The following is a 72,089-nucleotide window of genomic DNA, read 5'->3' on the forward strand; positions in this document are numbered from 1 at the left end:
AAGGCCTGGCCCCTAAGAAGAAGACGCAGAAAAAGAAAGAAAAAAAAGGTACGGACCCCAGAAGAAGAAAGGGAAGAAAAATGTGCAGGCCCCAGAAGAAAACAAAAAAGAAAAAGAAGAAGGTGGACACGGCCCATGAGAAAAAAGAGAAGAAAAGAAAGAAAAAAAAAAAAAGGTGGACGCGGACCCAAAAGAGAAGAAAAGAAAAAAAAGATAGAAGAAGATGGACACGGCCCACAAGAAAAGAAGTAGAAAAGAAAGAAAAAAAGGAAAAGGAAAGGCAGCCCACAACCAAACAATTTAGGCCAACCACCGCCAAGCTCCGGCGACTTTTTCCGAAGATAATTTCTAGCCACCTCCGGCAACTTTTTCCGACAATTTTCTACACTTTTCAAGGTATGTTTTAAATGTTCTATTAGTTCTCATTTTTAAAGTTTTTTTATATTATTTTTCTCTTCTTTTTCTTGGGGACTTGCAACCTCCCTTTTTCTACCCCCTTTTATTCTTCATAGGGGAGACCAAGAGCCGAACTGTGGGGGTTCATGCTCAATCTAAGTTTGGAGCTTGTTGAGATCTCCAAACTTAGAGTTTGTAGAGAATTTATGATCGACCACTTACATCATTGTTTCGATCTAATCCAATACCTCTTGGAATCGGATTTCTTGGAAGCAACTATACTCGGATATCCCAAATTTCTGGGAAGCGATAATGCTTGGAAGCTCATAATTTCTTGGGAGCGACTACACTCAGAAATTTTATATGTTTTCGTGGTAACTTTTTCCACTCCAAAACTAACCTATTTTTCTTGTTCTCTTTCAGGATGAGTAACTTGAATAAATTGGACTTCGCTCCATTAGGAACAACTGGCTCTGGATATCACAAGTGGGTTCGTGATGTCCGCCAACATCTCAAGACCGATGGAATCCTGGATATGATTCTCTAGCCTAACCAGGACGTGCTAACTGTTGAGCAAGCTCAAGCTAAAAAGCAAATAGAGCAGCCTTAGAGGCAAATAAGGTTGAAGCCTTCATCCTAATGACTCATCATATGGATGATTCACTCCAGTACAAGTATATGAAAAAAGAAGACCCCAGAAGGCTATGGGTCTCAGTTAAAGAAAGATTTGGCAATGTCCCTGACTCCCTGCTTCCTGAACTAGAAGTGAGATGGTATAGCCTATGCTTCTGTGATTTCAAGTCAGTTATTGACTACAACTCGGAAGCCCTTTGCATTAAATCCTTAATGGAATTCTGTAGAAAAAATATCACAGATACGATGTTAATTATGAGGACTCTCTACCTTCTCTATCTTTGCATTGATTCTTGCTAAAAAATCTATCGAATAAATGTTACTACAAGACGGATCATAAGGTTTCATGAGCTCATTGGAGCTATGAATGTAGATAAAAAGCACAATAACATCCTTATCAAGAACTATAATTCGAGACCCATGGGAACAAAGCACATTCCGGAGTCCAATTATAGTCGTGCCTCTAAAGGAGGATGCCAAGAGCAAAACCCAAAATCTAAGGACAATTCTGGACGTTTTGGTCCATATTCTCACTCTAATGAGGAAGGTAACCGCTAAAATATGCAGACACAGAACCGAATAGGTCAACATGGAAAGAGAGAGGGAGGCGTTTATGAGCTTACTTTCATTTATCTTGTAAGAACAAACCTATGTAATAAAGTGTTTCACAACCAAGTCACTTCTTATTCTTATTTTTCTATATAGTTTTTGTTTGCCAAAGTGTTTCTTATCTTTGACAACTAAGAGATATTCCCATCCTTATTCAGAAAAAAAAATTCAGATTTTCGGGTTGGGGTGTGACATTTATAAGCTTGCTTTCGTTTGTTTTGTAAGAACGGACCTATGTAATAAAGTGTTTCACAACCAAGTCACCTCTGATTCTTATTTTTCTATATAGTTTTTATTTGCCAAAATGTTTCTTATCTTTGACAACAAAGAGCTATTCACATCCTTACTCGGAAAAAAAAAATTCAGATTTTTGGGTTAGGGTGTGACACAACGCCCCTGGACATGTTGGTGGCGCCACCAACACTAAGTGCCATCCAAATGAAGCTTTCAAAGTGCCTCGATCAGTGGAATCTGAGCACAGAGATGAATGTTCCTGATGTGGAGTATCCGGTCATTGGGCACACATTTGTAGAGCTCATGAAGAAATTGTCACTGCCTACAAAGCATATTGTGAAGTAAGAGAAGCTTACTATGTGGAAGAAGAAGCTCTAGAGTGAAGGGTTGAAGACTTCAAATCTAGCTGGGATCAATAGATCGCCAATTCTATTTAAGTCTTTATTTTTTCAAGAGATGCAATATCCAATTGTCATATACTGTGTAGTAAATGCCATTAGTTTAGTTTTTCTTCACATAGGCTCATCCAAAAAGAGTATGACGTCTAGGAAAGTTTTGAGATAAGTGGTACTTAAGCGAGTTTTGCTCCACAGACATCTGTCTACTCACCTGGTCATATTTACTTTGGAGTTACCGAAAGAAGTTGAACGACTACCATTGTTTTGCATTAACTAGTACTTGGATTAGATTCTCTTAATAGTTAAGAGACAATGATGTACACCGTTGGCCTAAGAATAAAATTTTGAGTTCTTTTCATTATAACTCCATTTTGATTCTGAGCATATTATTTTGTGACTACAATGGCTGGGCCATCTGTATTAGTTCAAGGACATGGAATAGCTTAAATTCATTTTCCAAATGACACCTTGATTATTGTCACAGAAACTTTTAAAACGCTCCTAGGGCGAATCAAATCCTATTAAGCCATTCGAGTCAACGGATTCCATGCGGGAATGAATATAGAGAACGGAAATGAGTTCCTTTGCAATACCTCTAATGATTGCGAACAAATGCGCATCTTAGAGAAGTTTTTGTGTCTCTCCAATTGACTCTATGTCACTATTCGAGCTATTAAATCCAATAAAGTTATGAGAGAAAATCTCTTGGATTTAGACACATATTGGCTTTGTCACAACAGGATAGGTCATCCTAGTCATGATATGATGATCCGTCTACTAAAGACTTCACACGGACATCTATTCTTTCAAGAAAAATGAAGCATGAAATAAGAATTGATTCCTGGACTAAGTGTGACCGCCGATGCTGCCTCTGGCGCCACGGTTGTCCACCACCAGCCTAGGGCTGGCACAGTCCATATCCATGATGCCATCATGGTGATGGCGCCCTGGGTGATACTGCAATCTCCAACTATGCTTCAAATAGCGTTTCAGACGCTCAGTCCCAACCAAAATCCTCATTGGTTGCTTTAAGATCCCTCGCTCGTTCTACAAAGCCTGTTCCTTATAGAAATTAAGACCGAGACCGTCCTATACAAAGGATACGAAAATACTCATTCTGTTCTTACATAGAGTCCGTGGGGATTCTGTGGACTAGTTCAACCAACTTGCAGACCTTTATATATCTCATGATGTTGGTTGAGACGCAAACACGCTGGTCACGTGTTGTACCATTGTCCACTTGTAATGCTACTTATGCTACACTTCTAGCACATATCATATGACAACTGGCTCAATCCCTGGATCATCCTATTCAGTCAATTGGATTTGACAATGGTAGAGAGTTTACATCAAAAACTTTTTATGGTTATTGCATTGGGACTGATGTTGGATATCATATTCCCTTGCACACACCCAAACGGTCTCCTGAAAACGACTACGATGGTAGCCCGGATATTGGTGCACCAATCTCCTTATATCCGCTTGGGGTGATGCAATATCGGATGCACCTATTCTAATTCGTCTACGACCCACTGCCACTCAATCTATTTCTGCATTACAGCTGGCGATTCGCTACAAGTATTTCGTACTTACGCACATTTGAGTGAGCCATTTATGTGCCCATTGCACCACCACAGCGTACTACGATAGGTCCTTACAGACGAATGGGCAACTAAGTTGGATTTGAGACTCCAACAATCTTCTGCCACTTAATGCCCTTGCTAGGCGATCTCTTTACCACATGTCTTGCGGATTGTTAGTTTGATGAGATAGTCTTCCCGTCGTTAGGGAGAGATAAGAACATGGATGTTTAGCAGAAACGACAGAAATTATAGTGGCATGTCCTCACTATGTCTCATCTCGATCCCCACTAAAGTGCCGAGATCACAGATATTTGCTACAATATACATGTAAGGATGGATGTCCCTACGAGAGAACGTAACGCCACCCCACATGGAGGTAGGCATGGCACAACGTCATAGAGAGTAGCACTCTAGCGTTATAGAATCTTTCAGATGTGTGGGAGGACCGTAGGTTTGAAGGATACTTTGGCACAAACTAATCCTTGGATCATCGACACTCAAAATCCGTCTCATAAGAATCTTCCGGATTAAGGTTATCATTGAGGGATGCCTCAACGATAGAACATATTCCTAAGAATATAGAGAGATCTATGAAAATTACACTAGTGTACATGAGACGTGGGATAGAAACTCCATCATGATTGATGATGTATTCATGAATTTCATAACACATGAGTTTATTGAGTAAGATGATATCAAACCACACTCAGTTGATGAATGAATGCCAACGTAGAGAGATTTGACCCAAATGGAAAGATACGATCCAGGTTAAGTTGGATTCTCTAATGAAGAGGAAGGTTTTCGAGCTAATGATGTCAACACCTCCTAACATAAAATCTATTGACTAATGGGTCTTCGTCAGAAAGCGTGATGAGAAAAGGAGATAGTAATCTGGCCTTATGGGCCAAAGCTTCTCACAAAAGGATGTGGAATCGACTACGATGAGACATATTCTCTCATAATGGATGTCATTTCACTCCACTACACTGTCACTTTGGTAGGTTCCGAATAACTGAACATGCACTTATGAATGTGGTCACTACGTATCTCTATGGGGATCTAGATATGGAATATTTATGAAGGTTCCTGGTGAACTTCATTTACCAAAGTCAAGTAGGTCTAGACCACGGAGCGTGTTTGCAATAAGGTTGAAACTCTCACTAAAGTGACTACTTGATTGGGAAGAGATATGTAAATGTCCGCGCGTTTTTATAACAAGTTCTGGATTATATAGCGGTTTCATGGTGGGCATGATCTTCATTGGAAGCCCTTAAAGAATTAAGGGAAACCGATGAACACTTAAAATCCGAGTTTGAGATGAAGGATCTTGGGAGAACACGATTACTTTTCAGTTTAGAACTTGAGCATCGTGTTGATAGATGGTTAGGCATTCTGACAAGATCAAGCCTTACAGCATCCCCATGATCCTCCGTAGTCTTGATATACCCTAAAAAGGATCCTCTTCATCCAAAGGATGATGACGAAGATGTACTAAAGGAAAAAGTAGTGAACTTACCTTAATGCACAAGACATGACGTCTCATTTGCAGTGAACTTGTTGGCTAGGTATACCTCTACACCAACGCATGCCATTGGACTGGTGTAAAAGATATCTTTCGATACTTGAGATGTACGAATGATATGGGTTTGTCTTATCCCTACAGAGAAATGATGGATTTGGACCCATCACACACCAGGAACGCTGCCAACACTTGTCTGCGTTCTTCATCCCCATCCCAAAACAACATTAATGTTTTGGAAGGTTTTGCTGATATTGGGTATATCTCTGACCCACACAAAAGTCATTCCCAAAAATTTTTAAGTGTTCACCATGGGTAAAGACCGTGATATCTTGGAGGTCTACAGGACAGACCCTAGTCGCTACTTCTTCGAACCATGCAAAGATTATTGCTCTTCACGAAGCAATTTTGAATGTATATGGATTTGATCTATAATTACGCATGTTCGAAGAAATTGTAGTTTGAAGTCTACCATAGATGAGCCTACGAGCATTTATGAGGATAATGTTGCTTGTTTTAAACAAATGAAGCAAGGCTACATCAAAAGCGACAACACCAAGCATAATCAGTAACAACAAACTCTCCTTAAGATCAAAGTGAACTAGGTTCGATCTAAGGACAGCGTGACAGACTTTGTCACTAAGTCATTACTTAAATTCCACTTTCGAGAAGTAGCATCGTTTGAGGAAGTTATCCGAACTCCCATAACCGTAGTCATCAGGGGAAGATGCAGACATCAGGAGAAGAGGTATGCATGTATGGTCTCGAAACGTGAAGGGTGTGTTGTGCTCTTTTTCCCCTTCGAGCGAGGTTATTTTTGTCCCATTGAGTTTTGTTACTCAACAAAGTTTTTAATGAGGCAACGAGAGGAGCACCACGTTTGGGCGACACAAGGGGGAGTGTTCAAGTAAATTCAGAATATGTTTCTGGCCCAAACTCTAGGTTACTTGGTCTAGCTGTAATAGGGTTTATATTAGAGATTTTTTTAGAGAATCTTAGGAGATATCCAATCAATGTACAATTATGTTTCCATGTACAACTCTATCTCTATGCTTGTAATCCTCTATATAAAGAGGCTCCGACTATCAATGAAAGAACAACTCAATTATTTCCCAATTCAGTTTTCCTAAAACAAAAACAAATTTATTGTACCAATGAAAAAATTTAAATAAAAGATTTCACCTGGCAGAAAATAAAATAGGGCTGGGGCTAGGCGAGATAATATGCTTCAAATAGATCAAGAAATTAATAATTTTGTTTTGGAAACCAGTCGAACAACGATCTAGTAGTAATTGGTATTTGAGGTTAGGGCTTGCTCACCAATATCAATCCAAATATTTTTAAGGGATTCACATCTACTGCTTGCTTATTGTTCAAAAATTTGTTTTTTTTTTTAAATTACTACTTCCTCGATTAATACTCGTACCAAAATTCTTACCTCAGTCACTTTGTGATGATCAGCAACAACTTTGTTCTAAATTATTTTGGGGCAGCACTATGGAAAAAGAAAGATACATTAGAGATTATGGGAGCGAATCTGTCTCCTAAAAGAGGCTGGAGGCATGGGTTTTAAGCATTTGCATTCACATAATCTTTCTAGTTGACAAAACAGGGATGAAGGTTCCTTACTGACCCTTATTCACTAGTTGCACGAGTTCTTAATTAGGCTGTCTATTTTCCTCAAGGTTCTTTTCTCACTGTTGATGGGGGAGAGACCTTCCTACGCTTGGAGAAGTTTTGTACAAGCGAGACCAGTGTTACAAGCCAGTTTATTTTGGAGAATTGGGAATGGTAATTCTGTGAAGATTTGGGAGGATGAATGGATCCCTAACGTCTCTCCTCTTTTATTACATAGATCTTCTGATACTACTTTTGCGTTGGTTTCAGATTTGATCAGTAATCAAGGCCTTCCTTGGGATACTGTTGCGGTCAACGCATGTTTCCAACCTGAGGTGGCAGCTCAAAAATTATCTATTCTATTCAACAGGATCGAGATTAGGAGAAGACCGGATTCCTTGGAATACTTAAAAAATGGGTTTCTATTGGTAATGTTTTTGCTTCAACTTCAAGTGGTTACCCTTATGCTCCGATTTGGAAAGGACTACGGAGAGCAAAAGTTCCCAAGAAAGTAGCTATATTTGGGTGGAGGGTAGTCTACAATCTCATCCCCACGAGAGCTGCTTTGACCTCAAAAGAGTATACAGGTGAGATGCATTGTGTTGTTTGTTCTTCAGCCGTAGAAACAGTGGAACATCTTTTCGGCGAGTGTAGTATTGCCAAGGAGATCTTGGGTGCTTCTCCCTTCACTATACCTTTTTGTAGCTCTTTTATCCTTCCTTGAAAGGAGTGGCTTTTGGAGAGAATTATTTCATTGCCTCAAAATTTATTTGACTAGTTACTGATTTTGCTTTGGAGTACTAGGAGAAATCGTAACCATAAGTTATGCAAGGATCAATCTCAAACTGGTCAAGGTTTAGTTGCTTCTTCTATGGCATGGTATGAGGAGTATTTGCAGGCAAACAAGAGTCTCACTGGTCATTCTCTTGCTGGACAGAAAAGGAGCAAACTTTGGACTGCTCCAGAAAGTGACTTGCTGAAACTGAACGTACGTTGATGGCTTCTTTCTGCCAAATGTTCAATATAGTGGCACTGGTGGTGTGATTAGGAACTGTTATGGTTATTTTATTGCGGCTTTCTCTCACATAATGGATTTTGTAAGCTCTTCTCTTCGTATTGAATTGTTGGCATTAAAGCATGGTATTGAGTTGCTGCTAGACCTGAATGATACACAGACTATAGTAGAAAGTGATTGCTTGCTTGCAGTCCAAGTTGTTTGTACCAGGGACAACGATCTTTCTCCCTTGAGTGCCTTGATTGCTAAAATTGATGGTTCACTTAATGCAAGCCCTGACTTTAGTGTTCAATTTGCTCCTAGAGAGGCTAACAGAATTGCTCATCGACTTCATAGTTTTGAGTCTAATGTTAATCTTGATTGGTTTGTAATGCTCTGGAATTGATACCGAATGGCCTTTTGTACGACATTAATAGTATAAATTAATAAAATATTCATACCGAAATTCAATACATGTAGTATAAACTTCTACATAATTGTCTAATTTTTTTTTTTTTTGTAATGAAACATTGTTACGAGTTTTATATTTGGTTCTCTCATTATAAATTTCTGCCTCCGTTCCTGACCTAATCAATGCAAAAATAAATATTTCATACAGAAAGGAGTCGGAAACAAATGGTGTAGGAAATTAATAGTATAAATTAATAAAATATTCATACCGAAATTCAATACACGTAGTATAAACTTCTACATAATTGTCTAATTTTTTTTTTTGTAATGAAACATTGTTACGAGTTTTATATTTGGTCCTCTCATTATAAATTTCTGCCTCCGTTCCTGACCTAATCAATGCAAAAATAAATATTTCATACAGAAAGGAGTCGGAAACAAATGGTGTAGAAAATTCCGGTAGGAAGCTTATAACAACCCTTGAGGTGCAAAAGCGCGAGACACCTTGTTTTCTGGTTCTTTCTCGATCTTTCTTTCTCATGATTGCGATGAAATGGATTTTATTGACGAAAAGGGGAACCTTTTCTCATTTTCCCTTAAAAGCAAGACAAAGAGATCCCGAGAACATTGCCCTTCTTCACAAAAGAGGTCCAATCTCTTTCGTAGCTCCAAGACCCAACCCGAGTCAAAATGCATAATCCAACGTATCAAGGGATAAGATACCCTCCACGTGTCCATCCCAGAAGAATCTGGCTCCTCCTAGAACATATATAAAAAGGGCCTCGGCGAATACTTCGGTGGCATACCAAGAAGTTAAAGCCATTACAAAAACAATAACATGACTTCATGTGATCCGGGTGACCGGAGCTCCGATCTCCGGGCACCCCTCATCTCTGCCGCAAAGAAATCCGCAGCAGAGAACGAAAAGGAGAAGCTATGCATCGACGACATGCTCCAAAAGTATTGCGGCGAGTTCGGGCCGTGGCAGGTTTGGCACTTCGTGCTGACCAGCTTGGCTTGGGCTCTGGAGGCGTTTCACACCATGGTTATGATCTTCGCGGACCGTGAACCGAGCTGGAGATGTCTGGATGGGTATTCGGGCTGTGATTCTAACGCGCCGAGCGTCTGTGGGCTCACACCGGGCTCGTGGGAGTGGCTCGGTGGTCCGGTGAGTTCAACGGTGGCGGAATGGGGTCTGGTTTGTGAAGAGAAGTATAAAGTTGGGTTGGCTCAGGCCTTGTTCTTCGGCGGCTGTATGATTGGTCAGTTTTCCTACTCTTTCTCTCGTTTTAGTTAATTGGTAATTATTTGTTATTTCCGAAAATGCATCAACCATTCATATTTGGTCCCGAGAAACCAAACCATTCATATTCATGCAAAGAAAACAAGGATCAGATTTGTTACTAGTTAAAAATGTAATATAAGATTAACATATCTAGACACAACTGTACAAAAGTAGTTGCGTTTTTGGACCACGTTGGTTGATAGCGAGTTTGGCACTGATAAGATGTATTGACATGTGGGAGGATGAAGACAATGAGCAACTATAGAATATCTTTTTTTGCTTAAGTTTAGCCAGAAACCAAGTTGACGGATTGCATCTAGCGATGGACTGATACATTGAGATGTGGGCGAGATGCAGTTTGACCATATCCCTTTTAAAAAGGCCATTTTAACCTTTATATAGTTATGTGCGTTATTTACTATTTCTAATCAAGTAATGGATAACAATTAGTGACCATAGACAATTGCATAATTAACTATCTGATTGTTTTCAACTTTCTACTAATTGTTTTATAGACTAGGAAAATTCGAATTTGACAACCTCATCGTAAAAGAATCTGTAGAATAAGTAGAAACGATCTATCATTTAGGAAATGATTAAAAACGTGATCATTATTTTTCTTCTCGATGGTACAGGTGATACCACATTCATGTTTTTTCCATGTAGTCTGGGGTTTGCACTCGTTTTATGACACTCCCGTAATGAGATCGATGCTAGAATTTCTTGTCAAACTCAGGATCGAGTTTGACAGTAGATTCCACTTTCGAGCTATATCTATCTAGTTTGGAGAATTTTTGAGCTTCAGTAAGTATTTAGTAAATCCATCTCCAAATCATGGGGCAAAAAAGTATATCTCCACAATAATGCTGGTATGGATAAAGTTTGATGAATAGTTAAAGATATTTAGCACCATATTTATGAGTGGCGTTTTAAATTTAATGGTTAATTTGAGTGACGGAGCTATTTAAGAACGAGATGGGTCGCGTACAACCCCCCACCCCCACCGCACAAAGCAACAAAAAAAAACGACTAAACCCATTTCCGCTATTAGAAAATTTTTCCTACGTCTGCTTTCTATGTCTTCAATCTTCATCACTGAACAAATGTTCAATCCTGTATTCATGTTACTTGAAATGAACATCCCGTTGGCGAGTTCTCAAAAGTCAATATCATGCATGTTTATAATAACTGATGTAAAACCAGGTTACCAGGAGTATTTTTCAAAAGGAATATACTTCTACTAGCCAGCAGAGAAATATTATTATTTATTTATTGGTTTTTTTTTTTTTGGGTAGTAATAATAGCTGGAGAAGATGGACTATGAGAAGCAAAAGCTGACTAAAGGTCAATATATGCGGGTGCTTTTGGCAAAAGACGAGCCCTGATCTGTGTCTTTATGTATTTATAAAAGCAGCAAAGCATGCTTTGTTCTTTGCGACTGCAGTGCTTTCTTGACGTGAGAATTTCGGTGTCAGTTTGTTTGTGATCCGATTCCTAGATATATCATTCTAGGCTTATCTGACCAGTTAATAAAGTTGCAGAAGTAACGACGATCTTTCACGTGTTCTTTCTCTCTATTGAACATGAAGTGCATGATCATCATTTAATCTTAGGGACATTCAATCAGTTGCAACGAACAAGCCTCTCAATCAAGTTTGGGTTAAACATGTACAGTGCCATTATTCCCTTTAGTTTAACAAAATGAAAGATGCTGCTGATGCTTCTCTCCTTTTTCAAAACTGACCAAACATGTCCACAACCAGCAGCTAGCTTTTTTACAGATTAGAAAAGGTTATCCGTTCCAGTTTAGCTGTAAAGGGACTACTTGTTCATCTTTCTGTTTTTCCCTTTTGACACTTCTTTAGTATAGTAGCATATGCTTCTCAGATAAGCCTTGATGCGGTTACGACCGCAAGGAAAAGTTGATTTAGTTTCTGCTTTTCGTTTTCGCTTCTAATTTTTGGAGAGTGATAAATTAGTCACTGACACGTGTACGTAGCATTCATCACCGTTCCCCTTATCTTCAGAAAAATGTCCGTCAGTTTGTGTGTGCCCAACTCATTGGCTGAACAGTAGGTGGACATCTCATCTATTAGTTCAACTAGACATGGCATGCTTGGCCATCTTTGAGCTTTGAAACTCTAAGTTCTTCGAGGGAAAGGGAAGATGACACCCGGTTCTCAAGACATGCCACTAGTCCATGTATACTTTGTCATGATGATCGAGTATTCGTGATCATTGTGGAAGAAAGTTCTAGCACACATTTCTTACCAGTATGCAACTACAACATGACTAGTCGCTTTCCTTGCCCATTATATAACTAGTCGCTTTCCTTGCCCATTATATATACTATGAACTAAATTACATGATTGCATCTTACCTTTAATACCAAATACAGACAAGGGCGATCGATTTTGTGAAGGCAATCTATACCACTTATCACTGTTCTGTTCTTTAAATTGCTCATTATTGTAAATAAACATTGTCCAGCAAAAGTGTTGGATAAAATATCTAATAGAATATGTGTAAGATGAGAATAAACGATTTCGAAAAGTTATTCCACTCCCGACCATGAAAATAATAAACAAGAATTCTTATATCCGCAACATCTATATATTGAAATTAAATTTATTTGCTGTAGATGTTCACCGATGCTTATTGTACATTACTTTTTAAATTTCAGGTGCGGGAGTTTTTGGGCATTTTTCAGACTCATTCCTTGGAAGAAAAGGCTCCTTAACGGCAGTATGCGTATTAAACACCATCTTTGGTTGCTTAACGGCATTCTCCCCAAACTACTGGGGCTACGTAGTCCTCCGTTTCCTCACCGGCTTCAGCACCGGTGGCGTAGGGCTCTGCGCCTTTGTCCTCGCAACTGAACCTGTAGGCCCTACAAAGCGCGGGGCCGCAGGAATGTCCACATTCTACTTCTTCTCAACCGGCATCGCACTACTTGCAGGCATAGCCTACATTTACCCATCATGGCGCGAACTCTACATTGCCTCATCGATCCCCTCCTTCCTCTTCCTCGTCGCAGTCCTTCCCTTCCTCTCGGAGTCCCCGAGGTGGTACCTTGTACGAGGCAAAGTTAACGAGGCCACAAAACTCATGCGTGCCATCGCCAAGTCAAATGGAAACCACCTCCCCAGTGGAGTCATCCTAACCCTAGACGAAGACACAAACGACACTGATCACCACCATGAAACTTGCTTTAGCTCCAATGACAAAGAAGCCATGAGTGGTTCCCTCATTGATGTGATCAAGTCACCAATGACTAGAATCCGGTTGTTTCTAGCGGTTGCCATAAACTTCTTGTGCTCAGTTGTGTACTACGGCCTGAGCTTGAACGTTGTCAACCTAGGCACCAACCTCTATCTCAATGTACTGCTCAATGCGGTTGCAGAAATGCCAGCATTTACAATCACGGCGATATTACTAGATAAGTACGGAAGGAAGCCACTGGCCATCGGGACGCTGTGGTTTAGTGGAATTTTCTGCCTTGTTGGGAGCTTGATGAAGAGCATTGGGATTTGGAAAGTTGTGAGAATGGTGTGTGGGATTTTAGGGATATTTGGAATGGCGGGGACTTACAATTTGTTGTTTATTTACACTATGGAGTTGTTTCCTACCGTCGTTAGGAATGCGGCTCTTGGTTGTGCAACACAGGCGGCGCAAATGGGGGCGATTCTTGCACCATTCGTGGTGGTTTTGGGGGGCGGTTTGCCATTTGCGGTGTTCGCAGCGTGTGGGATTGCAGGGGGAGTGTTTGCATTTTATCTGCCGGAGACGTTGAATAAGCCTTTGTATGATACGATGGCTGGGATGGAGGATGGGGAGAGTACTCCTAGTACTGCTACTGTCTGCACAAGTACTGTATGAAAAACATGTTCAATTAGAAATAGAATATGAAAAACATATTCTTAAGATATAATACACCTATGTAGTTTTCTTTCTTCCTATATGCTTTTCCAGTTGAGTGGTTTTTTTTTTTCTTTTTTCTTTTTTGTACTAGTACTCCTAGCTCATTACGGTGGGCTTATTGGACCAGGGCTTTACATGCCTTGGGCTGCTTGATTGTTGTGGGTTGGGTCAGTTTGGGTCCATTAGGACCCTGAAATTTTAATTTTTCAAGAAGCTGCTATGGGCTTTGCAGCCAAGGTGATGGAGGGTGTAAATCTTTTAACGGTTTTAATTTTGTTTTTGGTCGCATGAACTTGGTGCTCTGTTGATTTTTTTAGTCTGCTTCAGAGTTTTAGGTTTATGTTTGTAAGCTTATCTTCAAGAAGTGGGTGTACTGGGGGTGTGCTGGGTAGCTTGTTCTACTTTAGAATAGGTAATTTGTTATACTCTAAAAACGACTCTTTCCGACGACTCTTAAGGGTTGCCATTTATTGTACTGCTTGTTGAACTTCACTAATGGATGACCTCTTTTTATTCAAAAAAAGTTGAGTGTTGAGTTCTTATTAGCATCAGAGGTGATCTGCTTACGGTTATAAAGAAAAAAGAGGTCTTTTTTTTTTAAGAAGAAATTAAGAAGGAAGAAGAAACTCAAGAAAGTTTCGTAGAGGAAGAACAAGTGTTATTTAGTAAATGAGTAAAGGATAGTTTGGACTTTGTCTGTCCATACATGTCTATCTATGTAAAAATTCAAACAAAGGTCCATATGTGCACATCAAAATCTGGGCATGTCCACACTATCACATGGATCCTACTATAACAATGTATGTGAATAGTTGAGGGATCCAAACTCATTTAGACAAGAATATAGGAACCCCAAATATGTGGGTTAGGGAAAAAGAGAGAGAAAAAAAACACCCTAGCACTGGATAATCTATGAAAAGTTAAGGATCGATGACAACTTTAACCACTATAGAACTGCATCCAGCAGGTTAGCAAAACAGGCTGTCTACTATATACACCTCTTAATGACCTATACTTATAAACCAAATCACCTTTGCCAGCAATCTATACAGGTGAACCGAACGGATGTATGGTGAAATGTCTAAAATTTTCATTCATATCCCCTCAGATTTGGCTCATTGGAACAGACTTCAATATGGTTAGGGATTTGAAAATTAATAAGCATGGCTAGGTTCAACTCTCGCCAATGGCACAAGGAATGCATGGAGGACTTTTATTTTCATCTTCCGGGGTGATGAGCTGCAAGCAATGGTCATGGAAGGTGTGGCCACACGGTAGAACAGCAACAACTGGTGCAATAGGTGGCACAGAAACAGGGCCGTCTGGTGTGAAGGCAAGATCCCTCTTGCATATCAAGCACTTGTGCCCAATTAGTTGAGTTTCATCAGCAGCTGCAAAAGAAAAGACTTTGTATCATCATCACATATGGTTAATCCTTACCTGTACTACTGAGACCATTTCAATCATTGTAAGACATATCAAATTAATAAAACACTAAAACTGGCATAGATTGCAAATGAAGGCATTAAGGATGCTAAGCCTTCGAGTTTAAAAATATATATGGTGCAATAACAGATTCCATTCTGTTAGGATTGCAAATGAAACTCTGAGCATAAACAACTCCGTTAAACATGAGCCTAATCAAATTCTTGAAGGTTTATACTCATCTGAGCACAAAAATTTTGGCAAGACTGTACATGCAAGATCCTTGTCGACCATGGGGTGGTCCAACACTCCTACAAACTCAAACTTACAGGTAGAAGAATCATCTGTTTACTCATATCAGGTGATTGAATAGAGAACATTATTTGGGAAAAAAAAAAACTGAAACAATGGAATCGTATGAACTGCCGATGCGTAGATTCAGAAAGGACCTAACATGTCTCTTTAAATCCTGTAAACATGGATAGAGTGCTTAACTATGCCTAGAAATGGCATTAGAAACGTCAAATTCTTGATATTCACATACAACCGCAATTTTAAATTCCCAAAAAATAGTCATATCAGAACTGTAAGGTAAGTAGAATAGATAAGAAGTAGATATTTGAAACTATAAAGACATTTAAAGATGAAATAGACATACCATTCCATTTTATATGGAGTACTGGATCAGTCTGGTGTTGAGGTGGCAGAGGTGGAGCATTAACTTTTTGTGTGACTGGTAGAGTAGTCTGGGGTGAGAAAGGTGGAGCTATATATTTCCGTGGAACTGGGGAAGCAGTCTGAGATTGGGGTGGGATTGGTGGTGGAGCACTAAATTTTGATGACAGTGATGAAGGAATATGAGACCTGGGTGGCAAAGCAGTCCGAGGTTTTTGGGGAAGAGATGAACCTCTCAAGGATTTTGGTGGCAGTGGTCGGCCAGTTGTCTTTTGTGATGGAAGTGGAGAAGCATTTTGAGGCTGAGGTGGGTAAGAGGGACCATTCTGGGATAAGGTTGGGGGTGATGTAGTACTGGTGATGGGTAAAAGAGATGGAACCGTCAAATATGGAAGCGGGAGTGATGTAGTAGTTTTGGCTTGGGGTAGGAGAGAGTGAGCCGTCTGGGATTGGTGTCGAAGTAATACATTCCTTCTGGTTTTGGTTGGTATAGAAGAGGTTGTGGGTGGTAATGAGGGTATACTCTTGGCTTGGGTTTGGATAGAAGGAGCAGTCTGGGATAGGGATGGAAGTGATGAAATGCCTTTGACTTGAGGTGCGAGAGATGAAGTAGTCTGGAACAGGAATGGGAGTAATGGAGTACTTTTAGCTTGGAGTGGGAGAGAGGGTGAAGTCTGGGATAGCGATGACAGTGATGGAATACTTCTGACTTCGGGTGCGAGAGATGAGGCGGTCTGGGGAAAAGGAGGCAATGATGGAGCACTCTTGGCTTGGAGTTGGAGAGAGGGAGCATTCCGGGTCAGGGATGGGAGACCTTTGACTTCGGGCGGAAGAGCAGACCTGGTCTGGGATTGGGGCTGGTTCAGTGGTGTGCTTTTGGCCTGATGTGGGAGAGATGGAGAAGTATGATCTCGACTTGAGAAAGAAGCATCCTGGGATAAGATTTGGAGTGAAGAAACTTCCAGGAATGGAGCTTCTGCAGTTAGACCGGTGGAATATTGAGTTCTTCTTGCCTTGCTGGGATCAGCATGGGAAGTACCTGTGAATGTTTCTGCTGCACCCCTCTTAACAGATGTTCCAACAAAAGCCCTCGAACACTGAGAAGTCTTACTAACTTTGGTAGCTGGAATTTCTTCACCTGAAAATGTGGGTTGAGCTTGGTAACTACATGCTGAGATTTCAGCTGCACCCCTCTTAACAGATGTTCCAACAAAAGCTCTAGGAGGTTGAATAGCTCTATTAACTTTGGTAGTTGGAAGTTCTTGACCTGAAAATGGGCAATTGCAAGGATAGCATTGAATTTTAGAGGTGTTATCCCAGCACATCTAGACTCAAGAGTTTTATATAGTAATTACCGGTTATCACAGATCCAGGATGGTATGTAGAAGAAAGAACAGCACTAACGACTTCAGGTTGATAAGGATTACCTGCAACCATCATTTCCCACCATTATACAAGATTACTAGCTGCCTGACCGAGTGCGAGCCAGTGTCCTAGACTAGAACAAGTTATGCATCAATATTGGAATCATAAACACAATTTCTATTTGTAATAATATTCTGATTAATATATAAAGTTGAACTCTAGCATAATCATCATTGTTGTTCACATCATCATTTTACTCTGTTGTTATTCCTTTGTAAATCAATTGGCTACAGAGGAAAGTAGGAAACCAACTGATAGTAATATTTTGAAAATGCATTGTGTATAAAATAACTGCTCAGTTGAACACTATGTTTGGCTAAGGTAACTCCCCTGCAACCAATTTAGGATTTTTATTTTTTTACAATAAGAGTACCGAACAAGAATATTATTTTCAAGAGAAAGGAATAAGATATCATCATGAATCAACTCCACAAAAGATATTGTTCTCTCCTCTCCCAAAGAAATTAAGGGAACCAAAAAAAAAAACATCCTAAGGTTCAGAAAAGGACGAAATCTTTCTCTTAAAGTAGGCATGCTAAAGTTTTAAAGGTGGAATGACCATACTAGCTAGCTGGCTGAACCTGAATTCTTCTGGAAAAAGACCTCTTTCAGCAACTTTTGCAGCAATACCCTCATTAGATGTGAAAGGCTTCCCTAAAGAGAGTTGCAGAGTCAGTCAGCAGGGAAGCTACAGAAAATGTAAAGTTTATCAAAATCTGCTATTGGACATAAGCATATGAAAGTTGTTGTAACCAAGATCAGATAAAACGGATTATACACATTCAATTTCTAATAGAAACAACTTCTTAATATCTCAACACAAACATTATAAAAGAAGATAGATAATATTAGGCATGATGACTTGTTACTGTGAAAAAACATGAACTCAAAAAACTTGTGTATTCAATTCGAGGGACAAAAGTTTTTGTTAACTATATATGATTATTCTCTTATTACCACCAAAAGGTTCTGAAATCATATATGACCGATGAAGCTCCTCAAAGGTTAGCCAATATGTAAGAGGACTGCAAAGAATAAAGTGCAAAAACCATAATTTCTATTACAGTCAATCATATCAGTTCATTACAGAAATGGATATATTTAAGGAGCGAAAACTGTATAATAAAAATGAAATGGATATATTACAGAAATGGATATATTTAAAGAGCAATTGATTTCTGATGTGGAAAATGTTTCTCTTTGTTGGGTTATAAATGCGCATTACTACACTTAAGTTCACAGTCATCCAGAAATATAATGAAAGTATTTTAGTTCTAAGTTACGGTGGCCACCATTTGTCCCAAGCATGCTTGTCACATGCTCCAGCTCAGTAAATAGCCTACACAAATTGCCAAACCTGGCTGACTAAGCTCAATGAGTAGTGACCAGAGCAGATGGGAAACACGGTCTCACATTATGATCCATCCCATCAAGAAATAGCTCCAACCAAGAAGATACATTCTCTTCCGAGACATGGTGGTAGGAAACCTAACCAAGGTTCCTACAAGCCAAATCATGATTATGGCTTCATGCTCCACTGAATAAAACCATACTGTATAAATTTGGAGGCAGGAAATTTAAGATATTTTTGACAGAAGCCTTACTGTAGTGGCCAAACGACTTCATGAAAGACACCAAAAAGGATCCCCGCCAAGAAAAACATCAGTATGTAACAAAATCAAACTTTTGAACCCTCTGAAATTTCTAGCATGTCAGCAATACCAATGTAGAAAATACCAGCCTAGAAGAGAAACTAACATATGCAACTTCCATTTTCTAGAATATCTGATAACAAGAGGAGAGCACAGTACTAGTATGCAAACTTACCGGATTGATTGTGCAAGTAAGCATTTCTTGTGCCTGATTCCATATGATGATTTTGTGATTGGTCAGACAGTGGTAGACAAGTACTCGTATTCAGACAAGATGACAACGGCAACTCATTCACCTTGCTCAGTCCAGAATCAGGCAGCCTCTCTAGGCTATTACCAACTGGTAGAATAGGCACAGCTGGGTAGCCCTGAATACCGTTATTAGGATCAAAATATAAAGATCTTTCATCGCAGTTCCCTTCAACTCCAAGATAGACATTCATGTTTCCCGGCACAAGAAATTGTTGCCGCTTCTCAACTTGCCCCATCTGTGCAATAAAAGGTGGTTTCAGTTTTGACCTAGATATACCATCGTATATATTATTTTATTATTATAAAAAGAAATTTGGCTACTCACATTGTTCTGAACGCAAGAAAAACCAGCAGCTACTTCAGGGAAATGATGCAAACTTCTGTTGGCGTTTTGACTGTGAAATATGTTCGACTGAGGAAGGACAGCCCTTTCAGAATCATAACCAACATTTCTTCCTGATAAATCATTTGACTGGCATCCAATTCCAAGGGTTAGGCAACTCCAGTCAAGCCTTTCTGGATGGTCCTCTTGACCTCCACTAATCAAGAGATTGTTATTTATCACAATTTCTACATCATCTAATGTGGACCATGACATAGGGGTGCTACCTCCATCACCAGTGAAGTTATCAATTAGCTGAGGCCTGCTTATATCACTATCTAACTCTCCATCCTGCTGAATACTATTTAAGGCTGCAGCAGAACCTACACCAGATACCAATTCCCTATCAACATAAGGCTTTTGAAACTCGCAGACTTTGGAGGAAGCATTGACCACATTATGAGGAATCATTGAATAACCAAAGTCAGTGTTCCCTTCGCAACAGAGAAAATCTGAATCTGTGATTGGTAGGATTGGCATAAGACCCTTCCCATATACCGAACCATCGTCAGGGACAGGATTCTGAGAGTTACTGAATGGAGTGAGATCATTCATCAAATTAAGATCAGTCAGTGGCATTTGCTTAGCGTAAGGGTTAGACATTCCATCTGTCCCAGGAAAAAGAAATAATGGCACTAGCGGATCTGGCATGGTTATATCATCAGCTCCAACAGAAGTACTACTGTTAACAGGCCCCCCGAACTTAGCAGCTTCATTCTTTTCAATTTCTTCAAACCATTGTAATAGTGAAGGAGATCCAGGCGGGTTGTCTTCATGCTTCGACTTATCATTTGCCATTGTACAGTCAGCACTGAATAGAATTAAGTCAAAAGAAACCACTAAAAGTTTAAAACAAGGCATCTTCTAGTTCAAGATATAGAAACATACTGTGAAGCACATAATATACTTTTTCTTGATAACTATAGACATTGGTAAAGCCATAAAACCATAAAACCCGAATAACAAAAGAGCTCTTTAGAAAAATAAGATCAAAGCATGCCAAGAGAGTCGATCAACAAGGAACCTAGATACCGAATACAACAGTCAATAAATTGAACCATAGAATCAGAAACAGAAGATAGAATGTAGCTCACAAACCGAGGGAAATTCTTGATCCAGAAACCTATATTTGAATAAAATAAAAAATCCAACAAATGCTGAACTCTTATAAGTGTACATTGTACAAGTATGAACTCACTTTGCCCAAATAAGCCCTAAAACCATCAACCGCAACTGGATATCAGTCAGGGATAAAAAAAAAAATAAACACGAAAAGAAATCACAAATCAAATTAAAACCACACTAAATAATTTCAAGATCACTAAAGACCCGGAATATTTCAACCAACCCAAACAGCCAAACCTAACAAATTTCACCGCGATAATCACTAAAATCCTACACGATCGGACCAAATAAATAAATAAAAAACTGGAAAATAGTAAACGAAAACAGTAGATTAAGAGTGTGAGGCTCGTAGACGAAGCGGAGGTGCTAGGTTAAAACCACATTACCTGTAATAACACTCTGTAACTTAGTCGGCGAAGGAAAACAAAATTAAAAATTGCAGAAAGAAAAGGTTCAAGATCAAATTCAGAGATAACAAGAATCTTGATCGAAGAAGAGAGAGTATGGAAGAGGAGGAGGAGAAATTGAAATTGCGAAGGTGAAAATCAGGGTCCGTGTGCTGTGACGAGTGATTGTGATGGATGAGACGACGGAGACTTTGGTCTCCTCTCTTTTTTGCTGAGGAGACGGAGGGGTTTTGGGTTTGGCGCTGTTTGCAGATTTTGAAGGATTCGGTGTGGGGTCCGCCGTGGCTCGCTTTATTGCGCCACGTGGGCGTAGTTGGAGGGAAAAGTTTTGCGTGGGGCAGCCGCACCACGTGGTGGTGCGGCTGTCCAATCAGTGTTCAGTATGGGGGTACTTTGGGTATTACACTTTTAAAAAGCAGAGCTAATTTCCAAATAAAGCAAAAAAATTCTGAAGTGTGATTGGTCAGGCATACCACGTGTCTGGTACACCTGACGTACGCAAGAATTTTTCAATTGGAGGAGCAGATTCTCAGTAGGGCCGGCACTAGGGAGAGTGGGTGACTGGGTGGGGATGCCAAATAAAAAATCCAATATAGGGAAATTTTTTAATGAGAACTACAATCAATTGAAAGGATCAAAATATCGATAGTCTAAAAAGAAAAAATTTCAATGGAAATATCGAGAAAATTTCAAACTCAATAAATTTTTAAAACAATGATAGAAATTAACATGGAAATCATTAATGAATTTTCATGAAATGTTTACATGATCAGTTATCTATAGTATTTAAAAAAAAAATTAATAAACTTAATTGTATAATAGTTGTAGTAATTAGAGTATAAGATACACTGATATGACAAAGATATAAAATTTTACATGAGAAATCTCAAAAATAACTTAATGTAGGAAATTAGAAGAGTGTTGTAGAGAAACTGAATTTGAGAGGAATTTGCTGTGTATTCTCATTGATAATAGGGGCCTCTTTATATAGAGGATTACAATGCATAGAATCTCAATCATACAAGGAAAGTAATTCTACATTGATTAGGATTCTAGATCCTTCTAATTAAATCATATTACCACTAGGTCAAGTAACATAGAGTTTGGGCTAAACACAAATTAGGTTTTCCTTCAACAAAGAGTTAATTATTAATTATAATAATATTTTACAATTAATTAGATATGTTAAAATAAACATTGGTATTCAAACAAACAAAAAAAGAAATAGAAAATGGTCCATAGAAATACATAGAAAATTTATTTTTAAATAGAGCCAAATGTTTACTAGTTAGCAAAGATAATTAAAAGATTTATAAGCATGGAGGGAAAAGATCGAAAGAGCAATTCATGACCTTATAAATATTCAAAGTTTTCCCCTTCACATGTTAGGCCCCATTTGGGATTGTTTCGCTTTTAAAAAAAATCAGCTTCTGTTCAAAATTTTAGATTTTATTGTGTTTGGTAAATAAATAAAAAGTAGCTTTAATTGAAAGTTACAGGTCACTGGCAGCAGATTTTAGAAGCAGCCTACAGGTTGCTTTTAGAAGCAGCCTAGAGGTTGCTTTTAGAAGCTGTTGTGGATCAGAGTGTGTTTTGCAGTTGTTTTATGTACTGACAGCACTTTTAAAAATATTATTTACCAAACACGAAACTGTTTTAATTCATAGCTGATTATTCTCACAACATAGCAGCAGCAGTTTTTTTTTAAAGTCACAGCAATCCCAAACTAGCCCTTAATCAGTTCATTCGGATTGGATAAGGCCTTGGCCTTGTTTACACGACATGCCAGGTTCAATCCCCTCCCCGAATTTATCAAAATTTGGCTTCAATTTTGGTCAAAATACTTTCTGACCAACCCACATATTGCGAGAAGTTGCCATAATCTCGTAATTTTGTGAGAATATCGCGAAAATTTTTAAATCTTTTTGAAAATATTGCGAAATTTTAAAAATTTCTCACGATATTCTATTGGTAAGTGAAAGATATATCGAGACCCTAAAAAAAACGAAAAATTTCTGCGATATTTTTTATTTTTCAATCCTTGACTACTATAGTAGGATTTCATGCAGATTTTTTTAATTAATGGTTTGAGAGACCTACTTTTCGATTATATTACTGAAAATTAACTGTTAGATGTTTATGTATGCATGAGTAAGTCACTTTAAAAAATTTTCTTCCAAATTGTTAAGGTACCGAACTAGATCAAATCAATGGACGAACCAAATCTATCAAACCTGAAATGTTCATGTTCATAAATTATTAATCATGATTATGAATGCCTTAAAGATTTTTAATTTGGTTGAAAATTGCATAAATGATGTACACATTAATATATAAATATGAAACAGTTGATTTGCAGAAATGTGATCGAAAAATGGGTATCACAAAAAACTCCTCATGAAGTCCTTATTTTAGTGATCCTCATTAAGAACTCTCCCTGAAAATATATACCCGTCCTGAGTGGGAGTTGTGAATTTGATTAGGACTATATGGTAGGTCTGGAATTTGATTATCCTCTTATATAATTAAAAGGGTTATTATCACAAATGGTACCTGAACTTATCCTTTATTTTATCGATGGTACCTGAACTTCAATTTTGATCACAACCAGTACCCAAACTTTTCGACTTCATTTTAAATGGTACCTAATGCCACCTTCGGTCACTATTCTGGCCAAAAAGGCCAAATCTAAAAAAAAAAATTCAAATTCAAGGCAAGTCTATTACCAAAAAAATCATCACTATATATGATCGCAACCCTTGAAATCATCAAAAATCATCACTATGATCGCCTCACAAGCCGTTTTTAGTCGGAATATTGACCGGAGGTGGCTCTAGGTAGCATTTAAAATGAAATCGAAAAGTTCGGATACTGGTTGTGATCAAAATTGAAGTTCAGGTATCATTTGTGATAATAACCCTAATTAAAATAAAATTAAGATCGAGAATTGTGAATTGAATTAGGGTAGGTCAGGAATTTGATTCTCCCCTTCTCACGACGAAAAACGTCGAGCTTTGTAAAGTATTGAGAGATATTGGCTACGAACACCAGCATCAACGGCCCCGAGACGGTGTTACTAGCCTCACCCTGAGTTGCAAGCGACGTTATCATAAGCTTCGAACGTCATCGAGCTCTCACATGGTCAAGTCTGGCACAAGTACCACATTGGCCGAGTAGGTGCTCATACTGAAAAGTACTAGTCTGGAACTCAGAAGCCGAAATTCTTAACCCCTGAGATAAGGTCACCGGACTGTGGATAGGCAATTCCACTCAAAAAGTAGCCACTCTATTTCGAGGACCAGACTGGTCCAGCACTAAAACATCCCTAATGGTTTGACCAAACAGTTGGATAGTGGCCAAGTTCAAATACGCCGGTGGAATATCAGTGATTTGAACCCGGAGCCAAACAAAATCAAGCTACACTTCCCTAATTGGAGACAATCCATCATATGCATTCGATAGTACCATCGCCCTCTGGAACTCAATGGCCCCGCCTCGCTTGCGCGCGCAAGGTCACGCTCATTGGTGAAGGTAGATAAAAAGGTCTCTTGCATATCTGAATGGTTCAGTCTCCACATTTAATGAATAGCACCACAAAAGGAATCCTTGTTGAATGACTTGCAGGTATTAAGTCGTCCGACCATGGAATGGTTTAGGGAGAAACAAAGTCCTTGCCTGTCCTCGGAGATTGCCTAGATCCACAATCTCAACAGTCATGCAACGACAGCTTTGCTTATGGATCCACAATCTCAACACTGTCATGCAACGAGAGCTTTGCTGCCATATGCGTTGTCATGGAAGCTATAGATGCCAATCTCAACACCGTCCTGCCACGAGAGCTTTGCTGCCATACGCGCTGTCATGGAAGCAATAGATGCCATGTGACTGAGAAAAAACTCAAAGAAGTCTCTTGTGCTAAGTAAAGGGTTACGTTCTCTTGTGTGGGATTATTTTGCCAATCAAATATCACAAATTCAATTAATAGTCCAGCTAATCTCTAATGTACAGATTGGCATTGGCTCTCAAGTCTCAGTTCCTCAACTCTACATAAGCCATCTTCTATTCATGATCACTCATTTTCCCGTCCTATAGCCATCAATCAAATTCTGTTATGCAAGACCTTTCCTTGAACTTGAAGAAAAGCATCACATTTCTTGCAGAAGCCTAGTTTTTGTTTATTCAAAACATCAGTCAAGTCTTCTGCCAAAAAATGAAACCATTAGCCATCCACAATGCAGAATGAATAGGGAAACAGATTATGAGGGTAAAGGAGCACATGTATGAGTTATAGGTCACGTTTTATCAAAATGTCGACACTTTCATTTCATTTCTTCCAGTAATGTCACTTGTACAAAACTTTGAGTGCAAACAGAATTGCTTCAAACCCCTGGAACTAAACCTAGATGGTGGGGAGAGATTGGAAAAGGTTAGGAATCGGATAGGTCATGGTTTCGATCCCATCCAATGGGCCAAAAGAATAAAACAATCATTCTATCAATATTTTTCTTTAGAAAAAGAAAATGAAATTACTTCCCAAAAGTTCCTGCATAGATTGTAGCAAAAGAATATGAACATCTCACTTCTTAGTCTCCTTTGACATGTTGCCGCACCAGTATAAATCCAAATGATGCCACCAAAGAAACCAAGTACCCAGCAATGGCTCCATAACTTACACAAATAGGCCATTCCTACAAAATAATACAAGTTCTTAAATATTGAGCATGCATGCTAAACTGGTTACAACCTAATTTAGATTCGAACTTTCTTTCAGTAGCAAATTATGTTGTCTTCCATCAAATCCCATCTACCCCAAAAACAACATTTTCAGTCTTAGAAGATTGGTAAGAGTGTTCACATGAATTAAGAAGGAAAAACACAGATAGAATAGGAGGAGGACCAAAGAACTTGGAGACATGGACGCGTAAAAGAAAAGAAGTCAGGAAAAGGCAACCAAATAGAAATGTATAAACATTCGTTAGGCAGACAGTTTTGGCCCTCAAACTTCCCCATATTTGCAGAGGTGGCAGAAAGACGGCAGTTTGCAATAAACAGTGAATGTAGTCACCTAATCAAGGTGAATTTAGAATAACTTTTCTGACATAAGAAGAGTACATATTAGATTTCAGTGGTTCAAATTTATGGTAACTGAAAAAAAAAACTTCACAATTCATTAAAAAAAAAGTTATCACAGATGAAACCACAGAACAAGAAAATTCATTACAGATAATCTTGCACATGAAGCAAACCAGGAAGAATTAGGGAAAAAACAAACGAGGACGGTGATAGTACCTGCCATGGTCTTTCCCAATCAAGTGGTACTGGCCAGGCCCCAAACCAAGCTCCTACAACAACTCCATGTGCAGGTAGACAAATCATAAAATCTACAGGATCAATTGGCCTGCAAGTACATAAATGAGCAAGAAGCGAATAGAAGTTCAGAACAACCGCATCCATTGATGGAATCATTTTATATTGCAAATCAATTCTTCACATCAAACATGGTAAAACATGAGAAAGAAGAGCAACGAATGGTAAGAAACTTGCTTTGTACATGCAAATATACGTTGCCAATCTGTCCATGATGAACCAAAAACAGAAGCTGCAGGCACAATCTGCCAAAACACACAAACTAAGTTAAATAATGCATCAAAGTTTATCATAACCACAAGGGACAGAACAATTCATTAGAAAATTAGTATTATTTAATGGTTCTGTTGCCTGTTGGGAAAAAGAAAACAATAAAATTAAATGATATCTGCCGAACGAGCAAAAGAGCATAAGAAAAAATAAATAAGCTAGTAAGATTCTTTCAGTAAATATGCAGTTCATTAACATATACCAACTATAATACACTACTTGCAATAATAAGTACCCTAAAGTAACAATAATAAATGGCAGTGGGATGATGCTTGAAGAAAGTTGAAAATAATAAGAAGCACTCTGAAAGAAGAAACTAAAAAAAATTTGAATGAAACCCAATCTAAAGGACACTTACTGTGAACAGTGACATCATAAGAGACCAGTTAATGGTCTTTGGCAGATACCTGTTAAGAAAAGAAATGCGACAAAATTATAACTTATTGAATACAACAAATTTATCCAATGACCAATGTATGAAATGAATAGAATGAATATTAAGGACAAATATCAAATGGACAATTTCCAAGGGCAATGTCTGGTCCTTCGTAATTACCAAAGCAGGACTACAGTTGAGGTTGAATATTCATGTTTATCCTCAAGGAGTCACAAATACCAGCTAAATTTACCCAGTGGGAAATTCCAACCTCAACTGCAACATCTGCCGTCAGAGTTATGCTAGTTAATAACATTTCCTATTGAGTTCATAGTACACATACTGGATGCCCACAGGTGCTCCCAACGCAATTGCTCCTAATGCATTTACCACAGCCCCTACAGTGTGTAAGACAATAAACCGTGACCTTGCTTACCAAGTATTACCCAAAAAAAAAATCTTACAAAGAGATATGCCTATTACTTTTGGCAGTATAAGCTCAACAGGAAAGGCCATAACTCACAAGCAGCAAACCAAAAACAACACACAGAACATTATCCACGCATATTTTCCATATTAGCCCACGTCCATTATACATAGACCACGGTAACCACTTTCATATGTAACAATTATAGAATGAAAATGCAGGATTATATATCACTACTCACAGGCCATGATACATTTTCCTTTTATGGCATACCTTGAATTTCTTACATAAATCACATTAAAATTGCAAACCAACATACACAGATGCAAAGAACAGAGCACAAGATGAAGTTGAAATGTGGACTAACCGGCAGGAAGTCCCAGCACGCCACGTCCTACAGCTTTCCAGTACTGTTAAATCCCATTAAAACATTTAAAAGAAAACTCCAATTAATTTACACAAGACTTGTTCCTCTTAAATATGATCAATTTCTCAGCAACCCAAAAAAAAAAAGGAGTAAAGACATAACAACTTACAGAGCATCTTTCCGGGTCCTTCCGGTAGCGGCTGTAAAGAAGGATCACTGTTGGGCATTGAAAGGCCTATGAAAACAGAAAACCCAGAACACAGATTAGACAAGAAATGAAAGCAAGGTTTGAAATTGAAACAGGGAAGTGAGACAAGGAAGGTGAGGTACCCAGATCAAACCGAGGACCTGAGAAGGATGGGAGGTGAGGTTGATGAAATGGACATTGTGGGCAACCGAGAAACAGAGAGCTAATCCTAAGCCAATGGTCAGGTGGACCACCAGTGCCTCTGATGTTGATACTGAGATTGAGGAGGCTCTCACGCCCATCTTGCTCTTCTTCGGCTTCATTCTCCGTATTTCGTTTACGGTGGTTCCGCAAAATGCAGTACTGTTTTATTCTCCTTTTCTTTTCAAACCAAACAAAAAAAAAATTTCGATGCACCCCTTCACTTTTGCTTAATATCTCTCTTCATCCATTTTGTATAGGTTAATTATATAAATGGACCTCTCTTCAAAATGTTTACTTTCGCTTTTGACTAAAAAAATATAAAATAATTAAATAAACACTTTTCATTTTTTAACAAAGTTTTTTTTTATTCAATCCTATTTTATCCGAGAGATTTTCTATTAGGATTGGGTCTATCACTCGATCGGTTCGAATTGGTTATACGTCTTACCAACTTAATAATCAAAGCTTTTGGTTTCAAAATAGAGCTACCTATTACCCACCAAAATGTTCGGTATTTAATCATAACTACTAAATTCGATATTTATTTTCGTTATACCAATTTACAAAAAGTATTTCTCTATAATATAAATTACATTCAAGTATTTCGGTCTCATGTACATATGACATCAAGTTTTAGTCATTTTCAATAAAACTAATTATTTACGATTTTTTACCAAGTTACTTAAAGTACATGTACAATTAATGTAGCATCAGTAACATAATGGGACTGATGCGAGTGGGAAACATGGTTTTGGGTTGTACCTAAAAGTTGAAGAGTGTACCCCGACTTAACAGAATAAACTCCAGAATTAGTGGGAGTCCAAATAAGATTATCATGGTCATCTAGGGAGCCAAAAGTGGTTGCTTGGATTGCATTGATGGCCCCCATAGGGAGGAGAGCAGAGATAGAATCCAAGTTTCAAGAGTTGGTTGTTCTATCAATGACATGAGAAACATTCATTATAGAAGAATCTTGGGGCCTGTATTGAAGGAGATTACCAATGAGCCATTTAGGGATCCAAGTGTCCTTCCAGAAGTCAAATTGAGTTCCCGAGCCAACTTGTCATAAACTGTCGACTGATAGGAGTTGCTGGCCTTCAAGAAGGCTAGTCCAAGCCCAAGAAGGAGAAGAACCACAGGTGGCCTCAAGAAAAGTAGATCGAGGGAAATATCTGCTTTCGAGTACTCTTACCCACAAAGCATTTGGATTTGAAAGGATGCGCCAACCTTGCTTTGCTAGAAGAGCAATATTGAAATCTGCTAAACTTCGAAACCCCAAGCCACCAGATGACTTTGAAATATCGAGAGAGGGCTAATTTTTCCAATGCATATCAGGGGACGAGGAGTTTCCCCACCAAAAATAAGCCAAAGCCGAGTTAATTTGATTTGAAAGCTTTGCTGGAAACTTGAAAACTGTCATTGGATGCGCCGGAACTACCATTGCAATAGATTTCATCAATATCTCCTTACCCACTTGGGAAAGAGATGACTTAGTCCAACCTGTTATCTTCTGGAGGATATGTTCTTTGACATAAGCCAAAACAGAGAGTTTTGATGTACCTAAAACAATAGGAGGACCTAGATAACGACCTGGATTGGGGACTGATTTTATGTCCATAACAAAACTTATCAGATGCACTATCTCTTGTTGGGTTTTGGGGCTGAAAAACAATTGTTGTTGATGGATTGACCCGAGGCACAACAATAGTGATGGATTATGTCACACAAAACCTCACAATTGTAGAAGGTAGCCCTAAGGGAAAAAATAGAATCATCAGCAAAAAAGAGATGGCTAAATAAAGGGCCCTCGGGGTTAAGCTTGGTAGCATCTAATAGGTTTGCACTACATATCTTTCTTATCATTGTAGAAAGCACATCATTGATGAACAGAAAGAGAAAGGGAGAGAGTGGGTCACCTTGTCATAGATCCCTTGTAGGCTTAAATTTCCTACCTGGAGAGTCATTGACCAGAAAGGTCATTGATACCGATGTTACACAAGACATAACAAATCGAACCCAGGTTTGATGGAACCCAAGTTTAAGCAAAACCATCTCCAAAAACTTCCAATCAACTCGGTCGTACGCCTTATTCATGTCAAATTTACTTGCGAATTCCCCTTTCGTACCGAATTTCAAGAGCTTGAGATGATGGGAAAGCTCGTGTGCCACCAGGATATTGTTCTGAATTTAGCAATCTGAGATAGAGGCCGACTAATTTTCTAAAATAAGCACAGGCATAAATTGGCTTAACCTGTTAGAGACGATTTTGGTTAAAATCTTGTAACTAAATTGCACAGAACAATAGGCTGGAAATGTGTTGCTAACTGGGGAGCTTCCACTTTAGGTATCAAAGCAATGAAAGTGTTGTTGAATTGCTCAAGTATGGTGGTTGAGTCATGGGATTGGGATGTCGCAACGAAAACAACCTCCTTGACAATGCCCCAATAGGTCTGGTAGAAAGAACCTGAGAAGCCATCAAGACCGGGGGCTTTTGAGGGCTCCTAATTCAAAAAATGCTGCTTGAACCTCCTCTAAGGAAATGTCAGCCAAAAGAGTAGCATTCATCTCATGGGTAACCAAGGGTCAACAAAGTCCAGAATTGTTTGGACACGATCAATCATAACGGCTGTGTACATATCCCTAAAATAATTGTTGAGATGCTGGACAATAGAAGCCTCAGTTGTTAGCCATTGGCCTAGACCATTATTTAACCGAAAGATTTTGTTCTGGCTTTTGAGCAATAAGGTGCTTTGATGGAAAAAAATGAGTATTGAGATCCCCATGAGCTAGCAAACAGATTCGGGACCTTTGCTTCCTATATACTTCTTCAAATGACCAAAGTGAAGCAATCTGATTAGAGGAGCAGTGATTTCCTCCTGAATTTCTTCCTGATTGGATTCCAAAAGAGATTGGATTCGATTGAGGCTTGAATTGACCTGTTTTCCAAAGTTTGGGAAGGTGCTTTTGGCCTAGGTATCAAGGGAGGAATTGCAACGCTGTAAGTTTTTTGCCCAAATAGTGCATGTCGAAGGAGGATGAATAGGCTTCTAATTTGCTTGCACAATCTGAGAGCTTGCAGGGTGATAGGTCCATAGATGTTCAAAGCGAAAAAGGAGTAGTCTTGATCTGAACTGGAGCCATATCGACTAAAATTGCCCGATGATCAAATCCCAACAAAGGAAGATGGAAGACTTGAGACCATGGTTTATTTGCAATCCAGGAATTGTTGGCCAAAGCAAGGTCCAACCTTTTCTTAATCATCACCTTCTCTTATTGAATACAGAACCAAGTAAATTCAGATCCCTGAAAATGAAGGTCCATCAATTGTGAATGATTTGAGACCGTGGTTTATTTGCAATCCAGGAATTGTTAGCCAAAGCACGGTCCAACCTTTTCTTAATCATCACCTTCCCTTGTTGAATACAGAACCAAGTAAATTCAGGTCCCTAAAAATGAAGGTCCATCAATTGTGAATGATTTAAAAAATCTTGAAAGAGTTTAATTCTCCACTGAGGTTGAGGGAGGCCACCCCATTTTTCATGGAGCCAAAGAATCTCATTAAAGTCGCCCAAGCACAACCAAGGAGCAATATGTGGAGGGAAAGTAGTGTACAAAAAACGCCAGATGACATTCTTCTGATTTAGATAGGGTTCCCCATACATCCAAGAGAGATTACAAGAGAACGACTCCTAAACAAAAGATATAGTGGTATTAATGAAATTAACTGAACTAGAAATGCTAGTGACATGGGCAGAGTTGTCCCAAAAGAAAGCCAGGTCACTGTCGCTGTTAGCTGTCGGATTAACCATAAAGACATGGTCAAAATGCATCTGTTTCTTCCAAAAATTTAGAACAACCTCTTGTTACCGAGTTTCCAAGGAAAAAGCATCGAGGGGTTATGGCGTTATTTCAAACGCCTTAGGTTTTTTCCAGTTAAGGCTGCCCCCAAGGCCTTGAAAATTTCAGGATAATAGTATCATGATGGCCCCGTGGCTACATCTGGCCAGCCACCGGTGCCATGATCAAAAGGTTGATCTAGGTCGAGGTTTGCAGTCCCTGAGGTTGAAGGAGTAGAAGGATCATGTTGGTCGAACATATGTGTCGGGAACAAATCTGGAATAACCAGGTCATGGAGGATTTACAGAGGAGTACAAACCAGGTATGGATTAAAACGGTTCTGCACTGAGGTCGAAGACAGAGGTGAAGGCGGGGGAAGCAAGGCCTTGTATGAACTCAGATCTAATGGAGGGATGGTGGCTTGGTAAGTTTCAGCCAATATCACTTGCAATGCGAAAAGCCCTTATGGGTAGAAAGGGTATCCCTGAGAATGGTTTCTCTTTGATGTGTAGGAATAACAAAGGGTTCAATGGGAACACGATTATGACCTCGACCCTGGCCTCCTCGGCCTCTAGTATGAGCCCAGTCTAGCAAGTTGGTCAGATGAAGAGATGCCCTGATTTCTAAGGGGAGCATCAGTAACTAGGTCTAAAAATCCCTCTGCAAAGGGGCATGGAGGAGCATGAACTAAAGGTATAGTCCCAGCAAGAGTGGTTGAGGTGGAGCTGGACTTTGACTTTTTGACCTGATGATCAGCTGAAGTAAAGAGGGAGCATCAGCTTGACGTTTAAGGCGGAGCCAATCAAGGAAGGAAGCAATTCCAGTAACATTTCCATCTTGAGTGGAAGGAAGGGGTGAAGTGGGTGAGATCGAGGCTAGAAGAGTTGAAGGGGATAGGGAGGAGAAGAGGTGAGTGAGGGTATTTGGGATATGATTTGTTGTTAAAGAACATACTTGAGTAACGACTTCGTTAAGGTACTTGAACGATGACTTTGTTTACTTTAACAATGACTTTGGTTAGTTATCATAACTACAATCTGTTAAGGTCGACATACTTGAACAACAACTTTGTTCAATTATTATAACCATAATCTATTAAGGACGTACTTGTACAACGACTTTGTTTAGTTATCATAATCATTAGCTGATGAGTTTTCCTTGAAGTAAAAACTACTTTTCAAAAGAAAAGAAATTATGTAAATGCTTGTTACAAACAAATCTCAGTGATATATAAATACAAATTATGAGATTTTTGCTTCTAAGGTCATTTTGGGGAGAATCCTTGTAGATCTAACACCTTTTTTTAGTGGCTTTTAAGTCTTATAATTGATTGAACGATCTGGTAAATTTTCATTTGGATTAAATTCAGTTTACCCTCTCCAACTTTGGGCCAAACATCAGCTTGGTCCCTGACCTTTTTTTTTTAAATTATGATCGTCCTTGCACTTCAGATTTCCATCACCCGAGTCCAAGTTTCAAATTTGACTCCAAACATGACGTCACAAGCTGAGTGATGGAAATCTGAAGTCCAAGTTTCAAATTTCACCTTTTTAAATTATGATCGTCCTTGCACCGACAACATGGCCCACAAAAAGGGCAAAACAGATATCTTCACAATAAAAAGAATTTTTTTATTAAAAAAAAAAAACTTACTTTAATCTGTATCAAAAAAAAAAATCATGTTCAATCTCTTATCCTCTCCCAAACGACCCAAATCCCATCCCCAACTCCAACCCTGCTTTCTGCAGATCCCAAATCCGACATACCAGACGCTGATCAAAAGCCCCAAAATGCATGCTCCTCCTAACCCGGCCCTCAAAAAGGACATTCAAAGAAGAATTGAACATGATTGAGGTGGTGCTGAACGATCGTCTAGGGTAGAAGGGGAAGGTGAAGGACAATGAGGATGACATCATCGACTTCCTGGAAGCCAAAGGTCCTTCTCTGATTTCTTCTCCTTCTCAACAAGTTGATAATCTCACCGTCCTCCTCCGATCCCGATGAAGACAAGCACGACACGTCGTTGATCCAAACTGGGTTTTGAGGTTTGTGAGCTAATGTGTATTGGGTGCTTTGAATTTGAAACCTCGATTGAAAAAGGATCAACCTTTAGTCAATAAAAGAAGAGTTAAGAGTTGGGTATGACTGAAAATTGGATTTGAAACTGAATTGGGTATGAGGTAAAATTGGAATTGGATTGTTAGTATGATTTGGGGATCAATGGAGCTCTCAATTCTGGGGACAATTACCCAATTTAATTTCGGTATGATTAGTCATACTGAATTGCGTTTCAATTTTGGTTTTGGTGTTCTTTATGTCTCTCAAATCGCTGGTTTGAATTTTCCTATTCATCCAATAAACTGCGAGTTGTATTTGCTTCACAGCCAATCATTCTGAATTTGGGTTCAAATCCTTAGGTTAGGTGTTTCTTTCTTTCCCCAATTTTGGTATCTGATCACTTTCTAGGCTCATTGCAGGATGCTTTTTTAGTCATTTGCTGGTAGATTTCTCAAATTCATTTTTTTTGTGTGAATAATTTCTCATATTCATTGAGATAGAGAAAGTAGCTACTATTTTAGATATAAGGATCTGGTCTGTTAAATGTCTAATGTTACTGGGATTGATTGAAAAATAGGGGATATGATGAACAAAACAATTTGCTTAAAGTAATAGGCACGATCAGTATATGTGTTCTATGATTTTTTTATTTTTAATAAGGGCCTGTGCAGCTACCCTTAAGCTTTGATTAATGAAACTGCAAAATACATGGGGGGAGGGGGGACATGGTGCCTATACCCCATCTTTATATTTCATTTTCAGTCAACTCATTTCATTTTCCTTATATCCTCCTCATATATTCATCACTTAGACATCTTTCCCAACCAAAACACTCAAACGACAAAAGCCAAGCTCTGTTCTTTTCCCCTTTCACTCCAACTCTCCTCTTCAACTCAGAAATGTTTTAAGTCTACTCACTTAGCTTTTATCCAAACTGATAACAAATCACACTCTTATTCCTGCAATTTGCTTCACATCATGTTACAAGGTATGAAGCCATAGTTTGACCAATGTTCTTCTGAACTTTCCCAACTTTCTCACCTCCAAGTCTTTTCTTGTTTTGCATGTCTTGTAAACCTCTTCTGAATCACTGATTGCACCATGACAAAACAATTGGAGGTTGAGCTTTCAAACCGCTAATTTTCTCTTTACATTACATGTCTATCAGATAAGTTCTTTTGGTGAGAACCTATACTTTTAGTTAACTTTCTGTTCATAAATCTATTCAAGGTTGTTGTGGAATACACTTTTGACTAACCTTAGCTTTGATAAGTCCATTAGGATGTGTAGAATTGAAATAGATCAAGGTTCAAATAATGCACACTATGTGTTTGATAGTATGCCTCAAAGACAACAACCAAGCTTTGATTTTCGAAAACCCTATAATTCTTATTTTACTCTTAGTTTTTAACAGCTTAAAATAGACTTTTCAATGATCGTTTTGAACTTGGTTTTGTGAAAAACAGAGTTAAAATGAGAGACTTATGCTATTTTGAAGTTACTGCACTGTTTCACGATTTTTGCAGAATTCAGCGTTCCTATCATTTCAGATTCTTGTTTGACCATTCATTTGAACTGCGAATAACATGAAACTTTGTGAAATAGTATCTTTGCATGTCTACTTTAAATCTGGAGAGTTGTGATTGAAATCATTGAAATGATGATTGTTGGTGAAGGAATATTGAGATTGATGATGGTTTACATGTTTATAATAAGATCAAGGGCTCAAGTAGACTGAAGATTGGTCCTTTGGTACTTGCTGGGAGTTATACATCAAAGATTCCAGGTAGGGGGTCTTCACTAGTTAGAGTTTTTCCTAAAAAGATTTCTATGTTTTTTTGGCATACAAATTGCATTTTTTTGATTGGTGACCTAAGAGTGAAGGGAGCAAAGCGACTACCATGGGTTTCAATCCCCTAAACCTCTGGAGGGGCTATACGGACTAGAGGATGTCTAACACCCTTTGAGGTGTGGCGTCACTCCTAGGTCGTATGGCGTAAACGGCCACTATCACTACTTCTTGCTGGCTGTTTGTGTATTTACTTTAACAAGTAAGTAGTTGGCATTAAGATCGGTCATCAGTTTTTAGAAAAGTGGGTAACCTTTCATGCATCTTTTTACCAGAAATTCATGCCCCAAGTTTTAGTTTTCTGTTGTGGTTTTGATAGCGTTATTGGTACGTACCAAATTTCAGTTTGTTTTCAAACCTAGCTAGCGTTACTTCCTACTGAGCATATGAACGTAAGTGATGTTCACCCCTACTCATTTCAGGTATTGTGCATGAAGTTGAAAGGGAGCAGAACTGAAGTGGTGGCATCTGGCATTTTAGAGCTCGTCAACTTCTATCTTCTAGGGCCTATATTTGTTGTTTAAGACCTTGATGTTTCTTTTGCTGTGTTTGACCCTTCATTCTCCTTAAACTTTGTCTTGGAAAGCTAAACGTAACTTGACGCTAATCTGTTGGAAGGCTCTCTTTTGTCTTGTATAAACATGTAGACTAGTCACCCATTGAATCACTCTTGGTAAACTATTTTAAGCCATGTATATATTAAAAGCAATGTTTCTCAACTCCAATTTGTGAATCAGATTTGTATCCTTCTATCTCCTATTTTTAAGTTTCTATCTACTCTTGCTGAGCTTGTTACTTCAGTTGGATAAATCCTATTTGCTGCTTGCCATTGCTTGAAATTTGTCCACAAATTGTAGTGTGAAGCCTCATATTTCAAATCTCTTTGAAGTCTTTTAGTTTAACTATCTTGAGTTTATTTAACATCATATTTCACTTGAGATTATGTAGTAATTTTTATCACCAAGAGTTGAGATACGTTTATTCCAAATATCAAGTTTCGTTAACTGCCCAATAACTTAGTTGATCATCAATACTCACTTGGTTTGTTTTGTTACTTTTCTCATCCTAGTTTGAAAGTCGTGTACATCTTAAGGGGTTTGAGTATTGTTTGTCAATACTTAAGCTTCGTAAGATTCGCGGCGTTGTGACGTCAACCCTTTTGGGGCGTTACACAAATCATCACAGGTGGTCGAGTTGGTAAGAGTCTCTAGGTGCATGTGGAATCCCCACACCCAGGTTCGAATCCTGCCGACGCTGATTGGAGTTTAAATCTCAATCTATTCTTGGTGGCCGAGGGGCCGGGGGGGAGAGAAGCATTTTGACATGACCTCCCGTGCTTGGATTAGTCTCTCGACCTAAGAAGCCTTTGAAGATACTGTGTGATCTCGATAAAGAAAAAATTAAAAAAAAAAAGTTTAACTTTTAGATTGTGTTTGAGTATGCTGCCGATCGACCATTTGTTACATAAAGAAATTTGTGTCCCTTTCAAAAAAAAAAAAAAAAAAAAAGAAATTTGTGTCAACATAAGGAAATAAAAACTTTAGTATTTCTATTTTATGTGTCCCATATTATCGAAGCGCTTATTGTAGGTAAGGATAACGATCCGTGAGTCGAGCTTCAACTACAAAGCTAAGGTAGCTCTATTGTAAGCAAGTATTTTACATTTCAGTAACCATTCCTACCTCTACCAACTACGAAATTACTCTAAATTAGCAAACCGTACGTGCATTTAAGTAGCTTGATAAATGAAAGGAAATACTATTTAGTTTTAGATAACGACAGAGCTCAAGCCTAGACCTGCCTCTTCAGATATATAAATCTTCAGTTAATTAAGATGATGATGGTCTTGGTTTTCTGCAGCCGTAATCAGTTACCATAGATGGCAACCTATTGCAGAGGAAAGTACTTCCTAGTTGTCCATGTGGCGGTGCTGAATTGGGCGGCGGCGGCGGAGCTCGAGTAGTTCCAGAAAACTTTTCTATCATTTGGTTCGCTGATTGCAGTGCTGTTGGTGTTGGAGTCGTGCTAGTGTCAGTGCTACTACTCCATATTCCTAGCTGTCCGTGTGACGGTGATGGCTTGGCCGGTGGCGGTGGAGCTCGAGTCCTTTGCGTTGGTGTTGTTGACCCCTTCGGTGGTGGTGGTGGAGCTCGATTCTTTTGTGTTGGTGTTGGTGATGCCTTTGGTGGTGGTGGTGGAGCTCGAGTCCTATGTATCGGTGTTGGTGATGGCTTTGGTGTTGGTGGTGGAGAGGCAGTATTCCTTGAGATACGTTGATCGCTCTGGCTTGTTTGTGGAGTTGCTGAGTCATTGGTTCGACTCATATTCGAGTAAGAGTTGGCGGTAGCGCCATCTGTAGCATGGTGGGGTGAAGGAGACACGGAAGGGGATGGCGGCGGGCTTGGAGTTTTCCCTCCATAATAACTGTAGATGGTGATAAACACAGCCAACTCGTCTCCAGGTCTCACTGCATGTGGAATAAGAAAAGGTGTGAATCAGTTGATGATATACGTACTAGCTAGGAGTTTCTTTTAATTAACTCATTCAAAACCCCTTTAAACTGCTTAACACTTTGAATTTTGTTAAGGAATTTGATTATTTGCAACAAAATTCTGATCCAATGTCTAAATCATGATTATTAAATTACATCATATGAAATTATGACAAAAGAAAAAAAATTTCATATTTCATAATTATTAATTTCAGTGAAATTAATAATTTGTAAAGTTCAACTAGGTTTAGTACTTATCAAAATTAAACTTTGTAATTAATTAATGGTAGTTCAAAACCGGTTTTACCATGTTGATAATGGCTAGGACTCGGTAAACACATATATACCAAACTGAACCAACGTTTGAACGATCAATAATTGTTGATACTAATTGAAAAAAAAAAAAAAAAAACCTCTGAACTTTATACGAGTTATGGCCTCCAGGTCTGTATCAGAGTAATTCCTTACCTGATAAAACTCTTGCATAAGCTGGTACAGCAAGAAGAGGAATTAGGAAAACGAAGATGCAGTAAAGAAGTTTCATGATTGTGTAGCTTTAGCTTAGCTAAGATTCGAGTTGCTAAGCATTGATGATGATCACGATGTAGAGGTGATATTTATAGGCATATGCATAACGGTTAATTCTCATAGTTAGTGCTTCCATTCTTTTTAGGCGACGGTCGCCATCATCCAGTCAAGCTGCCAATTTTGTTTCACATAAATAATTGCTTTAAAGCGTGTAATTGTAAGTGTCTACTTCGACTAGCTGCTGCTAATTCTTTGTCTTAAGTCTCCACAGGAGAATCTAAAATAAAGACCGATCGAGTTCCAAGCCATTTATCTATTCTATTTCTAGGGTTTTCTTAACTTACTTTTGGTCAACCTTGGAGCTATAGTACTCACAGGGTACGCGCATGGTAGAAAATTCTACGGGCATATATATTGACTTTCAAAGAGAAGATGACAGAAATAGCATGTTCAGAAACTAGAATTGTGTAGTTAGGTAGCACGCCTTTTCTGATAAATTCTCGCATGCGAAAAGAGTTGTAACAAATTCTAAATATACTAAAGCGCCTACCCCTTATGAACAGTGATTCCCGTATGAACAGTGTGGTGACGACTTTGCCCCTGCCTGTTTAGAGTTTTTCTCGATTGCCCTCATTGCTATGCTGTCTCTTTCTGGCCATCTGCTCTGTTGTTTGTTTTGTTGCCACGAAGAGAGAGAAGTGATAGAACGATTGCACCCATCCAGAGAAGAGAAGAAGAAGAGGGGGACATGAAGCACTCGGGGAAATCACTGGTCCGGGCAATCCAATACTAAGGTAAACTAATTCAATTTCTTGGTAATTTTTCCAAATTGTTTGGTTTTGCTTTTTTGCTGCTCTTTTTTTTTTTTTGACAACTTGAAATACTCAATAAAACAAGGGGAAGAAGAACCCTTGACAGAAACAAACAAAGAGCCAGGACCAAACCAACTAAACTAGAGGTGGACCTGGAAGCCCATCAAACAACAAAATTTCAAGTAAAGAGGAGGGAGGGTGACGAACCCAGTTGGAAGGATACTTCCCACTGTTAACTAATGAAGCAACATGATGAGCTACTTTATTAGCCTTTCTACTGATCCAAGACCAGTTAAACTGCCGGGTTGAAGAGAGGTACCGGACTTGAGAAATAATGGTTGCAGCTTTCCAATCAGAGGCAGGGAGATTATGGGAGATGGAGTTGATCAAAGTTTGAGAATCTGAAGAGATAATGATATCCATACGAGGGAAGGAGTTTGCCAGAAGAATTGCTTCCCGAATTGCTAATGCTTCTGCTGCCAAAGGGGAAGGAGCGCGCATTTTTACCGTTTTACCGGCAATCAAAGAACCTTTCCAGTTTCTAGCCAAAGCTGCCACTCCATACATAAGGGTATCCTTCTGCTAAGAAGCATCAGTATTGATGAGGATGTCATTGACAGAAGGCGGATTGTGACTGTAAACTCTTTTTGAGGATGGCTTTTTTGCTGCTCGATCTTCTCCATCGAATTGTGACGGTAAACTCTTTTTGAATTCTGGGTGTTGATGATTACCGTTTTTCATGTGTCCCGATCGTATGATTTCAATGACTTTATTTCAAACAAAATTATGGGTTTGGTTTCCTGCGTGTATCATTATTCTGATTTATGTTTTTGCTTGGTTCTCTGTCATTTGCTTACTGTGATTTGTTGGAATTTTTGTTCAAATGATTCTCTATCACTCTTACTCAATCACTATGTGTTTGCATGCTTTTTGGGATCATTGAGTCCTTTTGAGTTTTTGGGTTTCCTGTGTTTGCATGCTTCCTTACTGCTATACACCCTTTCTGAATGTTTCCTTTCTCAGAAGATAGAGAAATCAATTGTAAAGGGAGTCTATATTGTTCTTCTCGGTGTTCAAGTACATTTTTGTTCATCGGTTGGCCAAAGTTATACTGCGAGCATTAGCTTTGAATCATACATTTAATTTCAATTTTGTTTACTGCTCTTTACATTCAGAAATGGTGTATAGTTGTAAGGCCAGGGTTAGAAATGTGATAGTTGTTCACTCTTCAGGATTCATTTAAGCTTGCCAATATGTTTGAAAAGATTTATTTTTGGCTGCTTCCTTTTGATATCTAGGAAGTTGTCGTCTTTGTTTTGTGCTTGCTCAGTTCTTCTGAGCTCTAATTTTTCCTTTGACATCATTTTAATTGCACCTTTTGTTGTCCATTAAGCTCTCAAATGATTCATTGAGTCTTCAATCTAATTGTTTTGTTGTTGTCCATTAAGCTCTCAGATGATTCATTGGGTCTTCAATCTAATCTTTTATTTTTAGCTGCATCGAAGTACTGCTTTCTCTGGAAACAATTCCATATTATCATGTTTGTCTGCTGACTCTTTTTGTGTAATATCCATACAACTCCTTTCACCAATAGAGAAGTTTCATTAATCTTATTATGATGTTAGGTATTAAAATATTAAATCAGTCACTACTGTAGTAAATATTTTACATGACCTTTGAAAACTCGTTGTCTAGATATTTTTAATTCTTCAATAATCATCTATCTTTGTATAAGAACTTAATAAACTCTGCTAGGGATCCAGGTGTTACAATTTACTATAGTAAACTTATGCCAAACACTATACTGTTTAGTTGGTATTTTCTGGATGGAAATTTGCTAGCATGCTCATCTTTTTCTGGCTGTTTTCAGTTTGGTTGTGAACACTACTGGACTGATCTTTTTAAAGCACAGTTGCCCCCTGTTTTGGCATAAGTCGAGTGCGATAGAGAAATTACTTATCCTTCTTCCAGTGCATCTTAATATCCAGGTAACCTTCAGATTCCATCAAAAACTAATTTGATGAACTTTGCATGTGCTTTTTGGCAAAACGGGAAGGAGTTTGCTGACTTTAATCCTATATGTACTATCATCAATTGTGATCTTTAGTGTAAAGGATGATATTCGATATATTAATGCAGACATATATCTGGATAAAATTGATTTTCAGTTGCAGCTTCATTGCTGTTTTATTTGTTTGTATGTTTCTCTAGATTACAGCTATTGTGGTGTAAATGATGTTATATATAGCAAGACAAGCATGTTCAATAGTTATTTCTCATATATTCAACAGTTATTTCGAGTGTAAGCTCAAGATAGCAGTTCAAATATGCAAATGATGAAGGTAAGGTCGTATTGTTGATGATAACGAAACTTAGTGATGTCAAAAGTCACTTTAATTGAAAGGATTGATTTGGAATAAGGGAACTCTAGAACCACAGCAATTATGGTCCAACACTGTCGAAACTTTAGACCAAATATAGATTGGTGGAGTAAGAAATGTTTGATGTATGTGTGCAAAAAGTTGTACATTACACACACACACACACACACACACACACACACACACAGCTTTACTACGAATTGATCGAACTATATCACATTAGCAATTTAGGGAACTAGGACAGTCCATTTCTCATTAAAAGTATGCTGCCATTTTTTTCTTTTTGATTTGCACATTCGAGTATGTCATTATCACTAATTACGCAATGCAACACTATTCAGAAGGGGTTAACTTGAGGCTCACCTGACATAGCTTTCTGGGTTTTTTATGGTCAGAGATCTGAAATTGCAAGCAGCCCCATTGCCTCCTCAATATCAATCCATGACTCTAGCAGCCACAACCGCAGGTCAGATGAATCAAAGCAGGTAGCCGCATATTCAGCAGCAGATCAAAGCCACACACAATCGTAACTCCTTAGGCAAAAATCAAAACAAAAAAGTGGTGGGTTAAAGCTGGAGGTTAATTTTACCTTAATTACATATGTTCTCTTCTTGATGGTCATTACATATAGACTTTGCTAATTGCTCATATGCATAGGATTTTATAATAAAGAACAGATTTTCTTTTTCCGCCTTCTTATGGGTCCATATACATGAGAGGTGTTACCTTATGTTTTCTGTGAACCTGTCAATCATACTGAATAAAGATATATAGTTGTGAGAAATGAGATTTAGTTGTGTCATTGGAAATGCTTAATTTGGCAGAGTAATGAGGAATGAGATTCATTAGCTTGATTCAGTTGTGTCATTGCAAAACATTTCTCGATCTTCTCAAGAAAGGATGGGGTGCTTGACTATGTTCACATAAAAAAAAAAAAACTTGATGTAATTTATAGGCGTTGTGAAGAATCTATGAACATGCATGTCAAAATGATTTACTGTATATTTTACGATTCTCAAGTTTCTGGCATACAGAAAAACCAGATGCAGATCAATTAGCAATGTAGTTCAACCCAAAATAGCTATGGCACTTTGGCTTATGCATATCTGGTAGCCATTTGTAGTTGTTTTTGTTTTTGTTTATAGCACACAATCTTGATACCAAGGCTACCAGGAATAAAGTGAAACAGCCTCAAAGTGAAACATAACCAAAGTATGTCCTCTTATTTCATCCCTGTCATATCATTACAATCTCATAGAAAAATTATGGTTTCATGTAATCTCCTTTGAACTAACTCTTGAAATTCTAAAAGGAGATCCCTTATTTTGCCTAGAAACTTTACACTTAATTTTTAAAAATTTTATATGTTGCCCTTATCTGCATTTTAAGTTACAAGTATTGAAATATTCTCTTATGTATCTTGGAATTTACGCTTAGAAACTCTATTGGTTTGTAGTAAAATATCTACTAACCCTCCACTGTTATCATTTGCAGTAACACCCGGTCACAACCTACATTAGCTATAGAAGAATCATCTCGAAGGACCTGATGTAGCTATTTTTGTTGACACTTAACCAATTTTGTATAGCGAAACAACTTTGCTTAGGAAATCAATTTTGTAACCAAATTAAAATACCAAATTCTACTTGGTATTTCCACTTACTATACAATATTCCGTAAACTATGACTCTATAAATTTGACAAGAAACCGCGCGGGCTTACATTTCCTAGTTCTCTCTTCTAACACCCTTATGAACAGTAACCCCCTATGAACGGTAACCCCCCTTATGAACAGTGCTCCCCCTAATGAAACAGTGTGCTGACGGTTTTACCCTTCTGTGTATTAAGGAATTGCACAGCCCACCTGTACGATTTATGTGCCGCCGTGTTTTCGTCTTCCGCGTGTCTTATGCTCTTCGATCTCTCCACCGAACAACCGCTTGGGGGAGAGACAGGAGATCAGACAATGCTGCAAAGAAAGTTCAAGATAGAGAGAAGAGTGATAATAGAAGAAGCAAATCAAATGGGCAATTCGTGCAGCGTAGTTTGCTAAGGACACCATCATTGCCACCGTGTTTAGGGATGCCACACCTCAGCTCTATTTGCCCAAAGGACTGAAATTTATCATTGAGAGAAACAGAGAAGAAAGAAGCACAAGAATAAAGCAGCTTCAAATCCTTCACAGTTTAATAAGGTTGGTAGTGCAATTTCATTTGTTTCCTATAATTGGAAGAAGGTAGATAGTTCAGAGAAAAGGAAGAGGAGTACGGGAAGCAATCAAAATGGGTAATTTAACTGATTGGCAAACTACACTTATTGGTTGTGGTGAGAAATTCAGGTAATATGCTAGGTTGATTTCCCTCGCAGCCAATGATTAAGTTCAAATCAAACTCAGTTTGCAAATTTTAACGATAACAATTGGTGTTCGGTTTTCTGGTGGTTGGTCTGCATGAAAATTCTGCTATATAATGTTATGTATTTATAGCAGTGAGCAGTTTCCTTATGTGTGTATAAAATGACATATTGGACTAATTGGAGTGGAGTGATTATGTTGCTATTTGTTACCAAATTGCAGTTTTTATTTATGTGATCAATTTCATGAAAGCTTGGGTTGTCAATGTTGGCTTAGCATCAATATTGCCAGACAATTCATTAATCTGTTCTCTCAAACTCATGAACAAGTAGGTAGCATTTATTGTTTGATAATAACAGATTATGTACTCAATATGTGCATCTCTGCCCAAACACATGTGGTATCTGTGTTTGGGTAGTCTTTTCAAGAAAACTGTTCATCTATAACAAGATTGATATTAATAATTGATATTTTATGTTCAGATATGGCATTACGACAAAGGAAACGCAAAAGAAATGTGTCTCTATGCAATAAGGAGATTGGTAATCATCCTTCTGTTTCTGTAACTACTCAATCTAATTTGCCAAATTTGAGGAGTCGAAGGTGCACGCAAAGGATTAGTGATAATAGTGCAATTGAAGATGCATCTACTTCTATTTCTATGAGTGCTGAACATAGTGTTCAAGATATTACTGGTAATGACACCATTTGTTATTTGTTTTATTAATTACATTTTGTTAACATAAATAATAATAATGCCCTGCTTATTTCTCATCCCGCATTGCATTACTAATGCTTATGAATTTTTATTTTCAGTGTTTGAGACATCACAATTGAGAAGAAGTAAAAGGCGCCGGGTTCTTCAAAAAGATGTGAGAAATACTAATCTCTATCAAGTTGTTTTAAAAAAATTTAACTAGACATGCATGCATTACCCTAAACATCGTTATTTTTAAATTAAATCCAGACTCCAACCGTAACGAATTCCGGTCAAGCTTCATATCAAAGAAGTAGAGAAGGTAGTGGAAATTTAATGTTTTGTTCACATTTTCAAAAACACCACACACACACACACACACACACACACATATATATATATATATATGAATAATTAACTTTAGCTTATAGCTTGGTGTTTGTTTAGTTGAGGTAACAGTTCATTATATATATATTGTCAATGCATAATCTACGATTCACTTCAGTGTTTTATACTGCTGACCATTTACTATAATGTCCTGTAGTATGTTCTTTGGTCTTGAGATTCAGATTTTCTTAGCTTTCAAATATTCCTCTCCTTCAATTCTACTTCATGTCAGTATCATATCGACTTCGTTTATGCAATTACTTCCTCACATCCCTGAATTTCATCCATGTCTTAATGCAGCTTCAGAGTCACTCTTCTCATTGAAGTTGAGACTGATCAAGCACATGCAGTCTTAATGGGCAAAGAAGCAGAAGAAATCTGTGGAATCTCATGCGAGGACTTGATTATCAAGAAAAACTGCAAAAACCAAAGGATCATACCACAAGAAATTCTTCAATTAGAATGACAGATCAAGCTGCTGAAAGTGAAACCAGGAACAAAAAGAGATTTCCTTATAAAGGGGATATATGAAGATGTTCACAAGTTCACACCAACCCAAGATATCGAACCAACAACTTCCACGCCAAATAAAAAAATATTTGAGAAGAAGAGGAAGGAATTGTTCAAAGCAAAACCAAACAAGAACCCAAAAAGGCAAGTCTTAAAATCATCGCGCCAAATTTCCTTTCCACTTATTTTCTACATTTTATATTAATCTTTTATACATAACCTTCATGTGCTCTGTATATCTCAGTGACAACTTTGAACCATCAGAACAGAGCAGCACAAATACCTCAGCTCAATCCAACACAGAAGACCTTATCTAGCCACTTCTGCTTTGCAATCGTCTACTTTTTGTCTTTTTGCGATAGGGACCAATCTGTGTGGTTTTTTGTCATGCTAACGGTCCTTGAAAAACAATGTCATGCTGTGTACATATAATCACTGGTTGTCAGGACCACTCTTATGTTTTGTGTAATGCTAATGGTCCCTGAGAAACAATCAACCAAGACAGCAGACATTCTATACATCAACTGATCAATGACATTCTATACATCAACTGATCAGTGTACATAAAAGCTTTTTGACTGCTCTTCTTTGTTTTCTCATTCCATGTTTTTTTTTTTTTGCAACAATCGGCCAATTAGTATTGCCACTAAAAGACCCGAGGCATCGCGCGGGCCTTCTTAACTAGTATGTTTCTATCCATCTATTAAGGAATGGATCAACCCATATTAATTGGTAGTACGTACGTTTGATTTTTGGGGAACGATATGGAGCCAGATTGTTACTAATGTATCAGTTAACTATATAATCAAGTGTTGCTCCATATGGCAATACGGCAGAAAGAATGTATAACTGTACTCTTAATCCTAATCATTAACTTGTATAGAAAAAAAATTGTACATGTAACTTATGTTGGGCGTGCGTGGCATATAACCTGATTCATGATACAATTTATAGGGTAAAAAGATGACACGAAAGCCATTTTGACCTTAGAAATTAAAATGCATATGCTAACAGCAGCCAAAAACCTAAGGATGACCGTGGAAATTAAGAAATTAATGTTGTTCAGGATTATTATCACCAAATGAGGTTCTGAGACCAAAATTGTAATTACCCTAATCTCAGAATGATAATAGTACGTACTAAGCATGGACGATTTTTGTCTCTAATTACTACGGTTAAAACAGACTAAAATTTGGGAGTTTCTTTTCTCTTTGCCGACGGTATTCGATCTAGATCTGCTTACCCAATGAAAATTTTCCTCTCTTTAATCTGTCCCAACTCTTTTGGTACTTCTGTCACCAGTATCAAGTGGCTGCCATAATTTCATGGAAATGAGCTAGCTAGCTAGTTCGAGGACAGTGGCCATTCTAGAACATTACTAGCAAAAGCTGGTTTTGATTTCTAGCTAAGTGAGTTCGACAGTCAAATAAATTAACTAGTATTGGCCGTATGTACGTTCAAAGAAATTAACAACACACTGCTCCGCACTCTGCAAGTAGCAATGGCACAGCTTTGGCAATTCAAGATTTCAACTCATCAAAGTAACCAGAATACTCATATATAGACTTTAGACCCCAGGCTAGCAACACGTTTTGTAGTCATTTTGATCAGATGTAGTGACGTACGACAGACCCTTCAATCTCCAGGAGATATGTAGATATCAAGGTAAGCACAGGCCGGTACGTAGTGAAAACTGAAGTGAGTGAGGCAGTGAATAACAACATGTTTCTATTGGATGCTAGCTAGGTAGTAATCAGGATTTAGGCGATTTAGGCGTTACTAACTGAGAGTCAGAATTTTATAGGGTTTCATTTTTCAAATGAGACCCATTTGATCTGTGAAGGACGTACTTGAACAAGGAATTTGTTTAGTTATCATAACCACATGATAGAGTTTTCGTACAATTTGATGATAGAGGTTTCGTTGAAGTAAAAAACTAAAAACTACTTTGCAAAAGAAGAAAAAGAAAAAAAATCTGTAAATGCTTTTGTAACTAGCAAATCTCAATGACAAATACAAATCATGAAATTTTTATTTTTAAGATTATTTTGGAGAGAAACGAAACTATTGTAGGCCAAACACGTACTTCTTCCTTTCGAGTGGCTCTTAAAATTAACTAGACAGTCAAGTGAATTTTCATTTCAATAAAAATTTATTGCACGGTAAAAATTAATTTTCTGTACTCGAAGAGCAATGGTTAATGGACATATCTATTGCCTGATATGATTCTTGTATGAGCAGGAAAAGAAATAATTGGAAGCAAGACAACGGGAAATAAGATGCAGTGAACTACTTCTAAATTGTGTTTGTGTATGCTGCCGACCAATCATCATCTCTGACATAAAGCAATTTTGACACAATAAAGGGAAAGAAGATGCTTTCTTTTTCATTTGTGGTGATTAAACATCTTTAATTGTTTCAATTTTGTGTGCCCTATATAATGGAAGTGCTTATGATCGGTCAGTCGAGTTTCCACATTTGAAAGTAAGCTCAGAAGGTATGCTGTATGTTACAGTGATAGACTTGCATATTGACTTGAAAGGTGGGAAGAAACGAAGTGGCATGTTGAGAAACAAGCTTTCTAGCTAGTTTGGTAAAGAGGCACTCTAATTCACCCATGCGAAAAAGGTTACCATTGTGTTCCTCGTTAATGTAGAACCTGTGTAACACTTACAGTTCAGATTGGTGTCGTGTTGTTATCTAAAATCTTCGGACGCTCTGGCACCCTCCTACACTTCCCAACACACACGACCATGCTAGTTGAATTTTATTTTTTAGGACACGCGTGTAGCAAGTATGGACACTTTTTTGACACATTTTAAACTTTTCTTTTTTAACTTTTAAGAAATAAACTCCAGTTTATTTCATTTATAACGCTAAAATTGAAATTTTAAAACTCTACCCCAATGCTCTTCATCGGATATCCCAGAAGGAGCCAATAACGGACTCTTAATTTGTACAAGTCTAACATGACATGCATCGATAAACCCCAAGTAGAATATTCCTAGTAAAGTATGCTGGATTAGAATCAACACATACAGCATTGGTATTTAAAGAAGAGCGAAGTTCTAGATTCTCTCTCTCTCTCTCTCTCTCTCTCTCTCTCCTCGAGAACCCTAAAGGCCGGTTTGTCAGATCCAAGATTTCGTGCTCGTCCGGCGGCGCCCGGACGCCGGCCTGGCCTCTGGCCTCGCCGTTGTCATGGGTTTGTTGCCGGACGGGTATTGATGGCTATGGCTCATGGGGTTCCATCATATGGGGTTGGCTCGGGTTTTGTCGGAGGTTTGGCTGGGATGGTGTGTGGCGGGGGTCGTTCGAACAGGGATGACGATCGAGCTCTGATGACGGGTTTTGCTTGGTGGACGGCGCCACGGGGCTGAATCGATGGTGGTGTGAGGCGGGTTACCTGGATCGGGTTTGGTTTTCTCTGTGGTGGCGTGGGTTGCTACGACGTGGACTGTGGCGGTGTGGGTTGCAGGCGGTTAGTTCGTTGCGGCGCGGATCGTGGAGGTGCAGATCGTGGCAGCGTGCGGCTGATGGAGCTTCGTTGGTCTGTTGCGAACGACGGGGAAGCAGCTGGTTTGGGTGGACTAGACCGGACCTGCCGTTTGGGCCTTAGGTGGACTTCTTTGCTGGTTGCCCTATTTGGGCTTTGAGTTTTGGGCTAGGGTTTTGGCCCTAGTGCATTATCTAGGATAGTATTTTTATTACTTTCAATAAGTCCCTATTTTTCAGGGACAGTCTAGGCACTTTTGTGCATTTAGTTTTTGTATTTGGTATGGTCTTGTCGACTTAATTCTCAGTGTATCTAGGTGTACCCCAATTGAGGTCTCTAGGCAGCTAGGTCTATTGGTTAATTAAAGAGTTAGGTTGGAAGGGCCGGATCTTTCTAGCGCCTCCGGCGTAGTACCAAAGAGGGATTCCCGCTATGTCTACGTATTGATTGTACAATGACTGGGTGTATTTTCTATGTACCATTGTGGGTACTACCACTATCTTCTTGTCTGTCTATAGATGGCAGCGGAAGGGTATGTAATGGCCTATTATGGCTTCTGATAAATATATATTCCCTCTACTGGCTCGATTATTAAAAAAAAAACACATACAGGATTGGTCATTCTGTATAAAGTTCAATACTGAATGGAAACTTCACAAACAATTAACATGGTTAAAGGAAACAAAAGATACAAATCTGTTTTAATGCAGAAGGTACTAATTAAATTTTGGATAATTATTTCGGGGTGATTTGCTACATGCATCATTAATCATTTGGGATGAGGGTAGGTTCCCGTAATAATTTTTATTAGACACTCGGCAGTGATGGAATATGAATTCCATACTTATTTTAGCATCACTTGAATTTCAGTATGAACTTATCATGTCCATGGCGTCTGCCGATGGTTGTTTTTTGGTGTCATCCGACTGAGGAGGTGGAGGAGGTGAAGGCACCCGACCTTGATAATCAGGGATCATCCAAGTGACTTTGTTGCTTGAGTTCATCTCTATGATGCCGATGAATTGGCGCAACATTGGTTTTTCTGTCACAAAATTGACACAAACGCACACAATTAAAATCTCGTAACCATGATAAGGGGCGTTATGAGGGAGATGTTAATTTTCAATGACATGAATAGTAATTATGTGATATTACATGTTAGAGGCCTTGCTTGAGCAACACCAGTGGTGTAAGTTCCAACTATAGCGAACACAACTATAAAAGCAAGTCCACCAGTTAAGGTTGGCAGGTCAATACTATTCACTGGTTTTTGCCTTTCATTTCCACTATTTAGGTTGTCATGTCAGATACTGTTCACAAAATGTCATCGAATGTCAGTTGGCAGGTCAAGAAATTGACCCAGAGTGACATTTTGTGAACAGTATCTGACCTGCCAACCTAAATGGTGGAAATGAAAGGCAAAAAGCAGTAAATAGTATTGATCTACCAACCTCAACGGGTGGACTTGCTCTAAGAATTATGAGGAGACTTCTCATTATTGAAAATTTCAGGTTCTGAAGTATTATTGATTCTTAAGCCAAGTGCAATTAAGGATAAGATCCTATCCAGAGTGAGGCCTCACTCTGAAATTTAAGTGGGAGGTTGGAGTTTAGGGTCACTTTTCGGTCTCATATTCATATCTCGACCGTTCAGTTTTTAGGTACTAATGTATAGATCATCTCTGCAAAATTTCAGTCAAATTGATGATCTATAAGGTATCCAACTCGTTCAAACCAATGGACGAACTAAATCTGTCCAACCTGAACCGTACTAGCTTTAAGGCAGTTATCAATGCCTTAACGACCATCAATTTGACTAAAATTTTGCAGAGATGATCTATACATTAGTACCTAAAAACTGAATGGTCGAGATGTCTATATGAGACCGAAAAGCGACCCTAAACCCTAACCTCGCTCTGAAATTTCAAAGCGAGGGCTCGCTCTGGATATGATATGTATATAGATACAACAATTTCTATAGTCTTGACGCTGATTTACTAAATTTACCAGTAGCTAGTTAGTATATGCTTGATTTATTCATGATTGCAGTGCTCAAGTACTCGTTTTTAATTTGCTTGATCGACGACTTGTTTTAATATCGCTTTTAACGTTTAAGGATTTGATGTGGGGATCCAGAATAGCAAGTGATCATTTGACTAGCTAGAATGCTTTCACAGACAGGGGCTTGAAGATTTTATTTTTATTTTATTGTTCAATCACACGATGTCCTCAAAGGCTTCCTAGGCCCAGAGACTAATCCGTATTCGGGGGATCTTGTCAGAATGCTTCCTCCCCCTGGCTACCAAGAATATATTGGGATTTAACAGGGGCTTGAAGACATTAGTAATGTTTGATTATGGATTCTCTAGATCATATAATAACATTTTAAACAAAGACCTAAAGTCTTCTACTCAAGAATTGTTACTGTAATTAATATAAAATAGATAGAGCTACCAAAATTTTGGCACTTTTCTCATTACAAGACGTTCAATTTACTTAAAGATCATTCGCAGTTGCTCGTCGGAACTGATAATGTATCTGGGAAAAACTTACACGAGAGAACTTGTTAATTTTTCAGAATAGTGTGTTTTTGTTGTTTCACCGTGGAATCTAATCCGTTAATGAAAAAGTGATTTTGTGAAACAAAATGAGTTTGTTTGGTCGAGAGAGTATTCAGTGCACCGACGTACACTTTCACCAATAAGGATGAACGGCTGGATAACATTAATGATATTTTTCTATATATTATTAAAAGAAAGAGATAAGGACCTTAAGTCGTTGTACTAAAAAACCAATTACTCCAATTGATATAATATAGATAGAGCTACCAAGGTTTTGGCTCTTTTTCGTTCCAGCTCAGTTGAAAAGATCCTTCAAAATTAGGTAGCTATTCATGAGCACTGAGGTATTTTGGAAAAATGACATGAGAGGACTTGTTAAATTTTCACATTCGCGTGTGGCGTGTCTATCGGTTCGCCTTTGGATCCAATCCAATGCAATTTATCTGGTAAAATGATAATGTGAAACAAAATGAGTTTATCCCAGTGTTTTTTTGGACGAAGTTTATCTCAGTTCTTTAATTAATTTTTTTTCGTATATGTAATAGTTTCCAAGTCACTTGTCTGACTGGGAGAATGCTATATATATATATATACAGCAAGGATCTGAAGAGGACGTCCGTGAAGTTGGAAAGTTGCGGATGAAATAAGTGTCAAGCGTTGGTTGGTTTAAAGAATTCAATGAGCTGGTCTTATATGCGGGGCCCACCACATCAACTTCTCTATCTCTCTTGAAGCTAGGATCCAGAACGAGTCCGACTTGTGCTAGGACGCTGTGTCGGTGGTTCTCAAAACATTTCTCGACTTAGAATTCTGCATCCAGCCAAGGGGGGATAGCTTCACCCACATGGTGGCCGGTTTGACCCTGGTCTTTTTCCGGAGGCGGAGCAACGAAAAAACCAGACCCATCTCAAATTTTAAATTTCAATCCCTTCTACCATTGCATTTCCATGGTTGTATCTCACCGACAAAGCTCGACATAGAAGAAATTTTTTCTTTTTTCTTTTTTGATGGGTCGGTAGTTTGGTAATGAACTTCTATCTTTTTGAATTTCACTCTTCTATCTCAAAATCAAGAAGTTATCTGGGCATCAGTTTCTCAAATACATAGTTTCCTCTTTCTGGGCATCAATTTCTGGGTTCAACTCTCTTAATTAGAAATTCATGTTTGGATTTATAAAACTATTTGGGTTTGCTTGACTGTGATTCAATTAAAAAGAAAAAAGAATTCTTGATGAAAGCTTTACATCAGTTACGACAAATTGGAGTCTCCAATACTAATAGCACACTATTCCATACTTGTAGATGTTAAAAGATTAGAGTAGATAAGAGGGTCGAAGGGGATGAGATTATGAGAATGGTGGAAGGGAGGAGCGAATGTGAAGTTGGAGTGGAGCTTGAGACGGCGGTGGTTGGCGGGTTTCTTTGGGGAATGAGAGATTAGCAGCAACACTAGAGTGCTATGGTGATATATGAATACTGAGGATTGGAGATTGGAGATACAATTTATAATCAATCTGTTTCTGTTTCTGTTTCTGTTTCCAGTTTTTTGAGAGACAGAGGAGGATCAGGATCAAGAGCAAGTTCTATGTGTTTAGAAAACTGGAAGAGTTCGAGACAGAGAAGGAGTGTTGACTAATTGGACCGAGAGACGGAGAAGATGATGTGGGTGGGACCCGCATGGAAATTAAGTTGATCAGTGGCTGACACGTATCGTCCGCAACTTTCCAATTTCACGGACGTCCTCTTCAGATCCTTGCTGTGTGTGCGTGTATATATATATATATATATATATATATATATATATATAAATAAATAAATAAATAAGAGTAGTTGGACGGACTATATGTTGGATAAGTAGAAATAGTGGTAGAAAAGTTCGCCACCCAAAAGACATCAAGGTAATAATGAATAACTCATAGCTCACCATGGTCAAAACTGATGGAAGTCATATAGGAAACACAATGTTGACAAAAAAAACAGTTATCTAATAAATGAACATGATATTCAGGAATGTCAACTCACCAGGTCGGTACCAGTGATAATATCCAGTTTGCTTGGATTTGATGTTTTATTTTTCTTTCCGGTTCCTTTTGTTGGCGTGAGTCATGCCATGTAATTAGGATTGTGAATATTGAGTATTATTAGGATTATTCTGTTGTAATTAGTTTCCTAATGGGTCTTGATGTATCTTGTATATATACTCCGTTCGGAGAAGGTAAATATTACATCTGAAAATTCCAATCTCTTTGTTCCTTTGTTCTATTTGACTTGGTATCAGAGCCCAAATCCATTCGGACTCAGTGTAGGTGTTATTTGTTTTCCGCTGCGAGGAAAAAAAAATCAACTTGCTCTTGTTCTTTTGTTTCTTTGGTCGCTGGCCCTTTCGTTTGATTATTGGTCCCTTTGCTTTATTCTTGGTTCCTGGTTCTGTTACTTCAATCATACCTTGGTTGTACGCTTGGTATTTGGTATTTGGTATTTGGAACACTAATTGATATATATCAATCATCAGTATATCAATCACCTTTGGTCTACGTTCTATACTAAAGCATCCCTTTGGTCTACGTTCTTTTTTATTACTGGTCTAAAGCATCCCTTAAGCTACGTTCTGCACATCAAATCCATTCTACACATCTGCTCTTAGGGACCGACCGCTTCCATCAACAATTGGTTTGTGGTTTCTTAATTTGGATATTTGAAGAAAATGGTGGATCTGACTATTACCGATGGGAATACTAGAGGAAATGGAGGACGTGGTGGTGGTCAAAGAGGCAAAGCGGCAGTCCAATTAGTGCCAGAACCTAACTTCTAAGGCATTGCAAGGCAAGATCCTTCACAGGGTAATGTTTCCTTGACTAAGGAAACTCGAGGTAAAATTGGTGTTGCTTTACATGTTTCTGACTTTACTGGTAGTGGTACATGGATAATTGATTCTGGTGTGTCTGACCATATGACCTATGATAAGTCCTTCTTTATGTCTATGTCATACCCTTCTATATCCCATGTTTCTAATGCGAATGGTGTGTCTTTTCCAGTCTTAGGTATTGGGTCTGTTCATGTTACACCATCCATTGTATTGCATGATGTGCTTTATGTACCCTCATTGTCTCATCATCTTTTGTCTGTATCCCAGTTGGGGTCACAAAATAAATGATTTGTAACCTTTTATCCAATGTATGTTATTTTTCAGAATCTGTGCACCAAGGTGCATGGGCAAGGGAGACCTGAGGGGGAGACTGTTTCACTTGGATTGCATGTACGCAGAGCCAACACAAGCATCAGAACAGCCTTTGGCCCTGACATTGAATTCTGACAGATTGAGTGAGCTATAGTTGTGGCATAGGCATTTGGGTCATCCATCTTTTGGAGTTATGAAGAAGTCCATGCCTTCATTGTTTCTGGGAGTTAGTGAGTCTAGCCTGCATTGTGAAACTTGTGCTTTGGCTAAGAGTCATAGGTCTAGTTATCCTTCGAGTTTTCATTTTAGTACTATGCCTTTTGAGTTCAGATGTATGGGGTCCTTCTAAACATTCTACCCTTTCTGGAATGCGATATTTTGTGTTATTCATTGATGACTTTACTCGATTATCTTGGGTGGTTTTACTTAAGTCCAAAGATATCGTTTTCTCTGCTTTTATAGCATTCCATAAGCTTGTTCGTATTCAATATGATGCTCATATTAAGGTCTTTCATTCCGATAATGGGGGTGAGTTTGTCCATCATTATTTTCATGAATATTTCCAACACCATGGCATAATACATCAGAATTCATGCCCACAGACACCTGAGCAAAATGGGGTGTCTGAACGGAAAAATCGTCATCTTCTAGACATGGGTCGGTCTCTTCTACTTAGTGCTAACATGCCTAAGTATCTTTGGAGAGAGGCAGTATTGTGTGCTTCTCATCTAATCAATCGTCTTCCATCTGTCCCTCTTCAAGGTCGTGTCCCACTTGAGGTCCTGTCTAACTATCTTTCTATTCCATCTTCTAATACTCTTCCTGCTCGTGTCTTTGGTTGTATTGCTTATGTTCATCTACATAAGAATCAGAGGTCAAAGTTGGATGCTAGAGCCCTTAAGTGTGTGTTTGTGGAGTATGGTTCTCACCAGAAGTTTTATGTCATCATGGATGTTACGTTCAGTGAAGATGCATGTTATTTTTTGCCTCCTATGACTCCTCGTTAGGGGGAGAAGTCTTGTTATTATGAAGATTTGTTTAGTGGGCAAGATGGGAGACTGGCATCCGAGTTCTCAAGGCTGAGTGTTTAGGAATAGAACTTGGAAAAGAGGACAGCAGCCCATCGAACGGAGAAGAGAATTTGGGTAGTCAGCTACTGACCAGTCTACCGGATCAGTCTGACCGGTCGGCCGGAGAGGAATTTCCCGATTCTGTTTCTAATGAAATTCCCGATGTCGCTAATGCCGTTTTGAATAGTTCTTCTGTCTCTCCCTCTCCTTCAGTGGTCTTACCTACTCAATCATCACCCGAGGTATGTTCTAATCCTTCTTTATCTAATACTCCTTCTGTGTTAGCTAGTGTTCCTTCTTTTGTGTCAGATATTGTTCCCACCAAAACTCTGCCTAGTCCTTCTGTGTTAGCTAGTGTTCCTTCTTTTGTGTCAGATATTGTTCCCACCAAAACTCTGCCTAGTCCTTCTGTGTCAGCTAGTGTTCCTTCTTCTGTGTTAGATATTGTTCCCACCAAAACTTTGCCTAGTTGTTCCACCCGTGGTCAACCCCAGAAGCACTATGAACCTACTCCAAGTGCAAAAGCTAAATACCCCGTCACTAATTATAAGTCAACCCATAGACTGTCTAAACCGTATGTAGCCTTTGTGAATCAATTATCTTTTGTGTCTCTCCTTAGTAAAGTGTAGGATGCAATGAGGGATGAGAAGTGGTGCAAGCAATGATAGTCGAAATGGATGCTCTTGAGAAGAATTGTACGTGGGAGCTAGTATCATTACCATCCGGGAAGAAGACAGTTGGTTGTTGGTGGGTGTATACCGTGAAACACAATTCAGATGGATCGGTGGACAGGTACAAGGCAAGACTAGTGGCTAAAGGCTATACTCAGAAGTATGGAGTGAATTATGATGAGACATTTGCACCAGTGGCCAAAATTAACACAATTCGGGTACTTCTTTCGTTAGCTGCTAATCTTGATTGGCCTTTACAATAGTTTGATGTTAAGAATGAATTCTTGCATGGTAATCTGCATGAAGAGGTTTATATGGATTTGCCTCCTGGATATGGTACTTCTACTGGAGAGCAGGTGGTGTGCAGATTGAAAAAATCTCTTTATGGTTTGAAGCAGTCTCCCAGAGCTTGATTTGGCAGGTTCACCAAGTTCATGAAGAAAATTGGGTACCGGCAAAGAACTTCAGATCACACCCTGTTCCTTAAACATCGGTGTGGTAAAGTGACTGCCTTGATTATTTATGTTGATGACATGGTTGTGACAGGTGATGACTTTGAGGAGATTCAAAGGTTAAAAGGTCAGTTATCTTTAGAATTTGAGATGAAAGATTTGGGTAATTTGAAATATTTCTTGGGAATTGAAGTTTCTCGTGGGAATGATTGTATTGTGTTGAGTTAGATGAAGTATGTTCTCGACTTGCTGGCAGAAACAGGTATGCTTGATTGTCAACCTGTTGATACTCCTATTGAGCAAAACCATCGATTAGCAGAGTACTTGGATCAAGTACCTACGAATAAAGCAAGATACCAGAGGTTAGTTGGCCAGTTGATTTATTTATCCCACACTAGACCAGATTTAGCCTATGCAGTTAGCGTGGTGAGTCAGTTTATGCATAATCCCAGTAAGACTCATATGGATGCTGTATTTCGTATTTTGCGGTATTTAAAGTCTCCAGGCAAGGGATTACTCTTTTCGAAACACAGTCACTTGGATGTTTCCGGGTACACAGACGCGGACTAGGCAGGTAATATTACAGATCGCAGGTCCACTTTGGGCTACTTCACATTTGTGGGTGGTAACTTGGAAGAGCAAGAAACAGAAGGTGGTGGCTCGTTCTAGTGCAGAAGTAGAGTATAGAGGAATGGCCCGAGGACTTTGTGAGATGTTGTGGTTGAGAAATTTGTTGAGGGATTTGGGGTTCAGGTAGAAAAAGGCTATGCCGCTCTATTGTGATAATAAGGCTGCAATTGAAATTGCTCACAATCTTGTTCAGCATGATCGCACGAAGCATGTCGAGGTAGATCGACACTTCATTAAAGAGAAGCTGGATGGACAGATAATTATGTTTCCCTTCGTTCCTACTGAAGAACAGTTGGCGGATATTCTTACAAAGGCTCTCTCGAGTAAAGCCTTCTATGACTCACTTGACAAGTTGGGATCCGTGATCTGTATGCACCAACTTGAGGGGGAGTGTTGGCGTGAGTCATGTCATGTAATTAGGATTGTGAATATTGAGTATTATTAGGATTATTCTGTTGCAATTAGTTTCCTAATAGATGTATCTTGTATATATACTCCGTTCGGAGAAGGTAAATATTACATCTGAAAATTCCAATCTCTTTGTTCCTTTGTTCTATTTGACTCCTTTCCTAATTTTAAAAACAACGGTAGGGTTTGCAGTTCTCTTCCTTGATTGATTAACTAGCTAGCCTGAAACATTCAGATTTTTTTCACTTAAGATTAAGTTTTCTTCTCTATTTTTTGGTGATTAAGTTTTCTTCTTAATTTTTTGGTCGTATATATTTTGATGCGCTTGTAGATTTTTAGGCTGGCTACTAGCTACTTCTAGCAAGTTGTTAGTTATGTTTTCTTACAAAGATGTACCTTTCATTTTATTCAAATTATAAGATGTATATATGTGTGTGTATTTCATTTATTTTATTGTATATCCTGAAGTAAAGACAAAAGGAGTTGATACATGGAGCTTTGGTTGGATCAATAGTGTGGTTAATTACAAGCAAAGGAATATTGTTCCATCCCGTGATAATTGTTAGGGTTAAACTTCAGGCAAATAAATCCTGCATATCTTACTGTACTCAGTACTTTTAGAAAAATGAAATTTCGAGTTCAAAATACACTCTCTTTGCATATAAATCATTTATGCACCACGATCGAGTACTCATTAATTAAATGATGCTGCATGATCAGCAGGATTTGAAAACAAAGTTCTTGGAGCATATACTTAGCTATTACAGTCGCCAACTCGTTATTGAAATATTCTAATGTTGCACTATAAACCCTAAAATTCTACAATTTTCGGCTAACGACGCAGGCTCTGGTCGTGTTATCTAGGTTCCATTCCATACTTATTTGAGCATGCTTGACTTGAATTTCAGGGTAACCAATAGCGTAGGTCAACCTTCATACGGATAATATTTGAGTATAGATATGTTTGTTCGGTTCAGACAGAACTGGAGGTGGAGGTGGTGACAAGTATGGGCATAGCCAGCGTAGGGTGTGAAGGGTCAATTGACCATTCTCAATTTTTTGAAAAAAATTCTTAATTATGTTGTAGGAGAATAAAATTGTGTGTTATCATTGATAATAGGAGCCATTTAAATAGGGAGTTACAAGGTACCCAAAAAGGTAATAGAATCTGATTACAATTGAATACCTAGAACACATTCCTATTACAACTCTAAACCCTAGTTTGTAGAGGCACACATTATGTCGATATCTTTCAACACTCCCCCTTGTGCCGCTCAAACTTGGTGATGACGTTTTAATTGTTGCCTCGTTAAAAACCTTGCCAGGTAACAAAAACCCTGTGGGACAAAAATAACCCTGGTCGAAGGACAAAAAGAGCACAACACGTCCTTCACTCTTCGAGATCGAACATGTAGACATCATGCCTCCCCTTGATGTCAATATATCCCCCTGATTACTACAATCATGGGAGTTCGGATAACTTTCTCAATCCGATGCTCTTCACATGTTTCTCGAAGGTGGATTTAGGTAACGACTTAGTAAATAAGTCCGCTACATTATCTTCTTATCGGATTTGGTTCACTTCAGTGTTTAGAAGTGCTTGTTGTCATTTTGATGGAGGGGAGGAGGAGCACGGAAGGTGGCATTTTGCCTTGTGGGGTCCGATCCCACACTTCTGTCGTCTCTTTTCTCTGTAGGGATAGAACAAACCCATATCAATCGTACTTCTCAAATATCGAAAGATTGTCTTTATACCAATCTAATGGCGTTGCGTTGGCGCGAGGCTATATCTAGCCAACAAGTTCATAATAATTGAGGTGTCCGGTCTTGTATTGTGCTAAGTACAATAATGCGCCTATTGTACATAAATAAGCACTTCTGCTATTAACACGTCTTCGTCATCATCCCTGGGACGAAACGGATCCCTTTTAGGGCCAAGACTACGGACGACCATGGTGCATCTTTGACTTTATCAAAAATGTCTATTGACACGGTATACAAGTTCTGAATCTAGACAAAACCGTGTTCTCCCAAGGTCCTTCCTCTCAAACTCGGATTTCAGGTGTTCATCAGTTTCCCTTAACTCTCAAGGGTTCCAATTATAAACTGCAAATCTGGAACTTGTCATGGAAACGCGTGGGTATAGTTCATCATATCCCTTCCCAATCAAGTAGTCATTTTAGTGAGCATTTCAACCTCGTTGCAAATACGCTCCGTGGTCTAGAGCCACTTGACTTGGGTAACTAAACTCCACAAGAACCTTCATTATATTCCGTAGATCCCCATAGAGATACGTAGTGACCACATTTGTAAGCTGCATGTTCAGTTATTTAGAAACTACCAAACTGACAAGGTAGTGGAGTGCAATTACATCCATTACGAGATAATATGTGTTCTCGTAGTCGATTCCAGGGCGTTGTGAGAAACCTTGAGCCATAAGGCGAGATTACCATCTCTTTTTCTCATCACGCTATCTAACGAAGACCTATTAATGTTAATAGGTTTTATGTTAGGAGGTGTTGGCGTCTCAGACCCGAAATCATTTCTCTTCGTTAGTGTATCCAATTCAACCTGGATCGCATCTTTCCATTTAGGCCAATTTTCTCTACGTTGGCATTCTTCAACGGAGTAAGGTTCGATGTCATTGGTCTCAATAATTCCACGTCCTCATGTACACTAGTCTAGTTCGTAGAGATCTCTACATTTTCAACATTTGGTTCTAATATTGAGGCATCCCCCAACGATGTCTCTTGGACATAACCACAATCCAAAATATTCTCATGAGACGGATTTCGAGTATCAATGATCAATGGGTCAAGTTGTGCCAAACTCACTCTTTTCTTAAGGCGAGAATCCATCGAACCTATGGGTCTCCTACTCTCTCTAGTGTAACCCATGGCCTATGACGCCATTATGCCACCTTTGTGGTGTCACCATTCTACCATCCATGGTAGTGGTGCAGTACCCATTTTCTCTTGGTGGCACCATGTCCTCTTGTGGGGACATCAATCCTTGCAGGCATGTTTGCAGTAGGTATATGTGATCTCGTCACTTTTAGGGGATCAAGATGAGACATAGTGGGGACAGACCACGACAATTCCTGTCGTTCCTGTTGAACATTGACGTTCTAATCTCCTCCTAAAGATGGGAAGACTGTCTCATCAAATTGACAATTCGCAAATCTAGCGAAATAGAGATCGCCTGTCAAGGGTTCTACATAGCGGACTTATAGTTGGAGACTCATGTCCAACAAATATATATATGCATTCGTTGCAATGACTCATGTTGATGCGCTGTGGCGGCGCAATTGGCACATGAACCGCACACTCAAATATGCATAAATACGAGATATTAGACTCGAACCCAGTCACTAGCTGTAACGCAAATAAAAGTTGAGTGGCTGCTATGAGTAATAGATGAATTAGCATAGCTGCATGTGATATTGCATAACCCAAGCGGAAATATTGGTGCACATTACCAATGTCCGGGCTACCATCGTAGTCGTTTAATGGTGGCTTTTCCGCGAGACCAATTGGGTGTGTACATGGGAATATGATACTTGATATCAATACCCAATGATATGCAATAGTCATCGAAAACTGTCGATGTAAACTCTCTAGCATTATCAAGTCAAATTGACTGAATGGGATGATCTGGGTAGTGATCCCGTAGCCATATGTTATGTGCTAGGAGTGTAGTATAAGCAGCATTACGAGTGGATAATGGCACAACACGTGACCAGCGTGTTTGCGTATCAACCAACACCATAAAACATCTATATGGTCCGCAAGTTGGTTGATCAAATCCATAGAATTCTCTTAGATTCTTTGTAAGAATGGAATTATTTCCTCAATCTCCTTTGCAAAGGATGGTCTCAATCCTAAATAATAGGCTTTACGGAACGAAACATGGGCTTTATAATCAACCAATGAAGCTTTTGGTTAAGCCATAATGTCATAATAGACTTGAGAAGTAGAGAGAGGAGTTTATGGCGTCAATGCCATGTATTTGCCGCAGGGGGTAGGCGGCGTCGGTCATGTATGGCTGGTCTTTGCACAATCATGGTGCCATGAGGCCCATGTGCAACTCCTCGAACCAATTCTTGGTTCTTACTTTTCTTCGTTATGAAAATGGACGTCCTTGTAAAGTCTTTAATACACAGATCATCATGTCAAAGTCTATATGTGTCGGAATCCCATAAGTCGTCTCTCATGACATAGTTGGATTCAATAACTCAAATAGTGGTTGCATAGAATCCACTAGAGCAACACATAAGTTTCTCTAATACTCGTGTATGTCCGTAGTCATTAGAGGCGATGCAAAGGAACTCTGTCCATTCTCATGATGTGTTTCCACATGAAAACCATTGGCTCTTATATAATAAAGCTCGAATTAAGGTATGTCCAAGACATTAAGTAAAAGAATTGACACTTTATTAATAGCCAATGATTACATCAAAGTTTCCAAAATCTAATCCAAAATAAAATCAAAGTAAGACACATTGTAGTCACTCTATCCGTTTGGTAACTCCAAACAAATATGACCAGGAAAGTAGAGAAAGGTGTTGGTGGAGCGAGGCTCTCTTAAGTACCAATAATCTCAATGACTTTCCTAGACATCACATTTTATTGGGTCCGCCACATAAGAAAAAGTTGAGACAATTGTCATTTATTGACTAAGGCAAATTGCCATTACAAAAGTTCTTGGAAAAATAAAAAGGACTAATCTAATCAAAGTCTGTTGCATCCATGTGCACTTTATCTTCAGCTTTGAAGTCCTCTATGGTGAGATTGACATCTCCACCATCTTCTTCTTCTTCTTCCTCTGCAAGGTACACTTCTTGCTCTCTCAGGTCCCTATATGCCCTGTATCTTGCAGCTAGTTCCTCACTTGCCTTGCATTGCTTGAACCAATGCTCAATTGATCCACATCGATGACACTCATCATTGCGGTTGCCTCCCTTTAATTGAGGTTCACGTTGTGCACGTTGCGGGCGTTCCCTAGGAGGGTTGGTGCCACCACCACGACCCATTGAGCCACCATTACGGCTAGGGATACCACGACCCCCTCTCCCACGTGTGGCATTACCACCACGTGTATCCACACCAAACTTGTGGTTTCCTTCCTGGTTAGGCCGGTTATATGGGCCCATACGTCCCTCATGTCCCCCATTCTTAGGGTAACGCTCCTTGCGCCCTCCTTTGGGTGCATTATAATTCGCCTCATGAACTCTCTTAGTTCCAATGGGCCTTGAATTATAATTACTCACGAGTATGTTATCATGTTTCTCAGCTACATATATAACATTGATAAACTGATGAAACCTCGTGATCCGTCCAGCATTGACTTCAGTTCGGTATTGCTTTGATACCACAATGGCTGAAACAGGGAAGGTGGAGAGAGTTTTCTCAATTAGCTCTTGCTCTGTGACAGGTTGTCCACAAAACCTCAACATGGACTGTATGCGAAGAGCTTCTGAATTATATTCAGCAACAGACTTGAAATCAGCAAAGCGCAGGTTGTTCCATTGAACCTTCAAGTCAGGGAGGGGGGAATCTTGGACATTTCCAAAGCGCTCTTCTAGCGCTACCCATAGCTCTCTTACATTCTTGATCGACATATACTCCAATCTGAGTGCCTTGTCCATATGGCGTCGCATCAAGATAACTGCTTGAGCATGCTTTGTAGATGTTCGGTTGAACACAAGATCCGGGTTAGGTGCCTGGATTATGGGTAATATTCCTTTGGAAGTGAGATGATTCTCAACATCGGTTACCCAACTGTGGTAATCCGAGCCTGTTGAGTCAAGCATGGGAAAGTCGAGTCTAGGTTCATTCGACATCCTGAAAATAAGAAGAAAAGATATATTAGTTTAGGAGTTAAACTTCCACGAAAACTAAAACAATAAGATTTCTGAGCTATGCTACCAAGAAATCAATTTCCAAGAATCTCTTTTGGATTAGACCAAACAATAATGTTTTAATATGGTCATAATTTGATGCTTACGGACGCTCTTAGTCCAAGCATTATGAACGCTCTTAGTTCACACGAACACTCTTAGTTCGTTTAATTATGAACACTCTTAGTTCATACGAACACTCTTAGTTCATACGAACACTCTTAGTTCGTTTAATTATGAACACTCTTAGTTCACATGAACACTCTTAGTTCGTTTAATTATGAACACTCTTAGTTCATACGAACACTCTTAGTTCGTTAAGCGTGAATCCCCACAATTCCGCTTTCTTAAATACTCAAAATCATTTGGCAACATATATTCCAATATTCTGCATAAAATAAAAGAATTTAAAATACATGAAAGCAGCAACCTTAATTATAGAAACTTACGTGATTGTTCTTAGCTTGAAGACACGCGCGTGTTGATGCAGACGTGTAGCTAAATTAGGATTGCTGGAATCTGGTCGGAAATTGGCAGTTGGTGGCTGTCCTTCTCCCTTCCTTTTTTTCTTCTTCCTCCCTTTTTTTTTTCTTTCCGGGCCCAGCCCTTCTCCCTTTTTTTTTCTCTGGGCCGGCCGGGTCCTTTCCTTTTCTTCGTTTCCTTTTTTTTTTTTGGGCCGGGTCCCTTCTTTTTCTGTTTTTTTTTCGGTCTCCCTCCCTTTTTTTTCGCGACTTCCTCTGGTTGTTCTTCTTTCTTTCTTTCTTTCGTTCTTCTTCCTCCTAATCTGCAGGTGGGTGGCTGGAGCGTGCGCGGCTGGTCGCTGGCAGGAAGGATGCAGCAGCACCGGGGCAGGAGGCTGCAGGTCGTGCGGACTGGGCAGGGGTGCTGGTCGTGAGGCAGATTGCTGCAGGTTGTGTGGCAGATGGCTGGGCTGCAGTAGGAGGCCTGTGAGAGGAGGAGCAGGGCGAGCAGCAGGGGCGTGCTGGGCTGCGGGCTGGTGTCTGGGCTGCTGCAGGCTGGTGTGCAGCAGGAAGATGCAAGGGCTTACGGTTTGCGGCAGAAGGATGGGGTAGACCGTAAGGCTGCTGTGGGAGGCTGGCAGGAGCAGGTGCGGTGTGCAACAAGGGTTGAAGGCTGCGGCAGGTTTTTGTGGTGGTGAGTTTTAGGGTTTTTAGGTTTTTTTTTTTCTTTTTTTTTTTTCGGCTAGGGTTAGAACTCGTGCTGATAACGTGTTGTAGGAGAATAGAATTGTGTGTTATCATTGATAATAGGAGCCCTTTAAATAGGGAGTTACAAGGTACCCAAAAAGATAATAGAATCTGATTACAATTGAATACCTAGAACACATTCCTATTACAACTCTAAACCCTAGTTTGTAGAGGCACACATTATGTCGATATCTTTCAACAAAATAGTAATTATTCAATATTTGATCATAATTAGTATTAATTATTATTTTTTAATTAAGAGACAAAAAAGTCCCTACTTTCATTCATCTCAAACCACAATGGCTGTTACATACACTTCCACTATCATCAGACAGAACAAGAAGCTGTGTCAACACCCATAATGGTACATAGAAAGAGGTCACTCATTGAACAATGCTCACAGAAAATAACAACTTGAATCCTCCTTTGGTATTACTCCAGAAGGGATTCGACTCCTGTAAACTGAGGAGAGTGTGAATTTACTTCAATTTGATAAAATCTAGACTCTCTATATAACCTAAAAGTCCTGACAATTGACACATCAATCACACTTTAACAAATTTTTGATTTTTCATTTAAACCTCAGTTAACTTGTCGTTAACTCTGGGAAAAAAAAAAAAACTGGGGATTTCTCGTCAGTGTTTCTAGTCAAGTTCATTCTTCCTGCTTCATTTTCTTTTTCTCTTTGCTTCCATGGCTGCGGACTAACCATGGACTAACTTCTTGCAGTTGTGTTGATCAATGAATTCATCAAGCACATGAGTATGAAAGTAATGGTAATTGTTGTGTTGTGCTGCTTTAATTCAATTTCATGCCAACCAAATACCCCCTGCAAGGCAACTCCGATCTAAAGTTCAAAAACATTAGAATATTGAAACGAAGACCAACCTTACCATTACGTGTTGCCTAATCAAATGAACCACTACTGTTTGAAAGGAAAAAGTTTTGAAAACGAAATAAATAAACTAATTTCAATCACCAGAAGCAATCGTGTTAGAGTCGTCGAATATGTTGGTCATCTCTCAAAAATAAGAAAAACACCATTGAAATGCATCCCATGGCTTTGCGCTCTTTGCCAAACTCTCCTGTCACCATTTCTTTAAAGATTTTCGAACAAAATTAAGCATTCAGTTTTAAGATCAAACCTCCTCTTAAATTAAACAAATGGAATGTTTCCTCAAATTCTTCTCTAAAAAATGCCATGGCGGCTTTCAGAGAAATCCCCAGTTTTATTATTTATTTATTTATTGTTAAAGTTAACAAGAAGTTAACTAGGGTTTAGACAAAAAATCAAAAATTTGTGGAAATATGATGTGTCAATTGTCAGAATCTTTAGAATAGATAGAGAATCTAGATTTTATGAAATTGAAGTAAATTTACACCCTACTCACTTTAAAGGAGCCGGATCCCTTCAGAAGTTTCGCTAGAAGCACAAAAACTTGCATAACTCCCTAAAAAAACTTAGGGAATTATTGAAACTAAACTAAGTTACCAACATGTTATAGGCCTAGGCCAACACCCAAGCCCAATTCACCAAGCCCAAAGTTTGAGTTTCTACTTGATGAACAAATCTAAAAAACACAGCTGCCAAAACTTCATTATGTTTTGTTTTTTTTTTCCTAATACTCATATTTTTTTCAATTATTTGTGTAATTTATGTTGTTATTAGTTTTAACTTGCTATAGCTTAGTTGGACTGTTGGTTACTGGTTGGCTGTATCACCATGCAGCACAGTCAGTCATGGAACAAAACGACTATTCAACGTGCCACCGGCACCAAAAAACTGTATCGATCCAGCCAAGAAATATTATACGTTTTCCTTGCACAAGTATAACTGACATATATAATTCATTCATAGAAAACCAAAACCTCATGTTCGTTCAATATGGTTGGTTTTGGTATTCTCTTTAATATTGCACTGATACTTCATCAACAATAAATTAAACATACTAAACAGAACAGTTTAGATAGCTAAATATATTGAAAGGCAATAGGTACTAATTTGGTATTTAATCTAGGTACCACACACAATTACTTATAAATTGGAACGAACTTAGGTTTTGTGTAAATATTTTGCCCGTCACTTATCACAACTACGATGAAATATGGATGCCATACTTATTTTAGGATCAATTGATCACCCTAAGTAGTACGAATATCATATCGATGGTGATTAGAAATGATGGATTCTTTCTCAGTACCCCTAGAAATAGGAGGTGGAGGTGAAAAAAGTATGCGACCTTGATAATCAGGGATCATCCAACTTGTACTCATTTCTATGTTGCCGACGAATTTGCGTAGTATTGATTTTTTTGTCGCTGAAATAGAAATAAATAGAATTAAATACTCCAGTTTAATCTATGATGCAGAAAAAAGAAAGATGATCATAGATAATAGAAACAACATTGATTTGCAACCATTTTTTTTTTACCATATGTATGTATTTTACCTGTTAGAGGCCTTGCTTGAGCAACACTAGTGGTGTAACTCCCAACGATAGCAAACATAACCATAATAAGGAAGAGGCCTCTCCTTACTAAAGAAGTCATGTTATCAATCCTTAATGATTCTTAAGCAAGTGCAATTAAGCTATTTATATGTAGAAATTAAGTTACGGCATGCAAATTCATTAACTAAATCAACCAATTAAGCGCTTGTAGCTGTAGTTAGTGTATGTAATGGTTAATTTTAAACAAAGTCCTGCTTCAAGTTTGCAACTAGTCAAGTACTCGTTATTCTAGATGGATGCCGTTTAATATTTAATTTGGTATGCATGCATGTTGGAATTCTTGATTTCCAGGTCGTCTTTCCTGCGTACAATGCATTCACACACTAATGGTAGTCATTTTCAAGGGTGCGAATTGGTCGGAAAAGCCACTTTCTCCGTCGGAAAAAACTATTTCCGACAGCTAGGTGTCGTTGGTGGTCATCGGAAAAAATATCATCGGAAATAGTCTTTTTCCAACCAATCCTTGGAAAAAGATATATTTCTGACAGCCAGATGTGGTCGTAAATAATTTTTCGGTGGTCGGAAATTCTTACTCCTCAACGATGACTAATAGTTTTCCGACAAAAGATGTTTGTTGGAAATAATTCGTTGCTTGTAGGAAAAAATTGGTTGCTAGCCAATCCATTTTTTTCCAAGGACTTATTTCCGACGAATAGTAGTGGTCGGAAAAAACTATTTCTGTTAAAAATATTTAATTCCGACGACTATTTGGCATCGAAAATGAATAAGTTTCAAGGGTCATGTTTTCCTCGGAAATGGATATTTTCTGTCGGAAAAATATAATCTAATATTTCCAAGAATGATATTGTGGTCGGAAAAAGTGGTCGAAAATGTTTTTCACGAGATTTATTCGTTGAAATTTGTCAGCAATTATATATATATATATATACAGTCCCGTTCTCCTGGTCAGTAGCTAACCATGGATGATTTGGTCACTCACCGTCCGATTTCAATCAGACGGTTGAAAAATAAGTGATGAAATTTGGGATGAGATTTGTCAACCGTCCAATTTCAATCGAACGGTGAGTGACCAAATCATCCCTGTTCAGTAGCTGACCAGGGGAATGCGGCTGTATATATATATATATATATATATATATATATATATATGAGAGTTATTACAAAGGCTTGAAGACATTAGTAATGTTTGATTAGGGATATAAATTTCGAAAATGTATCCTCTAGAACATATATATATATATATATATATATATATATATATCATATTAAACAAATAAGACCTCAAGTCGTTCCACATAAAAATCAAGTACTCTAATTGATATTAAATAGCGCTACCAAGGTTTTGGCACTTTTACCATACAGTTGATTTCAAAAATTCTCATAATAGGTAGCTATCAATGAGAACTTCGGTATTTCGGAAAATGACATGAGAGATCTTGTTAATTTTGCACATGCAATAATGTGTTTATCCTTTCACTTTTAGAACAAGTCAATTGTAGGATAGCCCCCATAAAGCGTCTAAACCCTAGAGAGAGCCTCCCTGTCGTCCCTAGCGTCACTCCACGTTCCTATCTGATCTCCTCTGGGGATCTGCAGCCTCCGTTATCTGGAATCCTATTATCCTTTTCCTTGCTTCCCATGCAGAGCTTCAAAATCCTAGTTTGGAATTGTTGGGGTCTCAATAATATTGAGACTCAAGATGCCCTGGTCAACATTGTGCGTCAGAAAAACCCTAGTATTGTTTTCCTATCGGAAACCCTAGCAACGTCCGACCTACTCAATGACGTTCGTCGACGTATAGGTTTTGATGGTGTGCTTTGTTCACCACGAGAAGACGACTGTCGAGGTTTAGGGCTATTTTGGAGGAAGGAAATCCCTGTGCGTCTCAGGAACTACTCTGCTAATCATATTGATGCAGAAGTAGGAGTCATTGGATCTGAAGGGGTGTTTCGCTTCACCGGAATATACGGTGTCGCTACTAAGGCAAATCGCAGTACTACGTGGAATCTGCTCAGAACCCTAGCAGCTCAGGTTAATCTCCCATGGCTCATTGCGGGAGGCTTTAATGAAATCTTGTGTTTGGATGACAAGTCTGGTGGTCCGGCCAGCAGTGTAGCTCAGATGTCTCGATTCCGTCAAGCTTTGGTGGACTGTGGTTTGATGGATCTGGGATTCGTGGGTTCCCGATTCACCTGGGCAAATAGATATACAAAAGAAAGACTTGACAGAGCTTGTCAGAATGTACAATGGAGAGAATTGTATCCTTTCTCCCGAGTTCTCACTTTGCCTCTGAGTAGATATGACCATTGTCCCTTATTGATTGAAGTCAATCCTGAGAGGCCTATGGGACGACGCACCACCCGGAGGTTTCGGTTTGAAGAAATGTGGCTAACCCACTCTGATTGTGGGAATGTTGTGAAGAAAGGCTAGATGTTGCCTTCTACTGGTGAGTCTATGACTCAGGTTGGTCGGAAGATCCATCAAACGGGTAACCACTTCTTGATTGGAATGAAGGAGTGTTCTAGCAACGTTAAGTTGAGATGAAGCTCATTCAGACTAAATTGGAAGTGTTAATGAAAACGGCTCACCAGGATTCCCATTTTGTCAAACTGAAAGCTCTTCAAGTTAGGTTGAATGAACTGCTTTCCATTAATGAAACTTACTGGAGACAACGCTCCAGAGTGCAATGGCTTCGGGAAGGTGACCGGAATACTAGTTTTTTTCACAGGAGAGCCTCTAATAGAAGATGTAGAAACCGTGTCAAGGGTTTGGTGAAGGAAGATGGGCAGTGGACCAATGAACCAAGTCAAGTGACGGACATCTTAGTTCGATATTATGAGGATATTTTTCATGCCGACAGTTCTGATCCTTTGGCTACCGATAGGATACTTGATTGTATCCAACCTCGAGTCACTGAGAGTATGAATGCTGCACTCATGGCCCCTTACTCGGATGATGAGATTAAACGGGCCTTATTCCAGATGCACCCTTCGAAAGCTCCAGGACCGGATGGTATGTCTCCCTGTTTTTTCCAGAAGTTTTGGGAGGTGGTAGAGTTTGATGTCTGCAAGGCAGTTAGAGAAGTACTCAATACTGGACTGATTTCCCGAGAGTCTAATTTCACCCACCTTGTCTTGATTCCGAAAGTTAAAGAGGTACAATTGATAGGCGCATTTTAATGTGATATTTTAAATGTTAATTCCTCACATTTTGCTTAGTTATTCCTTAACGAATCGATTTTTAACTTAATTTCTAATTTTAGGTACATTGGAGTAGATGAAGAAGAAATGAGTGTTACGTCCATAATTACCTAGAAATGATGGAGAAGAATGAAAATGCACTAAAAAGTCAACCTTGAATATTTTCTTACTCCGGCTAGGAGAATCAGAGCCAAGCAAGGAAGAAGGAGCGGCCACCTGACCAAATGAACTCGAAATGAGCTGAAACTCTCCAGATCCATTCTAGACACCCAAATGATCATTTCTTATGAAGAGTTCCAGAGAAAAATATGAGTGGAAGGCCTTCAAACAATCAGCCCAATTTTCTACAGAAGTAAAACTGGAAAACTGGACCTGTAAGAGGTCCAGCAGCATTTCCGGCCCAACCACATGGAATAAAGCTCTGAAAATTTGTCAGCATGATCTACACTCATAGTGGAACATTTTTTATGAAGAAGTCGAAGGCTCATTCTGAAGTTTTGATGGAGAAATAATTGAAGGAATAAAGGGGAAGAAACTGACCTGAAAACAGCTCAACACCACATATTCATGTTTCCCACCCATATGAAGAAAGCATTTCTTTTTCCTTGGATACATTTTTTCTACCCTAAAAGATCATCATCACTTCCACATTTCTTCACCTTCATGCTTTGCTTTCATCATTACCTCATCTTTTACATATTTTACAAACCACTCTCATACTCCACTTTCATTATTTTTCTTCATCTCATCATTTCACTCTTCTTTTTCTTCCCTTTTTAAACACCTTCTCCTCTCACTCTCAAT

At 38.7% G+C, this 72,089-nt stretch overlaps 4 protein-coding genes across 7 annotated transcripts; 1 reads left to right on the top strand and 3 right to left on the bottom strand.

Moving 5' to 3' along the window:
- The first annotated feature begins 9,018 nt into the window (after nt 1–9,018).
- Nucleotides 9,019–13,888, top strand: LOC112187414 (organic cation/carnitine transporter 4). The gene is made up of 2 exons (XM_024326182.2): nt 9,019–9,656; nt 12,363–13,888. The coding sequence occupies exons 1-2, from the start codon at nt 9,233–9,235 to the stop codon at nt 13,556–13,558; spliced, it is 1,620 nt and encodes a 539-aa protein (XP_024181950.1). The 5' UTR covers nt 9,019–9,232; the 3' UTR covers nt 13,559–13,888.
- Nucleotides 13,889–14,255: 367 nt separating this feature from the next.
- Nucleotides 14,256–21,149, bottom strand: LOC112185992 (proline-rich protein 36). Of its 2 annotated transcripts, none has more exons than XM_024324335.2 (7): nt 21,092–21,149; nt 19,355–20,225; nt 18,953–19,265; nt 17,690–17,779; nt 17,056–17,127; nt 15,684–16,967; nt 14,256–14,991 (listed from the first exon to the last, which is right to left on the bottom strand). In XM_024324335.2, the coding sequence occupies exons 2-7, from the start codon at nt 20,207–20,209 to the stop codon at nt 14,774–14,776; spliced, it is 2,832 nt and encodes a 943-aa protein (XP_024180103.1). In that variant the 5' UTR covers nt 20,210–20,225; nt 21,092–21,149; the 3' UTR covers nt 14,256–14,773. The 2 variants fall into 2 exon arrangements, with proteins under 2 accessions (XP_024180103.1, XP_024180104.1); XM_024324336.2 differs by having other exon boundaries at nt 19,355–20,222; nt 20,923–21,148.
- A 3,731-nt stretch (nt 21,150–24,880) lies between these two features.
- LOC112185594 (uncharacterized protein C1450.15) lies at nt 24,881–28,354 on the bottom strand. Of its 3 annotated transcripts, none has more exons than XM_040513689.1 (9): nt 28,081–28,354; nt 27,920–27,985; nt 27,751–27,793; nt 27,300–27,354; nt 26,939–26,987; nt 26,488–26,555; nt 26,233–26,341; nt 25,524–25,631; nt 24,881–25,140 (listed from the first exon to the last, which is right to left on the bottom strand). In XM_040513689.1, exons 1-8 carry the CDS (start codon nt 28,258–28,260, stop codon nt 25,527–25,529), a joined length of 675 nt encoding a protein of 224 aa, XP_040369623.1. In that variant the 5' UTR covers nt 28,261–28,354; the 3' UTR covers nt 24,881–25,140; nt 25,524–25,526. The 3 variants fall into 3 exon arrangements, with proteins under 3 accessions (XP_040369623.1, XP_040369622.1, XP_024179624.1); XM_040513688.1 differs by having other exon boundaries at nt 24,881–25,143; XM_024323856.2 differs by lacking the exon at nt 24,881–25,140 and having other exon boundaries at nt 25,241–25,631; nt 28,081–28,352.
- Nucleotides 28,355–37,409: 9,055 nt separating this feature from the next.
- Nucleotides 37,410–38,976, bottom strand: LOC112189964 (leucine-rich repeat extensin-like protein 2). The gene is made up of 2 exons (XM_024329371.2): nt 38,845–38,976; nt 37,410–38,352 (listed from the first exon to the last, which is right to left on the bottom strand). Exons 1-2 carry the CDS (start codon nt 38,918–38,920, stop codon nt 37,715–37,717), a joined length of 714 nt encoding a protein of 237 aa, XP_024185139.1. The 5' UTR covers nt 38,921–38,976; the 3' UTR covers nt 37,410–37,714.
- Between the last annotated feature and the right edge of the window lie 33,113 nt (nt 38,977–72,089).

This window comes from Rosa chinensis, chromosome 2, assembly GCF_002994745.2.
Source record: "Rosa chinensis cultivar Old Blush chromosome 2, RchiOBHm-V2, whole genome shotgun sequence".
Lineage (NCBI taxonomy): Eukaryota > Viridiplantae > Streptophyta > Magnoliopsida > Rosales > Rosaceae > Rosa > Rosa chinensis.

Bases quoted from the DNA above. Each gene is read 5' to 3' on its own strand.
- LOC112187414 (XM_024326182.2), top strand. From the start codon at position 9,233: ATGACTTCATGTGATCCGGGTGACCGGAGCTCCGATCTCCGGGCACCC. The intron at 9,657-12,362 runs GTCAGTTTTCCT...TTTAAATTTCAG, and splicing joins CTTCGGCGGCTGTATGATTG to GTGCGGGAGTTTTTGGGCAT.
- LOC112185992 (XM_024324335.2), bottom strand. From the start codon at position 20,209: ATGGCAAATGATAAGTCGAAGCATGAAGACAACCCGCCTGGATCTCCT. The intron at 19,266-19,354 runs GTGAGTAGCCAA...TTTATTGCACAG, and splicing joins TTTCTTGCGTTCAGAACAAT to ATGGGGCAAGTTGAGAAGCG. The intron at 16,968-17,055 runs GTAATTACTATA...GCCCATTTTCAG, and splicing joins TCCTGGATCTGTGATAACCG to GTCAAGAACTTCCAACTACC.
- LOC112185594 (XM_040513689.1), bottom strand. From the start codon at position 28,260: ATGAAGCCGAAGAAGAGCAAGATGGGCGTGAGAGCCTCCTCAATCTCA. The intron at 27,794-27,919 runs GTAAGTTGTTAT...GGGATTTAACAG, and splicing joins AGGACCCGGAAAGATGCTCT to TACTGGAAAGCTGTAGGACG. The intron at 27,355-27,750 runs GTTAGTCCACAT...TACACACTGTAG, and splicing joins CGTGCTGGGACTTCCTGCCG to GGGCTGTGGTAAATGCATTA.
- LOC112189964 (XM_024329371.2), bottom strand. From the start codon at position 38,920: ATGAAACTTCTTTACTGCATCTTCGTTTTCCTAATTCCTCTTCTTGCT. The intron at 38,353-38,844 runs GTAAGGAATTAC...TTCCACATGCAG, and splicing joins TTATGCAAGAGTTTTATCAG to TGAGACCTGGAGACGAGTTG.